Source organism: Taudactylus pleione, unplaced genomic scaffold (assembly GCF_031769625.1).
Source record: "Taudactylus pleione unplaced genomic scaffold, aTauple2 ptg000788l, whole genome shotgun sequence".
In the NCBI taxonomy this organism is placed as follows: Eukaryota; Metazoa; Chordata; class Amphibia; order Anura; family Myobatrachidae; genus Taudactylus; species Taudactylus pleione.
The window spans coordinates 4,778,641-4,850,729 of NW_028285190.1; the positions used below are offsets into that span (position 1 = coordinate 4,778,641).

General features: G+C 43.4%; 1 pseudogene; it reads right to left on the reverse strand.

The window, feature by feature from the left end:
• Nucleotides 1-2,876: 2,876 nt before the first annotated feature.
• On the reverse strand, nucleotides 2,877-47,280 carry LOC148475032 (patched domain-containing protein 3-like; annotated as a pseudogene).
• Nucleotides 47,281-72,089: the final 24,809 nt, after the last annotated feature.

Genomic DNA, 72,089 nt, shown 5'->3' on the forward strand with positions numbered 1-72,089 from the left:
AGAACCAACTTTACCATAAAATTAAAATATAGTCAGTGGCGTCCCTCACCGCATTATCACCTGGTGCAGGGAGGGAAGGCATGGCCTTGCTGGAAGGGGGTGTGGCCTCATAGGAAGGGGTGTGGCCTCGCGGACCAACCCCCGTTATCCCGTGCTTTTTACCGGGGTGTCCGAGATAGTGGTGCAGGAGGTGCGGACTGCCCTGTCCTGTGTGCAGTGTTAGCTCGCTCACAACATTAGGAGCCGAGTGCTGCACCGAGCTCCTGTCACTGAGGGGGAGTCTGCACCTTGGTGTCACCCCTCGGCAGGTGACACCCAGGTGCTGCCCGCAACCCCTGCACCCCCCTTGTGATGCCGCTTAATACAGTGAACAATTGATATAAGTTACTGTAAGTGGGTATATTTATACAGGGAGTGGTCACCAGTGATCACTGTGTAGCATATGAAATACGCCATACAATGAATTACAGCTAAGTGTAATAAGATGCAATCATAAAAAAGGGAAAATGTACTGAAAATGAATGAAAACATTTGGGATATGGCACAGCACTATAATATATCTACTGTAACAGCTTAACACATGGGAGGGTCAAAACGATGAGGCATAATGTAAAAGAAGAAGGATTACCAAATGTACGTAATATAAAAACAAAAAACAACAAAACTCAAGGCATAATGTTGCAGGAGCCAGTTATGTACATGAATTCTAAGTATAACACTAATCTGGGTTTATCAAACTATCAAATATTATTGCTCTCAGCCTCCCTAAGGGGGGTACCACCAGACAGTGAGACATTCAAGTCTCGGTAGATGTCCAGTCTACCAGTGCTGGCAGAGGACAGGGTGTCCTTGTAGTAAGAGGAGGTGGCGGGTGGAGTGAAACCTACCGTGCCCTGATGTAGAAGCAAATATTCAAGCTCTATAAAATAAAATGCACAGAAGGTGCAGATTTTACTTGTTTTGGTTTCCTTAGGACCCATGACACGATATACAATTGTAAAGGGGTTGGGTATGAAATCCCAGCGTCTGGATATCCTGATGCCACAAGACCAAACAAGCAAGATGCCGACAGGGGTAATAAGTAGCCTAACTGTACCCTTCTCCCCCCTAACCATCCCTTAGTGGTGCCTAACCCTAAGCTCCCCCCTGTAGTGCCTTACCATAACCTACCCCAGGGGTGCCTAACCCTAACCCCCCTTTCCCGCATCCTAAACCTAACCCTCCCTGGGGTGTTCCTAAACCTAACCTCCCCCGGGGGTGCCTAACCCTAACCCTCCCCAGGGGGTGCCTAACCCTAATCTCCCTCTAGGGTCCCTAAAACTAACCCTCCCCCCAATAGCTAACCCCTTAAAGGGCCCTGATAACATATGTTCAGGATGCTGGCAGTTGGGATTTTGATGTCAGGCTAAAGGTAGGCGTCTGGATTTCGAAGCCTAACTTTAGTCCCATGTTGGGCTTCCACTGTCAGGATTCCTACGGCCGGCATCCCGGCCGCCGGTAAATTCACTACATCCCTTGTAACGTATATAAGAGAGACAATGTAGCAAAAAGTTAAAACACCAAGATTTCTTTTTGAGTAGATGGCTGTTGGATATGGCTGATGTTGCTAGAGCATTGTCCATGGGTGGCTGAGATAAATCCAGGTATAAATATTAGAACTACATGTACTTCCATTATAAATTCAACTTGCAAAAATGGGAAATAGTCTTTGCTCAGAATTTGAGCAGAATGGGTGTAGGAGGTCTTGAGGCTTACCAGGTAAAACTGAGAACAATAAATTGATAGAAAAGATATGGGGCTCATACAGTTTGCAGCTGTACATCATCAGGGAACTTCTCTTTAGCTGGAGCATTTCTAGGATTTTGTGGGCCCCAAACCACACCACAAGATATGCCCTCAGACTCTTCCACATGCTTCTTATATGCCTGCAGACCTCTTCACCATGACCCTTATATGCCATCAGACTTCACCACATGCCCCTCATATGCTACCAGATTCCACATGCTCCTTTTGTTCCAGTAGACCCCTCAACATGCCCCTTATATGAAATCACACCCCTCCACATATCCCTTATATGCCATTATACCCCACCACATGCTCTTTATGTAAGTGTTTTTCTAGTGTTCCCCCATGGCTGTTTTAGCAGGGTGGTACACCCTGCCTGTTTTTAAGTGGCAAATTGCGACCTGTCCTTATAGTGACACAGATGCACTCATCAGACCACACAGTATATGAACACCACTCAGACATCACAGTATATTAATGCCTAACACATCAGATTCCACAGTATTTTAACAGCACACCATACTAGACGCCAAAGAATATTACATGTACTCACACTCATCAGACAAAACAATGTATACTGTATATATATATATATATATATGTGTGTTTGTGTATATATATATATATATATATATATAGTACAAAATAGGCCGGCACTCCACAAAATAACAGGTACTTGCCCGGGTGCCATCCAACAGTCAAAATTGCCAAAAATATACAAAAATAACAGCGGCACTCACAGGACTCAGAAAAAAGGAATTTGCCCCCCAGCACACTGCAGCTAAATCAAAAATACTTGAATCCTACATGATAATAGAAATTCAGAGGTATTGGTTGCATACATTTGCAAATATATGAATAAGCGCTGGGCCAACGTCAAGACTCCTCTATACCAGCGTCCCTAACATTAAGGGGTTCACATCCATGAAGCAAGGCACCCCAAAATATTCCAGCCAAGGACCATCCCCAGGGCGTCACACGAAAAGGGGAAAAAAGGTGATAGTGTAGTGTAAAAGGATAGATGTGTAAAGATAAATTAATAAGTGTTAATTAAATGTATATTATTTATGTCATTTTAATTCTTTTACATTTCATTGCAAATTACTGTCTCTGTTTGGATTTTCTCTTGTATCAGCAGACATCTGGCCTCTAGATGTTTTTACTATTGAGGCATCATAACATTTTTTGCCACATTTTCCAAACAATGTTAGAAAAACTGGAAGTAAAATCAGTCCATGCAGCATTCCAAATGTAATAACCAGGAAGATGATCTTAAAAAATGTTCTAAAGATGTAACTTGCTGATGTGGAAAGAAAAATGACCCTTGGATGGTGGACAGAGCACCTTGCACTATAGGATAACCAAGAGCATGTAAAGCATCGGTCATCATCTCATTGACTGTGGACTTCTGGCTAGATACATAGGCATATGAAATGTGTGCTGAGAAGTCAACAGAAAACCCAATGCAGATAACAAGGTTGATGATAGAGATGGAATCTAAGTTAACATCCCAGAAAGCCATAAAACCGGTGACACCAACTAAAATGGAAGCCATGGTGAAAGTTACCCACAGGGAACATAGAGGATTTGGAATTAGCAGTATTGAGACCACAAACGTGGCAGCTGCAGCAACCACAACATTCTGGATGGTGGTCTGGATGATTACGACATATTGGTCAAAGTATATAAAGGCTGGATGGTACACAAGGACCGGGATGTCACAGGTCATCGCTGTGTTCCTGACATTGTTTAACATATCTCTCTCATCTACTGAAGAAGTGACATTCGCAGTCTGGATAAAGAAACGAGAAGCTCTTATAAACCCCGAGTGAATGTCCACATCTTGTTTATAATCAGGAGCAAATTTAAAGAGTTGTGATAGGTTTCCAATAAAATTATTTTTATCATTAATGTCAAGTTTAAGTAGATTAACAATGCCTATGTACACGTCCAACCATGACTCTGAGAGAGACTCACTAACATAGGAGCCAGCCTTAAGTGACTCTATACACCTATCAATTTTAAGACATACATCTGAATCCCAGTATGAAATCTCATCTGTAATAACAACCATAACTCTGGGACCATACTCTGAGAAATATAAATCTTCATTGTCATAGAAGGAACGAACATATGAGTTATCAGTAGGGGTGTGCACCGGCCACTTTTCGTGTTTTGTGTTTTGGTTTTGGATCTGGATCTTTCTTCGTGTTTTGGATCTGGATTGGTTTTGCCAAAACCACCCTTCCGTGTTTTGGGTTCTGGGTTTTGTGTTTTGGATCTGTATTTTTTTTTTAAAAAGCATAAAAACAGCTAAAATCACAGAATTTGTTGGTTTCTCTGCTCCTATGCTATTATTAACCTCAATAACCTTAATTTCCACTCATTTCCAGTCTATTCTGAACACCTCACACCTCACAATAGTGTTTTCATGTCCAAAAGGTTGCACCGAGGTAGCTGGATGACTATGCTAAGCGACACGAGTGGGCGGCACAAACACGTGACCCATCTAGGAGTGACACTGCAGTGGCAGACAGGATGGCAGTTAGAAAAACTAGGCCCCAAACTGTACATAATGCAAAGAAAAAAAAGAAGTGCAAGATGGAATTGTCCTTGGGCCCTCCCACCCACCCTTATGTTGTATAAACAGGACATGCACACTTTAACAAATCAATCATTTCAGCGCCAGGGTCTGCCACACAACTGTGGCTGAAATGATTGGTTCGTTTGGGCCCCCACAAAACAAGCTGGCAATTAATGTGTCCCTGCACAAACTGGCTCTACGGAGGCAAGATGTCATCCTCATCCTCCTCATCCACCGATTCCTCACCCTCTTCAGTGTGTACATCCTCATCCTCACAGAGTATTCATTCGTCCCTGCTGGAACCACAGGTCCCTCTGTACGTTCTGGAGGCTGGTCTCCCTGGAAGAGTTGATAATTCATTTTATGAACATCATCTTCTCCACATTTTGTGGAAGCAACCTCCTACGCCTTTCGCTGACAAGGTTCCCGGCTGCACTAAACACTCTTTCGGAGTACACACTGGAGGGGGGGCAACTCAGGTAAAATAGAGCCAGTTTGTACAGGGACCTCCAAATTGCTTCTTTTTCCTGCCAGTACAGGTACGGACTGTCTGACATGCCTACTTGGATGCTGTCACCGATGTAATCCTTTAACAGACAGACGCACGCTTGTCGCTGCTGCTTTGAGGATTCAAGTGCGGCTACAGCCCACACAATTCAAAAAGACAGAAAAAAAAAAAGAATATTTTTATTGTTTGTGGAGCACACTTTGAGGGTTACACCACCCTTTAATAGACAGACGCACGGTTGTCGCTGCTGCTTTGAGGATGCAAGTGCGGCTACAGCCCACACAATTCACAAAGACAGAAAAAAGAAGAAGAATATTTTAATTGTTTGTGTAGAACACTTTGAGGTGTCACCACCCTTTAACAGACAGACGCACGCTTGTCGCTGCTGCTTTAAGGATGCAGGTGCGGCTACAGCCCACACATTTCACAAAGACCGAAAAAAAAAAGAACAATATTTTAATTGTTTGTGTAGAACACTTTGAGGTGTCATCACCCTTTAACAGACAGATGCACGCTTGTCGCTGCTGCTTTAAGGATGCAGGTGCGGCTACAGCCCACACAATTCACATAGACAGAAAAAAAAAGAACAATATTTTAATTGTTTCTGTAGCACACTTTGAGGGTGTCACCACCCTTTAACAGACAGACGCACGCTTGTCGCTGCTGCTTTGAGGATGCAAGTGTGGCTACATCGCACACAAGTCACAAACACATTAAAAAAATAGTTTTTTATTTTTTGGAACACTTTGAGAGTTACACCACCCTTTAACAGACAGACGCACGCTTGTCGCTGCTGCTTTAAGGATGCAGGTGCGGCTACAGCCCACACATTTCACAAAGACCGAAAAAAAAAGAACAATATTTTAATTGTTTGTGTAGAACACTTTGAGGGTGTCACCACCCTTTAACAGACAGACGCACGCTTGTCGCTGCTGCTTTAAGGATGCAGGTGCGGCTACAGCCCACACATTTCACAAAGACCAAAAAAAAAAGAACAATATTTTAATTGTTTGTGTAGCACACTTTGAGGGTGTCACCAACCTTTAACAGACAGACGCACGCTTGTCGCTGCTGCTTTAAGGATGCAGGTGCGGCTACAGCCCACACAATTCACAAAGACAGAAAAAAGAACAATATTTTAATTGTTTGTGTAGCACACTTTGAGGGTGTCACCACCCTTTAACAGACAGACGCACGCTTGTCGCTGCTGCTTTAAGGATGCAGGTGCGGCTACAGCCCACACAATTCACAAAGACAGAAAAAAGAACAATATTTTAATTGTTTGTGTAGCACACTTTGAGGGTGTCACCACCCTTTAACAGACAGACGCACGCTTGTCGCTGCTGCTTTAAGGATGCAGGTGTGGCTACAGCCCACACATTTCACAAAGACCAAAAAAAAAAGAACAATATTTTAATTGTTTGTGTAGCACACTTTGAGGGTGTCACCACCCTTTAACAGACAGACGCACGCTTGTCGCTGCTGCTTTGAGGATGCAAGTGTGGCTACATCGCACACAAGTCACAAACACATTAAAAAAATAGTTTTTTATTTTTTGGAACACTTTGAGAGTTACACCACCCTTTAACAGACAGACGCACGCTTGTCGCTGCTGCTTTAAGGATGCAGGTGAGGCTACAGCCCACACATTTCACAAAGACCGAAAAAAAAAGAACAATATTTTAATTGTTTGTGTAGAACACTTTGAGGGTGTCACCACCCTTTAACAGACAGACGCAAGCTTGTCGCTGCTGCTTTGAGGATGCAGGTGGAATCTAGACGGGATTTGGAACCGAGGACACACTACCTCCATCAATTGTCTAAATCCCACTGCACTAATGTCGGATACCGGACGCACGTCTAACACCAACATAGCAGTCAAGGCCTCAGTTATACGTTTTGCTTCAGGATGACTGCTGTCGTACTTCATCCTCATCGCTAGGGACTGTTGGAGGGTCAATTGTTTAGTAAAAGTAGTGATGTTCCTACTTCCTCTCTGGGATGATGAACAACTCCCAGCAGCAGCAACAGCACTAGGAGGAAGAGGTTCTTGATCTTTCCCTATTTTATTTTTATCGGAGAAAGTTTGGTCCTCCATTTATGTTATATTGATATATATACGTGCGGCTAAAGCGCACACAAACACAGAAAATATTATTTTATTTTTGCTGGAGAGTAGTGCACTTTGTGGGTTACACCACCCTTTAAGAAATGAGCCAGCCGGCTCTTTACTTATGGGACACAGGCGCACGCTTGGCGCTGCTCCTTTGTTGATGCACGTGCAGCCACAGTGCACACAATTCACAAACACAGAAAATATTTTTTTATTTGGTTTGGAGTGTACTTTCGGGGGTTACAGCACCCTTAACGGTCAAGCCAGCCGGCCCTTTACTTATGACACAGGCGCACGCTTGGCACTACTTTGTTGATGCACGTGCGGCTACTGCGCACACAATTCACAAACACAGAAAATAATTTTTTTTTAGGTTTGGACTGGAGTGTACTTTCGGGGGTTACAGCACCCTTAACGGTCAAGCCAGCCGGCCCTTTACTTATGACACAGGCGCACGCTTGGCACTACTTTGTTGATGCACGTGCGGCTACTGCGCACACAATTCACAAACACAGAAAATAATTTTTTTTTGGTTTGGACTGGAGTGTACTTTCGGGGGTTACAGCACCCTTTAACGGTCAAGCCAGCCGGCCCTTTACTTATGACACAGGCGCACGCTTGGCACTACTTTGTTGATGCACGTGCGGCTACTGCGCACACAATTCACAAACACAGAAAATAATTTTTTTTTGGTTTGGACTGGAGTGTACTTTCGGGGGTTACAGCACCCTTTAACGGTCAAGCCAGCCGGCCCTTTACTTATGACACAGGCGCACGCTTGGCACTACTTTGTTGATGCACGTGCGGCTACTGCGCACACAATTCACAAACACAGAAAATAATTTTTTTTTTGGTTTGGACTGGAGTGTACTTTCGGGGGTTACAGCACCCTTAACGGTCAAGCCAGCCGGCCCTTTACTTATGACACAGGCGCACGCTTGGCACTACTTTGTTGATGCACGTGCGGCTACTGCGCACACAATTCACAAACACAGAAAATAATTTTTTTTTTGGTTTGGACTGGAGTGTACTTTCGGGGGTTACAGCACCCTTAACGGTCAAGCCAGCCGGCCCTTTACTTATGACACAGGCGCACGCTTGGCACTACTTTGTTGATGCACGTGCGGCTACTGCGCACACAATTCACAAACACAGAAAATAATTTTTTTTTTGGTTTGGACTGGAGTGTACTTTCGGGGGTTACAGCACCCTTAACGGTCAAGCCAGCCGGCCCTTTACTTATGACACAGGCGCACGCTTGGCACTACTTTGTTGATGCACGTGCGGCTACTGCGCACACAATTCACAAACACAGAAAATAATTTTTTTTTTGGTTTGGACTGGAGTGTACTTTCGGGGGTTACAGCACCCTTAACGGTCAAGCCAGCCGGCCCTTTACTTATGACACAGGCGCACGCTTGGCACTACTTTGTTGATGCACGTGCGGCTACTGCGCACACAATTCACAAACACAGAAAATAATTTTTTTTTTGGTTTGGACTGGAGTGTACTTTCGGGGGTTACAGCACCCTTAACGGTCAAGCCAGCCGGCCCTTTACTTATGACACAGGCGCACGCTTGGCACTACTTTGTTGATGCACGTGCGGCTACTGCGCACACAATTCACAAACACAGAAAATATATTATTTTTTTAGCACTTGGGGGGAGCACCCCTGATGGACAGAGCACCCCCTGGACAACACTACAGCACTCCTTTAGGACTGGGACACTGCACAGGACTTTGGAGTGGACACAGCCCCTATGGAGAACTGACTGCACAACACAGTCCAGCCAGCCCCTATGGACTTTGAAGTAGTGGACACAGCCCCTATTAACAACAGCAGCACAGCACAACACAGCCAGCCCCTATGGACTTTGAAGTAGTGGACAACAGCAGCACTACACTACACTACACTACACAGCCCTAACTCCCACCCTCCCTCTTCACTGTCCACAGCCGAGTGAGAAAATGGCGCCGACGTGGGTACCTTATATAGGATCCAAAACCCGCGAGACTCGGAAGGCGGGAAGATGACGTTTTGCCTCGATTTCAGATCCGAGTCAGGCGGGAAAAGTCGAGCCTGACTCGGATCGGACTCGGATCGGGGGGGCTCGGGGGGGTTCGGATTTCAGAAATCCGAACCCGCTCACCCCTAGTTATCAGTAGCCAAATTACGTAGATCAATCCCTTCCTGCACCTGAAAACAGCCATATATACTGCTGGCCAGGTATCCACCATACAGAGCTAGCAGAAAACACTTGACCCAGATTTTTGCGAGGAATGGACCATATTGCTCCCGGAAAAAATCAGCAACTGGATGGTTACTCTCTTTACCAGTGATTTGGTTGTATTTTCCCCCAACACAGCACAGGTTATATGAGGAGGAACGGTGATCATCTTTTTGCTCCATCACCCTTCTGCAAAGCAGCCAATGCCTATCTTCCCATCTACCATTAAGGGCTAAAAATGCCCCAAAGAAAGTGATATTATACAGGAAACAGAATAATAAGGAAGTTCCAGCATAAATACAAAATGACTTCACCGATTGAAAAGGCATCATAATTCCTATGTAGAAAGCTAGAACATCTGTGAGAGTTGTGATGATTATCGAGACTGCAGCTTCAGTGTATGTCTCAGCCATTCTTTCTTCAACATTACTCTTTACTTTAGTTTGTTGCCAGCTGGAAATCATAATGAACATGTCATCTACTCCAACACCTGGAAGACAAAGCATTAATATGAATTTATAAGTAATTACTTCAAACATACTGTATTTTAGCGCAATAATTCTAATACTTCTAAAGCTATGGGATTTAATATTTGGAATTGATGATAAGGATTGTTTTCTATATATCTTGCATATGACATATTACTTTTAATAATAATATCATTTTCTTTTACAAAAATTGCACTTGGTTTTCCTTATTAGATTACTATTATTTCATCTCCATTACCTATGTAAATTGCAAACATATTTAAATTACATTTAAATTACATATAAGTATCACACATAATCTTATTATTAAATTACATACCTGTAAAAAGGCATATAACATCAGTATAAGCATATACATAATACATAGTTGTCCTGTACACAAAGTGAAATACAGTAATAATGAAGTGTATTAATCACAATAGAAATACATCTCACAGTAATTGCAATTGATTGTAATCTTTATCAAATGTCTGCTTCTTCTCAGACCAACGTTTCTCCTCCACACTGGTCTCTCTTCCTTTCCCACTCACCTCCAAGGCTTCACTAGAGGTTCTCCCATCCACTGAAACTCACTCTATGTACTAAGCCTTAGAGAGAGATAAAGCGGATTGATATAAAGTACCAACCAATCAACTCTTAACTGTCATTTTTCAAACACAGCCTGTAAAGTTAGTTAGGAGCTGATTGGTTGGTACTTTGTGCCTGATTCATTACGGATCGCAACTGCAAATGCAATAGCGATTCCAAACGCAGTTCAACTGCGATACCATGCCAATCCATTGTGATCGCTATGCCACCGCTGTACTACACAGGGATGCCCACCTTACCTTACACACATCCGTAATAATTAGCAAGACTGCAAAACCATTGGTAGAATTGAGTACCATCGTAGCCTCTCGCACACTTTTACAAGGTTTGACCTTACTCAGAACTTGCTAACTTCATTGCACGCTATGGCATTGCAGTGGCTAATTTATGCACGGCCCATGCAATTGCATTGAAACACACTGGCATGCCTGCGTTTCGCTGACCACTCTCCCGTCACCACCCACAAATGGCACTTCCTGTTAATCACTCTGCGATGGGTCTGCATAGTCTCTTTGATTGCAGGCTCAATTGCAATGGCCAGTTTGCACATCCCTTCACAATATGGCTATTGGCGGCAGAGCCATAACTAGACTTTCTGATGCCCTGGGCCAGAAAGAGCATTGGCGCCCCCCTCATTTTTCAAAGGGACATAACGCACCCAAAAAAGGGGAATGGCCACATAGGGAAGGGCCAGGGAAGAGATAGGAGAGGCCAGGAGATGCTGGGGATGAAATCAGAGGAAGCTACAAGTGAGAATGATAATAAACAGAAATTTGACAGGCCCAAACAGCACCCCCTGATCTGTGGTGCCCTGTGCAATGGCACCGGCAGCACTACCCTAGCTACGGCCCTGATTGGCGGGCATCTTAAACATTAGATCTTTTGTTTCTACAGATGAAAAACACCTCCTAACATATCTGGAAACCTCAACAGTATGACAGTCATTACTGTTAGCTGCCTATTGGTAGCTTGTTTTGTGGGGACCGAAGTAACCTAATCACTTCAGTCACAAAAGTGGCAGTCCCTGTCCCTGAAGTGATTGGCTTGTTAAACTGTGCATGCCCTTTTTAATATACAACATAAAGGCGGGTGGGAGTGCCCAAGGACAATTACACCTTGAACCACTTTTCATTATGGGCTTTGCCAAGATTGTATGACAGGCAGTGTTTTGTATATTTATGTGCTTTACTGGATCTTTAATGTTCTTTTGTATCTTGCAATGTCATCCATCATCAGCTTCTCATCCAGATACATAGGCCCCATTTCCAGCAGCTTCTCAGCAAATACAGACTAGTATCATCATATCATATAATTAATTATTCAGTTTGACTAGGCCTTATATCCTAAGGAATCAACTTCATTGAGATCTTGGATGCTTGTTTTTTAACAATGCTTTCCTCTTCTCTGATTTTCTTTTTTATAGTTAAATTATCAACTCTGATCAATTAATCAATCAAACAACTTCATTGTGACTTTGGATGCTTATTTTTTAAAAATAACAATGCTTTCAACTTCCTTAATTTGCTTTATTTTATAGTAAAATTATCAACACTAATCAATTAATCAGTCAACTTCACTGGGATTTTGGATGCTTGTTTTTTAACAATGCTTTCAACTTCTCTGATTTGCTTTTTTTATATTTCAATTATGACTACTGAATTAATCAATAAATGAATCAATCAACTTAATTTGGGATTTTGAATGCTTGTTTTTTAACAATGCTTTCCAGCTCTCTGATTTGCTTTTTTACTGTAGAATTATCAACACTAATCAATCGATCAATTAATCAATCAATCAAACAATAAATTGATCATTCAAGAAATCTACTTAAATGTGGAGGGCTGGCAAGGGGGTGGTGCAAAAACTGTGCTGCGGTGCAGGTCTACCGCTTGGTCGCTCCTTCAAGCCTTCGCTACTCTCCTGGTCGACGGTCCTTGAACCTCAGATGGGTGCAGACTAAAACAAAATTAACTCCGCTACGGTCAGTGGATGTTCATCATTTGCACTTTTGGCCTTAGGTTGGTTACATCTACTGTAGGAACAAAAACAGGCCCAAATTATGGGCTACAATTTTTTTTAAAAATACAGATCCAAAACACGAGAGGGAAACGAAATGATGAATTAGAACCAAAACCAAAAAACGGGGGTCGGCACACATCTTTGCTATTTATTAATTAGTATACAGGTTGAGTCTCCCATATCCAAATATTCCGAAATACGGAATATTCCAAAATACGGAATAATTTTGGCATGACTGAGATAATGAAATCTTTGATTTTTGATGGTTCAATGTACAGAAACTTTGTCTAAGGCACAAATTATTACAAATATTGTATAAAATTACCTTCAGGCTGTGTGCATAAGGTGTATATGAAACATAAATGAATTTCATTTCTGTACACAAACTTTGATTGAGCCACAAAATTATAAAATGACCTGTAGGCTGTGTGTATATGGTGTATATAACACATAAATGCATTGTGTGTGTATATTTGGGTCCCATTCCCAAGATATTTCATTATGAGATGCAAATATTCCAAAATACGGAATATTCCATTATCCAAAATACCCCTGGTCCCAAGCATTTTGGATATGGGAGACTCAACATGTATAGGCTGCAGCAGGTATAGGCTGCTCTGTTTTTTTCTTATTCAAGTGTTTTTTTATAGGTGTAATTACATTTAATGTATTATAAGAGGTATACAGAAGTTAAACAGGAGGAATACAGTAGGATTACAGTCAACCTGAAATCTCTACTATTGTAAAACTACTTTGAAGAAACTGCACTTTGGCCTCCAATTAAACACCTGCTTTCTCCATATCAAGGAAATACTTAACACCCTATGGCTCCTGCACTTCATCCTGGACACTATCCCTAGCTGGACCTTGTGACTATTCCCTAACCCTAAAACCCTAACACTAATTTCCAAGAAACCCTAAACCCTTATCAACCTTTACCGCTGACCCTAATCAAGCCTCTAACCTAATCGCCTAACACAACTCTAACTCCAATATCATAACCCCAAACTCTAACACCCTAACACTAATACTCTAACACTAATGACGAAACAACACTAACACTAATAATTTACTCCCTAAAAGTGCTGGATAAATTATAAGTAGAATCTGATTGGTTGCCTTGGGCAACACCTCCACTTCTATAAACCAACACTTTAGAAAATATACCACTTACAATAATTAGTAATGTGTCTTCCCTTAGCTTTCCGTCACCTAGTTCTCAACTAAACAAAACAACACATAGGACAGTGACAAATATAGAATTATATACTGTGATATCTTGGGGATAAATAGCTCGGCAGAGGGTGGATTGGTGCAGTGTTTAGGTGCTTAATGAGGGTTCACACACAGCTTTCAAGTAAATAAATGATGCTTTACTTTCCAGCATGGAAAGTCAGGAAACAAACAGAAAATAATAAACAACCTAGCCCCTATTTAGGGCATCTAACTCACTTATTGAACCCTCTCTATAAGGGTTGCAGATAATCTACCAATAAAGTCTCTCACAGTCTCTGTTCCTTCACTGTATCCTCCAGATATACAGTAGGCCCTGGCCTCCTCAGCCTGGAGCCCCGCTGCTTCAATGTCACACAGTCTGAGAGGTTTATGGTCCCCCTTGCCTCCTGCAAGGTCCAGACACAGGCCTCCTGGCCCCCAATGGCTCGCTTAGCTTCACTGGGCTCTCTGGCTGACACAGTCTCACACAGACTGTTTCCAGCAGCATCCTGACTGGTCTGCCTTCTCATCAGCCCACACCTGAGCTCTCTCCACAACGCAGGCATTAGGCATCATCCCACAATGCTTTTCTACTCTGTGTGGGTGGATCTGTCCTGCCCCACACAGAATCTGCTGCTCACCAGCGCCACCTCTGGTGATACTGCCACAATACACAGAACATGTATAAATATGAATAATAAGCTAAAACTATACAGTATGTAAATCATTGTCTGGGAAAGTTAAGAACAACAAAGAAAGTTTAAATAAAGTAAAAATAACATGCTTAATCCTATAGTTCTGTTCCTCCCTTCTGATAAACTTACCTAGAATAAGAAATGGGGCATTTGCTACTGTAACGACAAAGGGCACTCCACACAGTAACAACAGCCCAAAACTAGATAGAACAGCTAATCTGGAAGAAACTACTCCAAATCCAGCAACCCAGAATTTATTTCTCACACAGTCAAGTCTGTAAAGAATTAAACATCAAAGAAATGTTGAGAAAAAAACATTAAATTAAACAAATTAAACATTTTATTTCTACTATCTTATTCCTTAACACATATAAAGTAAAGAAAAAACAAAACAAAAAACACAAACAACCTATTACATAACAATATAATCAGGAGTGAAATTGAATTTGTGTTTAAGAGGGGAAAGTTAGGTATATGAACTTAGGGCCTGATTCAGACCCGTTCGCAAGGCTGCGTTCGCATGTAGCCTTTTACAAGCGAACATATGCAAATAAATGCAATCACACAGTAGCTACGGAGTAAAAAGCAGATGCCCAACAACATGGCCAGTACCTCCTCCCTTACCGCACGATAATGTACGCACAGATGCACGCACGGACATTCCAGCATATCCCTACTTCGGTTGCTTAAGTGTGTTGTTGCGATTGCATTTTCAAGGGCGATTGTTTGTATCTCACTACAGGTTTTGCATTAGTTAAGGAAATTGGACCTGTTTATTTTAAGTGATTGAAGTGATTTGATAGCAGATTGTTTAGTGTAGCCATTTAATTAGAGCTAATACTACATTTGATCTTGATAATTAACTTTAAAAATGCAGTTTATTCTCCCTGATTTACACAGAGAAATTGGGTGTTTGAAAGAGTTGTTTTTAACTAAACATGTGTGTTAGATATACACTCACACATGTCAAAATAAGTTAATTATTGGCCCAAAAAACAAAAAACAAGCCAGGATTTCCAATATAATTGTGAAGACAAGCAGGTGCACTAGTTCTCTCAGTAAAGTGGTTAAATGATGCGTAGGCAGTTGTACAAGTACGCAGACTATTATCACTGATTGCATTCTCACCCCTGTGGAAACATCAGTAACATCAAGTCAGGGATGATCTACATGCAGAGTTGTGGTTGGCCATACCCTTCCTCAAAAACTGCTCACCTTTCACTCGCTGTGTGTATCACCAGCGACAAATGCAGTCGCAAACCGTAATTTATGCACTCCAATAAAACGGCGTCGGAGCACACAGACACACCTGTGTTCAGCCGACAACCCCCACGTCGACTCCCACAAATGGCACTTCCTGTCAATCACTGATTGCTGGGTCTGCATTCTGCCTGAGATCGCATTCTCGTTCTCTGCGCCTGCTTCGCGCACGCACTCTGCATCTTATACGCATGCGCAGATTGCAAACATCGGCTGGCTACGTGCGAACACAGACTTGCTAATGGGTCTGAATCGGGCCATTAATTTCATAAAGAGGCGGAATTATTACATGCAGTTATACGACAACTGCGCAGGATTATGTTTTACTGAATACAGTATCTAGTGTCATTTAGTATATAGTATCTACAAAATAATTGAATAAGTCGGTCATGTCTCTTACATGCACTGTAGGCTCCCCTTCCCCCAATGGCGAGGAGGTCACTAGTGGGTATGTATAATGGGTCCAAGATGAAGGACAGAGGAGTGGGTGGAGGTGGATCAAGAATGTAGGCGGGACAGAGGGTGGAGGCGTAGCAGGGGTGGAAGCGGGACAGATGGCAGATTAGAAGTGGATTGGGGACAGAGGTGGAAAAGAGGGCAGGGGGACAGCAGGGATAGAGGCGGGACAGAAGGTGGAGGTGGGATAAAGATGGGGAATTGAGGATGGAGGTAGGAACAAGGGCGAAGCGGGGATGGAGAAGGGACAGATCCTGACCCGTCATAGGACAGATCCAAAATTACTAGTATGTGTATATATTTGCAAATACAAATCTAAGGTCCAAAATTTATTTTTAATGAAATAATTTTTTTATGTAAAATGTTTTCATGCAGTTTAAACTACACATAGCAAAACTATCAATATATTCTATTATTCAAATATGAACATATCTCTGGTGGGAAAATTTGTAATGCATGATAATATAATAACTAATATGTTTATGAAGACAAATAATCTTACCTTACACATGACACAATAGAAAATAATATGGTAACAAAATATGTAATTGGAGAAAAGTGGAATCACAGCTTTAGTTGTGCCTTCAAATTCCTGCTGCCGAGATACTGATGTGAAATAGGATATCTGGCGTAAATAAAAAAGGGACAAGTGATTTCAGTACATGGGTTAGCTGAGGACGCATCAATAATATAGCCAAGTACTGTACTTTATGCTGCCTTATATATTTATACATTATATATTTACAATAACACTGTGCCATAGTGCATATTATAGTGCGCCCCTGTAATAGCATGGCCTTATATGACACCATTTCTGAAGTAGCGTGAGATGCTGCATACAGTATCTTCCCTCGAATTGTCCTGTGTTGTAAGGAGGCATAGAGCAAGTTCAGCTCCACTCTACACATGACACAACACATTTATTTGACGCAGGTGAATTTGTAGTGCGCTCCTCCTGCTCAAACGCAAATAAATGAAAATCTTACACAGCAAAGGAAAATCTGATGGTAATCGAAAAAGTGGAGTTTCTAAAGTGTAGATAAAGGGAGTACTGTGCATTACAGAAGGAACATGCACAGATGTCATGTGAACATTATAGAATGTTGAATAAATAAAATTACCAGGCACCAAGCAAGCACTAATCAAGTAGAAAATCGCGTAGGCTGCTGCTTACCACCTGGGAATATTGCCACTCTTTCCAACAACAAGAAATATATAGAAAAATAGGTGGAAAAGGACTGCACAAACACACATTAATCAAATGAATCTTTGATAATAAAACATTTTAATACATAATGATATAAATGAGAATATGTGCTGGTGTATATCCAGATATCTAATATTATAGCTCTTATATCACAAAGGGCATAATAAAACACTTACAGAAATCTGATTGGTATATCAAAAATTGCGACAACAAGGTAAAAATAATGTTAATAAAAATTGGTAACAATCCTAAACAAAGATATAGGCCCGTATTCAATTTGGGAGCGAAAAGTCCATGCTGGACTTTTCGCTCCACATTGGAGCTTTTCCTGGGATAAAGTATTGGGCGCGTGCCCGCTTTATCCCCGTATTCAATTTAAAATCAGCAAAAACGGGACCCAGCGAATGGGAATTTTTGGGAATTAATTCTAGGACCCCAGTAAAGATGTCCAGATATGGGGGATCATTATGGGTACCCCCGTTTTTGGCTGCAAAAGAAAGTCAGGGTTTTAAATAGCGGCGGCAGGTGTTTTTTCCCGACATTGAAGAAGTGATGCAGAAGAACACTTATTTTTTTTGTTTTTTTAAGTGGTACATGAAAATGGGTACTAGCATATTTTTAAGTCCCTAAAGTAATTTTTTTAAAATTCTGCAAAAATGCACCTGCAGCTAATAATCTATTCTAGAAAACACCTGCCGCATATTTGCAGAACACCCCTGAACCTATTTCCCTATTTTTAAACACTGTTTCCACTTTTTTTTTTTTCACCCCAAATTTTTAAGTCATTTTTTTGGGGTGTCCCTATTTTTTTATTTAACTTTTTTTAACACAGTTTATTTTTAAATGACTTTCCCAAGGGTGCAGGCTATTTTTTTTAAGCCTGCACCACTAAACCGCAATTCTGCACTTTTTTTCGCCATGTAAAACATGGTGAATAGTTATCCCCATTTTTTTTCAAAGACTTTTAGAATCTGCGAAAAGTCTTTGAAATTGAATACGGGGATAATTGAAACATGCAAAAATGACGTCATTGGTGATAATTTATCACCGATTCTGACTTTTCGCATCCAAATTGAATACCCCCCATAGTCACTTATAGAGCCGATGAAATTATCCATATAATTGATATAGCAGACAATGGGCCTGATTCAGACCCACTCACGAGCGGCTGTCCGCTCGCAAGTGGGTCAATGTTCTGCACTGAGCATGCGCACGATGGAGGGAGCTCCGTCGTGCGCATGCGCCAGACGCGACGAGCGAAGGACTTTCCTTCGCTCGTTGTGTCTGATCAAAGGGGGCGTGCTGTCGATGTTGATTGACAGCACGCCCCCTTTGTTGGGCGTGCCGGGGGCGTGCCTCCCTGACGGGTGGCGTTCCTAAGGGAACGCCTACCGTCAGAAGCCGTCCCACTGACATCACTAGTGATGTCAGTGGGAGTGATTTTGGCTCTGATAGAGCCAAAATCACTTCGGGCCTTGCGGTTGAAAACCTCAACCGCAGGCTCCGGCTCGCAGTTTCGATGGTCGCGATGGTCGAGACCATCGCGGCCATCAAACTGCACGCTCGTATAGGCTGTGGGTGGTGACCCACAGCTATACGAGCGTCCAGGAGGACGCTCCATAGTTATGGAGGACGGCCCTCATTCAGAGCGTGCGCTCTGCTCAGAGCGTACGGCTCTGAATGAGGGCCTATGCTATAAATGAGAATGTCTTGTAACTCTGCTATTGAGTATATCAGGAGATAGCGTGGCTGTATGTAGCCTGAAACACAGGGCCTGATTCAGAGCCAGACGCTCTGAAAGAGCGCTCGCTCTGAATCAGGGCTTTTTTTTTTTATTATTGGTGCGGCCTCCTGGCCGCTCGCCAAGCTGATGGTCACGATGGTCAAGACCATCGGGGCATGCGACGAGACCCTTGTGGTAGGGTCTCGTCTGCCGCAAGCCCCAGTGAGCTTCCGGCTCTAATAGAGCTGGAAGCTCACCACTGACATCACTCGTGATGTCAGTGGGGCCGCCCCCAAATGGCAGGTGTTCCTTCAGGAATGCCTCCGTTTGGCCAGCCACCCCCCCTGGCCGGCTTACTAAACGGGGAGAGCTGTCGATCAACATCGACAGCCACCCCGTTTGTAGAGAGTCCCAGAGCAAGAGAATTTCTCTCTCGCTTCGGGGCTTGCGCATGCGCGCGGCGAGCTCGCAAGTGTTATGCGCTTGCGAGTGGGTCTGAATCAGGCCCACAGTGTCCACATAGAGTTCACATACCCATGAATATCACCTCCTCGGATGGACAGACCTGTCAGTGCTGTGAATAATGTATCCTCCGGCAGCACAGTGGGAACGCTGTTCCTACCAACTGGATTGTGACCCTGCGATCAGTTGCATGATCCGTCCGCTACTGAGGTTATGTCTATGTCACACTTGTGGGAGCCGTATCCCAGTGGCCAAATGTTAGTATGGGTCAGAGGGGAAATCCAACGACACGTGGGTCGTAGTTGCGCACGCCAGGTGAAGCTGCTGTAGAAAGATTTATGGCACTTGATGTGCACGATCTCCACGGGGTGGCAGGTAGTAGCTCTGGAGGTGCAGGTATGTAAAGTGGAACGTCAGACAGTTTATCGTTAACGCATTTCACCTCTAGCAGTGGCTTTCTCAAAAGGCAGAATGTTGACCTAATGTCCCTGGTGGCCCATTGGTCACTTAGGTGGTCCCGGCATCTGCAATGTCCTCTTCCCGTGAGCAGCATTTCCGGCACAAACAGGTGACTCAGGTGCATTCTGGTGAGCATTCTCACACTAACATTAATCCCTACTCCTAACCCTCCCCTAGTGCAAAAATATAACCTTCTTCCCACCCCCACTGCCTAACAATAACCTCCCTCCCGCAGCCTAACCCTAACTCTCTCCTGAACATGTCCAGATATTGTGAACATGTTGACATTCTGAGGATACTGACATGGTGCTTGTTGACATGTTAAACCATGTCCACATTCTAGTGTCGACATTGTGGTGTTAATATTATGAATGGCGACCATGGTTATTGTCAGCCATCTGACTGGATACAAGCAAACAACTATATTACTGTCATGTATATTAATGTTTATTGCTAAGACACATTATACAGAAATATTAACGTACAGTATTCATGATCGGCAGGCTCACTTCTCTTTATTATCAAAATTACCTACTGTAACTGGAGTTGATGTTTTTGAGGACAGGTATGATTTTCTATCAGTAGCATATAATAGTAAATAAGCTTTTACTTCTTTATTATACAAGAAGAAAAGGTAGAATATGCAAAAGAAAAAATATGTCCTTGCTTTCACCAGTAAGAATTGATAAAATAACCAGTGTTACTGCATACATATATCATTGTCATGATTACTGGGACCCCAATTATGAGTTCTTATCACTGGTTATAACACATTTTTATGGTCTACATGAAAATGTGTACAGTATATTTTAGATTTCAAACAATGAATTGACTAAATATGCCATATCAAGCAACACACTTACTTCAAAGTCTTCATTTGTTGATATTTGTTAAACCTTTGTAACCAGGGTCAGACTGCCCATCTGGCACTTCTAGCAAATGTCAGAAGGGCCGATGCCAGATGGGCTGGTGTCAAACCCTGGCCGAGCAGCTCCACCTTCCGGTGCTCTGCTTGGCCGATGATTCTGGAAGATGGGGGGGCGTTCCACAAGGCCACGAACAGTGACTTGAGACATGCCATGTGAGACCACGCCCCTTTGAGGTGATGCCACATCCCTTTTGAAGGGAGGCCACACCCCTTTTGTGGGCATGGGCACAGGGGGACTGCCAGGGCTGCTCAGCAGCCCTAGTCTGTTCCTGTTTGTAACTATTTTCTTCTGAACTTTGTTTATGAACATTTATTTATACTGTATAGTGCCAGCATATTCAGTTGCCCTTAATGCTATACAAAATGTATCGCTTTTGTCCAATGCTAAAATTGTTTACTTTATTTTTTTGAAGACATAAAGTATGGAACTGGAAAATTACTTCCCATGTACCAATATAATATCAGATGTGAGTGCTTTATTAGCTGCCTGAACAGGTCCCAGTAACAATGGAGCACATTTTGGCTTTCAGGGGATCAGTTCTTTTTTTATTCATACTATCATTGCAGGGGGTCTGAGGTGCCAGAACATAAAAAAAAATAGTTTAGAAATTGTTAGTGAACAGAAACATAAGTAACTAAACATTCATCTCTAGAGGTTAGCTCCTAAAACAACTTGTCATAGTAGCACAGACGGTGTAATGGTTAGCATTACTGCCTCACAGCACTGAGGTCGTTGGTTTGATACCCACTACGGCCCTAACTGTGTGGAGTTTATATATTCTCCCTGTGCTTGCGTGGGTTTCCACCGGGTACTCCGGTTTCCTCCCACACTCCAAAATTATACTGAGAGGTTAATTGGCTCATCACAAAATTACCCCTAGTGTGTATGTGTGTGTGCATGTGGTAGGGAATATAGATTGTAAGCTCCACTGGGGCAGGAACGGCTGTGAATTGCCGAATATTCTCTGTAAAGCGCTGCGGAATATGTGTGCGCTATATAAATAACTGGTAATAAATAAATAAAATAGTACATTCAGTCAGGTGCATAAATATTGGGACATTGACAGAATTTTCATATTTTGGCCTCTATTCACCACCACAATAGCTTTGAAATGAAACAAACAAGATGTGATTTAGCTGCAGACTTTCAGATTTAATTTGAGGGTAATTACATCCAAATCAGGTGAACGGTGTAGGGAATTACAACAGTTTCTATATGTGCTTCCAACTTTTTAAGGGGCCAAAAGTAATTGGACAAACTAAACAATCCTAAATCTATCTTTCACTTTTTAATACTTTGTTGCAAATCCTTTGCAGGCAATTACAGCCTGAAGTCTGGAACGCATAGACATCACCAGACACTTGGTTTCATCCCTGGTGATGCTCTGCCAGGCCTCTACTACAAATGTCTTCAGTTCCTGCTTGTTCTTGGGGCATTTCCCTTCAGTTTTGTCTTCATCAAGTGAAATGCATGCTCAATTGGATTCAGGTCAGGGGATTGACTTGGCCATTGCATAACATTCCACTTTTTAGCCTTAAAAAAGTCTTTGGTTGCTTTTGCAGTATGCGTCGGGTCATTGTCCATCTGCACTGTGAAGCACCGTCCAATGAGTTCTGAAGCATTTGACTGAATATGAGCATATAATATTGCCCACAACTCTTCAGAATTCATTCTGCTGCTTTTGTCAGCAGTCACATCATCAATAAATACAAGGGAACAAGTTCCACTGGCAGCCATACATGCCCACGCCATGACACTACCACCACCATGCTTCACTGATGAGGTGGTATGTTTTGGATCATGAGCAGTTCCTTTCCTTCTCCATACTCTTCTCTTCCCATCACTCTGGTACAAGTTGATCTTTGTCTCATCTGTCCATAGGATGTTGTTCCAGAACTGTAATGGCTTTTTTAGATGTTGTTTGGCAAACTCTAATCTGGTCTTCCTGTTTTTGTGGCTCACCAATGGTTTACATCTTGTGATGAACCCTCTATATTCACTCTTGTGAAGTCTTCTCTTGATTGTTGACTTTGACACATATACACCTACCTCCAGGAGAGTGTTCTTGATTTGGCCAACTGTTGTGAAGGGGTTTTTCCTCACCAGGGAAATAATTGTTCTGTCATCCACCACAGTTGTTTTCTGTGGTCTTCGGGGTCTTTTGGTGTTGCTGAGCTCTCCGGTGTGTTCTTTCTTTTTAAGAATGTTCCAAACAGTTGATTTGGCCACACCTAATGTTTCTGCTATCTCTCTGATGGGTTTGTTTTGATTTTTCAGCCTAATGATGGCTTGCTTCACTGATAGTGACAGCTCTTTGGATCTCATATTGAGAGTCAACAGCAACTGATTCCAAATGCAAATGTCACACCTAGAATCAACTCCAGATCTTTTACTTGCTTAATTGATAATGAAATAACGAGGGAATAGCCCACACCTGTCCATGAAATAGCTTTTGAGTTGATAGTCCCATTACTTTTGGCCCCTTAAAAAGTGGGAGGCACATATAGAAACTGTTGTATTTCCTACACCGTTCTCCTGATTTGGATGTAATTACCCTCAAATTAAATCTGAAAGTCTGCAGTTAAAGCACATCTTGTTTGTTTCATTTCAAAGTCATTGTGGTGGTGAATAGAGGCCAAAATATGAAAATTCTGTCAATGTCCCAATATTTATGCACCTGACTGTATATGCCAATCCACCCAAGCTTAATTTCACATGACATTGGGTTTATATGGCTTGTGTAGTCTAAATTATAGTTACTTCCCAAAATGTCCAGGTGCAAATGCAAATACTCAATTGTGCAGGGATTGACCATCCCATAGAGTGGACATGTCCATCCTATACAAGGTATGTGTCCAGATCCCTACATTCTTCATTGTAATGCTGCAGACACCATTGTTTACTGTATGCATCTTGCCCTTCATACTGTGCTACTGTACATTGCATTGCATTACTTTCCAACTGTCTCTTCAAAAGTCTGGCTGTATGGTACAGTGGTACTGGTCACAACATCCAACCATACCCCTATATTTATGTAATTTACTCTCTGCTCCATAGCTAATTTCACAACTCCTTACTCCCACCCCCCTGTCCCACACCCATTTTCTACAGTAGCAACCCCCTGTACTGCAATTAATTAGACTATAGGACTTAAATGATTTACAGTATGTAGTAATATTTATTACCTAATGAATGGACCCATCCTATATGCTGGGTCACCTCAATGTATGCCTGGCCCGCTGCTCCTCCCCACCCTACTCTGTTCTGCCCCAGCCACCGCTGAGTCCCCACACAGCCCCCAGCTCTATTACATGTCTCCCCCCCCAGTCCATGCAGTAGAGCTGCTTCTAATACTAGTAGCTGGATCAAATGAGAGCAGCTATAAGTGGACACTACTTCACATAACCTTTTATTTAGGAGGTGATGATCTTAACAGTTACTAAACTGAGTTTCTTTTTTAATGGAATTAGATTAACTTCTTTCAATAGAGATGTTTTATGTTTTTGTCAATATGGCTGAGACTCGGACTAAAGGTGCCCATACACGGTGCGATAAAGCAGCTGATCCGACAGATTGGTACGATTGGCTGCTCTATTGTACCGTGTATAGGCATGATTTCGGACAGAGCGCACACTTGTGGGGTCATACATCGCACCCCCAGATCTTACTGCAGGCTCAGTCGATCAGGGGATGCGATCTGTGATCTCATGCAGCGCTATGCAGGTGGGGGAGGGGGGAGCCAGCAATTCAGGCGGTCGGCCACCCAATCGCACCGGATGTGGAAACCGCCCGATATGTCCGAAGTTGGATACCCTGTTGCGTCGCACGGTGCATATCGCACCATGTCTGGCCAGCTTAAGTGGTTTTTTTTTAACTTCAATATTGTCCTATCTTCAATAGTTCCCACTGTTCACTAGGTTATTTATATTGTTTATCTGTAAGAGATTATCAGGGGTATTCAATTTGGATGCAAAAAGTCAGAATCGGTGATAAATTACCACCGATGACGTCATTTTCGCATTTTTCAATTATCCCCATATACAATTTCAAAGACTTTACGCAGGTTCGAAAAGTCTTTGAAAAAAAAATGGGGATAACTTTTCACCATGTTTTACATGGCGAAAAAAAGTGCAGAATTGGGGTTTAGGGGTGCAGGCTTAAAAAAATAGCCTGCACCCCTGGGAATAAAATTTAAAATAAACTGTGTCAAAAAAAGTTTAAAAAAAAAAAATATGGTGCCACCCTAAAAAAATAAATTAAAAAATTGGGGTGAAAAAAAAAGGGAACAAAGTGTTTAAAAATAGGGAAATAGGTTCAGGGCTATTCTGCAAATATGCGTCCGGTGTTTTCTAGAATAGGTTATTAGCGGCAGGTGCATTTTTGAAGAATTTAAAAAAAAAAAGACTTTAGGGATTTAAAAACATGCTAGTGCCCATTTTCATGTACCCCAAATTTGATGGGACCACTTAAAAAAATGAAAAAAAATAACCTAAGTGCTCTTCTGCATCACTTCTTCAATGTCGGTAAAAAAACACCTGCCGCGGCTATTTAAAATCCCAACTTTCTTTTGCAGGCAAAAACGGGGGTACCCATAGTGATCCCCCATGTCTGGACAGCTTTAGGGGGGGTCCTACAATTAATTCCAGTAAAATCCCATTGTTTTTCGTTCCTCCAAATTTGCCAGGTCCTGTTTTCGCTGATTTCTAATTGAATACGGGATAAAGCGGGCACGTGCCCGATACTTTATCCCAGGAAAACCTCCAATGTGGATCGAAAAGTCCAGCATGAGATGGAGAAGGTCCAGAAATAGTTAAAATGAGAGAATTGTCCAACAAACTAAAGAGAGGGACAGAGAGTAAACCACATGAAGAGACAGAGATGGACCAATAATACAAGAATGGAATCAGCAGATGTAATGTCCCTCTATACCTGTATACTACATAAAAAAGGCCTGGAAGCCATCTTATGGACCCTAGAGAAAACAGATTTCACAATGGAGAGAAAGAATTTCATTATGGAGGCAATTAAGTTCATCCTGGAGTACAATTATTTCTTCTTTAATGGGGAGTTCTTCCTACAACGTACGGGCACAGCCATGGGGACAAGATTTGCCCCAAGCTATGCTAACCTCTTCATGAGTTATTGGGAGGAGGTACACATTTATAGTAGTGTAGCTTGGGGCACAAACCTCCTACAATGGTACCATTATATAGATGACGTGATACTATTATGGACTGGAGAAGAGAATAGTCTGGACAAATTTTTCTCCACACTAAATACCAACAACATGAATGTACAATTCACAGTCACTCACAGTCGGTTTCAGATTAACTTCTTGGACCTTTCCATATACATAGAGGAGGATGAAAGCCATACGATATCCTATCGCAAACCAACAGATATGAATACGTTCATTCCCACTGATAGCCAACATCACACACTGTGGCTCAAAGGGGTACCCAAAAGTCAGTTTCTTAGAATTAAAAGAAACTGCAGCAAAGAAGAAACCTGCCAAGAACAACTGACAATCATGAAAAACGACTTTAAAGAAAAAGGCTACAATTTGAAGCACTTGGATGAAGCGGAAAAAAAACAATACAAAAGGGAGAGATCCACTCTCATAGATAGTCAACAGATCCAGAAGATGAAAAAAAGAAAGGGACAAAAGAAAAACAAAAATGGGCCCTAATAACAAGATACGAAGTACAACATAAACAAATTGAAAAATGATTTAAGAAAAACTGGTATCTGTTACAAAAGGACCCAATATTGAAAAAAGTTATCCCGGATAGACCCACCTTCATATATAGGAAGGCTAAAAATTTGAAAGACCATCTGGTGAGAAGTATGTTACCGGTCGCCTCTAGGCAGTTGAATAAAACAAAAGGATTTCACCAGTGTGGCTTATGCATAGTATGCAGAAACATAAAGGACACTCAAAATAAATATAATGGAATTCAGGTGAATGGAGTAAATTTTAAAATTAGAGACTTCATCACATGCAATACGTCAAATGTGGTTTACATGGTGGAATGTTCCTGCGGGCATGTATATATTGGACGTACTACAAGAGCACTCAAAACCCACATAGCTGAACACATAAGGAATATCAAAAAAGGACTCGAAACACACCATTTGTCAAACCACTTTAGAACATCCCACCAATGTTCGGGAGGTCATGTCAAAAGATTTATAGGTCTCAAACATGTGAAAGCGACGTGGAGGGATAAGAACACAGAGAGGAAGCTAGCGGTCACAGAGATGAAACTTATTTTCAATCTAAAAACTCTCAACCCTAGAGGCCTGAATCAGGAGTTTGAATTGAAGTGGTTTTTGCAGATATATTAAAAACTCCCCCCCTGGGACCCACAATTTCATGATAAAGAATTCATCCAGTAACCCCCTTTTTGTCTACTGGATTAAATCTATGCTTTAAATATTATTCATATGCATGTCAATAATGTGGTCTATAATGATACAACAAATCAGGTTTTATAATTTTTAATAATTTCAATTATTTTAATGATTGTGTATTACATATGGATTATCCTCCAGATTGAAATAGTCATTTTTAAAATTATAGTATAAACAAAAAATTTTCTATATGTTGGTGAAAATATCCCCTTTTTATTCTAGACAATCGGTAATGTAGAAAAACTACAAATCCCATCCATCCTGTGATACATACAAGGGAAGTAGTAACGGACTGCCTGCTTTAAGAGAACTGAAATGAAAGAGAAAAAATAACGACATTTCCCTACTGCCCAGCGTGTGCTGAGTAAACAGGAAGTTCCTTGAAAATACTGTTTTTAGGACAGCCAAAGGCTCAACAGGTTGAAAGAAGGAATCTCCACAACACGGGCAGCATTACTGATAACAAAGTAAAGAGCTACGTTGCCCGTGAGTCCTGCAATGTGGTCGCGTAAACGCTGGCCAGAACCGGAAGTGCCGCCATCTTCATTTCAGTGCGAGTCCACATAGAAAGAAGCCACAGGACAATACTCCCAGGACCTTGATAAAGACATGATACACGTCAAAATGCGTTGGTTTGGGAGTCGTTTCACTTGAGGATCCTGTGCTGTACCCTCAGTTTGAGGTAAGTGTTGTTGACACATTTTACAACAGATGAGAACCGGACCCATCTGTAAACTAGCCTCTATGAGTGTGCAGCACAGACCCTTATTTTATTTATGTTACACTGTTTCCCCAAACATATGTGGGATGATATGTAAAGACCAATTTTTTTATATTAAAAGTCATATTTTAATATGGAGGATTTCTTCAGCTAAGAGTGATCACCTATACAAAGAAACCCCTACATGCTTGAAAACATCTACCCTAACATGAGTACGGGTACGTCATTCTTCCAACATTCCCTTGGGCTGGGTTCACCTTAACGAAACTGGATCAGAACCTTTATATACTCCTGCCTATACCTTCTAAATATCCTTCCTATAAACCTCTAAGAATAATGCTAATTTGCGTACGCAGCCTGACCGCAAATAAAGACAGGAGTGGAATCTGTGGTTCCAACGCACAAGTATTATTCAGGTAAAAGTACAGTAAGTTACACGCAATTGATACATACACAATTTAGGCGTAAAAGGAAATATTACAGACCCAAGTACAGTATACATACGCTGCGCCTCCGGACCCAGAGATAGACCTCAGACTAGAGATCCTCAGTTCATACAACCTTCAGCATGGACTCCCTAACCAGTATTCGGACACATGTATTTATCCCCCCCAGACTAAAACAGGACAAAGGAGAAATTTCCTGGTGATGTCATTGGTTCCAGAGGATAAGCATATGTTACCGCACATTTAACAGGCTGGTTCAAATAGACTCCCTCTGCGTCTAACAGCAGGGGAATCTTTCTAATAACGCCTCCTGTAACATTCCAACAGCTAAACATTTTGTTGCTTGTAAGTTCTGCGATCCGTAACTTGAGTTTGCATGATGCGATCTCTCCACCGATAACACCGGAATGCTGTAAAAAGCGTATGCATCAGAACAAAACCAAACACAACTTGCTTATCATGTATAATACCTTAGTTATCAAAAACCTTTATTTCTCGGCGTTGAAACTAACTTAACCAACTTAGATCATACATTTTGATGCTTATGGAACCTTATGTGTGAATATGAAATGTGTGGGTATTCAGGGTTTGATATAAGGACGCTAGTTAATGTGTGTATGAAGATGACTGCATTTATCTCTAACATTTTAGCATGCTGGGCCAGATAGTTCTACATGTCCTGTCAGCAGGCCCTTCCACCTTTCCTGTGTCATTGCAGGAAGCTTGCTTATTTATTCTAGCCAGACCACCCGTTGTGGACAAACACTATGCAGGAAGCTTATCTACACAAGCCAGTTGTCACCTGGCCACTTGCTTAATGTAATACTGCAAAGCCATTTCTGGAAAATATCCCTTATAATACGTAAAGTAATGAAATAGGCTTTTAGTGAATCGCCGTAACCTATGGTAATGGTCACAGATGCATTTCGCATGATGCTAATGGTATTATCGCCACATGTACTAAAATGTGAGTTCATCTAAAATGGCGCTTAGGCGGCCATTTCGCAAAATGGCGTCTTGCCATTTTAAACTGATCTTGTCTCAGCCAGTAATCCAGCTTCGACAACCTGTAATAGGAATTATCACCCACAAAGAAACCTTTATATGTGTATACATATTGCAAGAGGTGTAAGTACGGGTACACCCTACCCCTTATTCCATTAGAATCCACTGCGAAGTGAACAACACAGAATATATTTAAAGATACCCTTAGAAGTTTTAATACGCGCCCTTACGTGTAAGTGAGGTGCACTGATAACAACCTAATACATCTTTATGATCACACTTTGATTCATAACTTTACTACAAATGCCGTGTTATTCTTTTATCTCTTTCACATGTTATGCGGAAACATCTGTGTGAGAAAACCACCTCATTATAACGAAGGAATACATACCAACATATAAGTATTCCTTGAACATTATCCCTACATTTTCTCTGCACAACCGGAGACAGCGCCATCACATCTTACTCACCCCCATTTCTAACCCAATTGTTAAAGAGACCATAAAGGGAAGGTCTGCAAGTAAGACATAGGCTGCAGTTTTCCGGAGTGTTAGCACTGTTTTCTCTTTCCTCTCACATATTCAATTTCAGAGCACATACAAAATTTGATAGATAAAGTATACTGACAAAGATACACAATTGAGGTGGGTGTGGGGGCACACATGGGCAGACAAAGTTAGAGAAATAGCTACACATACAAAACTGGAGAAAGCATGAAATACAAAGACCTGTAGACAGAAGCAAAAGGTGACACTAACATGAAGAAGAGAATGGAGCTGATGGTGGGCAGTCAAAAAAGGGTAAATCAAGGCCAGTTGTCTGTGCTTGGAGCAAGGGTGGGCCACTGCCATCCAGAAGCAGTCTATGAGCACTTACCATCTCCATCATTTCAATGCATCATCATCCCTCTTCTGTCATTTTATCTCACTCCCGTCTTCTCAGGACTATTTCCTTCTTACTGCGTATCTCCTCTACTGTTATCTTCTGTGACACCTCCATATCCTAATATCATATATAACCCATCACTATCCCCTAATATTATCTCTCACCTCCATATGGTATCATCATTATCTTTTCCCTACTGACATCAGGGCTACCATCTCTATGACCTCCTCCTTGTCTGCTGCTCAGTGTTCAGACATTTTAGCTTATTAAGGACACTATAAATACATTACAATATAAAGGACAAGTGCATGTGAACTGTAAAACCACATCACTATACATTTTATTTATATACAAGGGATGATTTAAAAGTAATGAGACTGATTTTTTTTTTTATTTAGAATCAGATGACTCCACATGATCTTTTCAATGTAGCGTCTTCCACATTCAATACATGTTTTGGTGCATTTCAACAATGATTCAAATATGTGCAGTAGACTGTTTTGTGACATTTTAGTGTTGCAGCTGTGGCATTTTTCACTTTATCATCTGTTGAGAACTTCTATCCGTGCATTGTTTTTCAGGTTTGGTAATGCCCAAAATTCACAGAGCACTAAGTCCGGGATATATGAAGGGCGTTCCAGTGCTGTCCCATTAATTTCAGTCAATGATGCCAATGCAACAGCAACATGTGGTCGGGCATTGTCTTGGAGCAAAAAACACTGTTTCTTCAGCAAATGCGGACTTTTCTTCCTCATGGCTCGTTGTAAATGGGTTTTAGGATGTTTGTATAGTAGTCACCATTAATTGTCTGTCCACAGGGAACCCAATGCTGTAGGATTTTACTGTGTGCATCAAAGAACAGCAGAGGCATGACTTTAAACACCAAATGAATCACACAGAATTTTTTGGGATGAGGCACATTCGCGTGTTTTCATACACCAGACTGTTGTTTGGATTCCGGATCATAATGACGAATCCACGATTCGTCACACATCACAATTGATGGTGTGAAATTGGGTATCCTTTCTGACATTCGAATGGTGTTCGCATCTGCTTTTCTGTGAGAGTTCTGGGTCCCCACCTGGCACACAAACAATGCATTTTCAGTTCCTTTGTCACAATATGCTGAACCTGATCGAATGAGATGCCAAGTGAAGCCAAAAGTTTGTGTAAAGCTGACCTTCTGTTATTTTGCAACATCTCTGCAGCTTTGGCAATGTTGACATCTGTAACCGTGGTGGATGGTCTCCCAAAACGTGCTTCACTCGCTTATTACCCTCTTTGAAGTGCTTCCACCACCAAAATACTAAAGCATGACTAATTGTTTCTCCATCGTATGCTTGATGTAACATTTCATGAGTTTCATTTCTGCTTTTTCTAAGTTTAACACAAAATGTAATCACACATCTCTGACGTAATTTCACAGACACATCTTCCTCATCTGCCTGTGAGGTTCTGGTTTTGTTGTGGGCCCGGGGTGGTAAAAGGAGCAGACACTGAAGCAGATTTAAAAATAAATGTGGAGTTTTTAATGAGTAACTTAACAGACATGAATGTGGCAAACTAAAAGTCCAGGTATAGCACTAAAGTACACTTGGGAAACTGTAGTGAAGCAATGGGAAAAAGTCCAGGTAGTGATAACAGAAGGTACTCCAGTATTCCAGGGTTTGTGATGCTGAAAAGAATTGCAGGTTGAAATTAATTACAGGTTGAGGTGAATTGCTGGCTGAAATGAATTGCAGGTTGAGAAATAATGTCCAGGGAAAATGCAGGTGGAGGCAGGGTGCAGGGTAAACAGCTGACACAGGTACTCAGGCAATAGGAGGAGGCAGGGGAGTTCAGCAGGGTTAGGAGCAGGTTAGGAGAAGCACTCTTAGGCAGAAATCCAACAGGCAGGCAGTCATGCTCAGGAACTCTCTCTCAGCTTGCGCTGAGAAACAAGTTGCACTGGCAATGCAAGGGAGCTCTGAACTCCCCTAAATACCCAGTGCTGAATCGTGACTAGTCAGAGAGTGAGCATGTGACACACCAGGATTGGGCGACTAGGTCACATGGCTGAAAGCAAGATGGCGGCACCCATGCAGGAACGGAATGGAAGCACCGCCAGGCCTATCCAGCACAGAGTGACAATATGTCCCCACAGGACCACACACAGCCAACGCACCCCACCAGGCACCAGCACCACAGCCAAGGCCCCCCGCCACAGCATCCTCACAGGTAACACCCGTTGACCACCATGCCAAGAAACCCTGGTCATGACAGTACCCCCCCCCCCTTATGGGTGGCCTCAGGACACTCACCAGGCTTTTCAGGGTGTGTAGAATGGAATCTACTGATGAATGCAGGAGCATGAATGTCCCAGGCATCGGTCCAGCAGCATTCTTCCGGGCTGTAACACTTCCAATCTAGGAGGTACTGCAAACGGCCCCTGAGGACACGAGAATCCAGGATTTGAGAGACCTCGAACTCCACTCCTCTCTCAGTCTGGATACGAGGGGGAACAGGGAGAAACTTATTCAGAATCAATGACTTGAGCAGGGAAATATGAAAAGAGTTTGGAATTCTTAAGTAAGAGGGGAGCTGAAGGCGATAAGCCACAGGATTGATGATTTCTGTGATGGAGAAGGGTCCGATGTAACGTGGGGCAAACTTCATGGAAGGAACTCTGAGGCGTAGGTTCCAGGTGGACAACCAAAACTGGTCTCCAACTTTCATGCAAGGTACCTTCCTTTGCCTCCTGTTTGCTTGTAGTTTGTAGCGAGAGGACGTCTTCTCCAAATTAGTGCACACTTGAGCCCATATGGATGCAAATCTCTGTACTGTATGCTCTACGGCTGGAACATCAAAAGCCGGCAGGCTCCATAATTCAGATACTCGAGGGTCAAGACCATAAACCACATGGAATGGGGTTTGATTCGTAGAGGAATGATATGAGGCATTGTGCACAAATTCGGCCCAGGGCAGTAACTCGGACCAATTGTCTTGGGATGATGGCATGAATATTCTTAGAAAAGTCTCAAGGTCCTGGTTGACTCTTTCTGTGGATCCATTACTGTGGGTGGCGGGCTGTGGAAAAATTTAGTTTTTCTTGCAGAATGGAACATAAAACTCCCCAAAACTTTGCCACAAATTGAGCGCCACAATCTGAGACTATTTCCGCAGGGAGTCCATGCAGGCAGAATATGTGCTGGACAAACAAATGAGCCAAATCAGAAGCTGTGGGTAATTTCTTTAGAGCAACATAATGGACCATCTTCGAAAATCGATCCACCACGACCCAGATGGTGGTGTAGCCCTCTGAACTTGGTAAGTCTGTTACAAAGTCCATGGAGAGGTGCGTCCATGGACGTGATGGAATGGGTAGAGGCAACAACTCACCTGCTGGGGTTTGACAGGAGGAATTGTGCTGGGTACATGGGGTACATGAAGAGACAAACTCCAATATATTAGTCTTCATCGAGGACCACCAATAGGACCTTTTCAAAAATTCCAGGGTCTTCCGAGTACCAGAATGACCTGCGAAGCATGAGGAGAGAGCCCATGTGAGCAGCTGCTTCCTTAACTCAGGGGCCACAAAGGTTTTCCCAGTAGGAGGCTGTAGCTATGTGTTAGCAAACACCCTTGATTCCAGCACGGGGGTACTGTGAGAGGTTTCAGTATTGTTGCCACAGGGAAATGATCTAGGCAGAGCATCTGCTTTCTGATTGAGAGCTCCAGAGTGAAAGGTCAGAGTAAAATGGAATTGAGCAAAGAATATTTCCCATCGGGCCAGATGAGGACGAACACACTGGATATTTTTGAGGAAGAGGAGGTTTCTATGGTCAGTGAAGACAGTAAAAGGGAATTTAGCTCCTTCCAACAGGTATCACCACTCTTTAAGTGCCAGCTTAACTGCCAAAAGTTCTTGTTCTCCAATAGCGTAGTTCTTTTCAGCAGGAGAAAACTTCTTGGAGAAGAAGCCACAACAGTGAACCCGGTTATCCTTGTACCGTTGAGATAGAACTGCTCCCACTGCCTCCGAAGATGCATCTACCTCCATCAAAAAAGGTCTATCCACGTCTGGTTGTCTTAACACTGGAGCAGTGATGAAAGCCTGTTTCAAAAGCTGGAAGGCAGTCTCAGCTCCAGGAGTCCATTGAGTAGGATTAACGCCTTTACAAGTCAACGCTGTGATGGGAGCCAACAGGGACGAAAATGCTTGGATAAAGCGTCTATATTAATTGGCAAATCCGAGCAGTCTCTGGATGGCTTTCAATGTCTGGGGTCGGGACCAATCTAGAATGGCCTGAACCTTTTTGGGGTTCATTTGCAGACTGGAACCAGAGATGACATAACAAAGGAATGGCACACTGGGTACACTGAAGACACATTTCTGTAGCTTACAGTAGAAATGGTTTTTCTTAAACGAGACAGCACTTCCTTCACATGTTTATGGTGCTCCTCTAGAGAGGAGGAAAAATCAGTATATCGTCCAAATAAACGAGCATTGCATAAGCCAAAGGGCATCATGAGATATTCAAAGTGTCCATCTCTGGTATTAAAAGGGGTTTTCCATTCATCTCTCGCACAGATCCGAATAAGGATATAAGTCCCTCGTAGGTCTAATTTAGAGAAAACGATGGATCCCTTGACTATGACAAATAGCTCTGTAATCAACGGAAGAGGTCGATTCTTGACTGTTATGTCATTAAGACCTCGATAATCTATACATGGTCTTAATCCACTATCCTTCTTCCCGACAAAAAAAAATCCAGCACCAGCAGGAGACATAGAGGGACGAATGTACCCTTTCTCTAAATTCACCTGGATGTACTCGGACATTGCTTTGGTCTCTGGCAAGGATAGAGGATAGGTGCAACCTCGAGGAGGCATCTTATCAGGCAGCAATTCGATGGGGCAATCCCATTCCCTGTGAGGAGGTAAGATATGAGCTTGTTGTTCAGAAAAAACATCGGCAAACAGTTGATACTCCTTGGGAATAGCTGGAGGTACTAACGAGACTGTTTTCCTCATAGGTCGTATTTTGGGAAGACAGGATTTCTGACACTCAACTCCCCATGAAAGAATTTGCATAGAGCACCAGTCTATCCTTAGGATTGTGCAGATGCAACCAGGGTAACCTTAGAATGACTTCTTGGGAAGCCTCAGGAATCACAAGCAATTTTAGATACTCAGAATGGAGTGCTCCAATGCGGACTAGCACTGGTTGAGTCTCCTTGGTGACAACTCCATTAGCCAGAGGACGTCCATCTACAGCAGTCAGAGAGATTGAATGATCCAGGATAGAACAGGGAATTCATAATTTATCAACGAGACTAGAGGTCATAAAGTTTCCGGCTGCTCCAGAATCTAGTAGAGCATTAACAAAGGCAGGTTTAGGCTTGACATCTATGTCCACGATCAGGACAAAGTCTTTGGAAGTTGGGGATGGACAGATTACTCCTAACTTGATGTCCCCAGGGTCAGTTAGGAACGGGCATTTCCCGACTTGCGTGTACAGGAGGCCACTAGGTGACCCGATTCTCCACAGTATAGGCAGATGTTTTTTTATATTCTTCTTTGACGTTCTTCTCGGGAGCTCCTTGTTTCAATATCATAATACTGGATGAGGCTGATTCAGTACATCCAGGCTCATCAAAAATTCTCCTGAATGATGCTACACGTCAGTATAGTTATCCAGCAGAGAATCTGAATGCTCCCAGAGTGCGGAAGCCCAATCCAAGGCTGAGCCGGACAACAGAGATACGATGTAGGCCATTATAGTTCTTGCAGTGGAAAAATTATCAGGCTATAACGTGAAGTGTATATCACACTGATTCAGGAACCCACGACAAAGCTTGAAATTGTGTCAAACTTACTTGGCATAGGTGTAAGCGGGGAGATGCCCTGTAACCTGTATTTCCAGACAAAGAAGCAGGTGTAACTACTGTTGCACTAGGGGAGGATAGGGAAGTTTGCAGATTGTCCTGTCCTTTATTTATTTCTTGCATGTACTGAGCCATTTGATATTGCATAGCTTCCAGGTTTTCCAAGCGTCTGCAATGCTTCAGAATAAATCCGCTCCAGACTCCTGTCCTGTGGCCGGGTCCATGTGGCCAGTGCACTGTGAGGTTCTGGTTTTGTTGTGGACCCGGGGTGGTAAAAGAAGCAGACACTGAAGCAGATTTAAAAATAAACGTGAAATATTTAATGAGTGGTTTAACAGACATGAATGTGGCAAAACAAAAAGTCCGGGTATAGCACTAAAGTGCACTTGGGAAACTGTAGTGAAGCAATGGGGAAAAGTCTAGGTAGCAATGGGAAGAAGTCTAGGAAAAAGTCTAGGTGGGTTTCTATCAGGACGTGATGCTCCATTGGAGGCTGGTAATACACACACAGCTGGACATTAATCCGGATTGAGCATTGACCCATGTTTATTTTAACAATTAATACCCTTTGACTTGACTCACATGAATACCGAAGGAATACCCTTATTTGTCACTCTATTACTATGGGACATTTGTCATGTGAAATTATGCTTATATGAGCTCAACTAAATTTTATAGATTTTAGGCATTTTTATTATTTTTTTATTTATTATGTCTTATCACTGATGCTATTAAACAACTTTCTATTGATTACTTCAACCAAGCCGTATACATATATTCATTTATATTTATCCTATTTGCACATTTGTGTATTTCTAGTATATTCACAATTGTTATTATATTGTTATGTGAACCACATGTACTTAGGCCCTCATTCAGAGCCACTCGCAAGCGGCTGTCCACTCGCAAGTGGGTCGATGGTGTGCACTGAGCATGCGCACGACGGAGGGAGCTCCGTCGTGCGCATGCGCCAGACGCGATGAGCGAAGGAAAGTCCTTCGCTCGTTGTGTCTGATCAAAGGGGGCGTGCTGTCGATGTTGATTGACAGCACGCCCCCTTTGGTAGGCGTGCCGGGGGCGTGTCTCCCTGATGGGGGCGTTCCCACGGGAACGCCTCCCGTCAGAAGCCGGCCCACTGACATCACTAGTGATGTCAGTGGGAGTGATTTTGGCTCTGATAGAGCAAAAATCACTCCAGAGCTTGCGGTTGAAAACCTCAACCGCAGGCTCCGCTCGCAGCTTCGATGGTCGCGATGGTCAAGACCATCGCGGCCATCAAACTGCACGCTTGTATAGCCTGTGGGTGGTGACCCACAGCTATACGAGCGTCCAGGAGGACGCTCCATTTTCATGGAGGGCGGCCCTCATTCAGAGCGTGCGCTCTGCTCAGAGCGTACGGCTCTGAATGAGGGCCTTAGTCCCATTATCCAACTGATTCCTTATACCTATTGTAGTACTTATTTATTTATTTATTAACAGTTTCTTATATAGCGCAGCAAATTCCGTTGCGCTTTACAATTTGAATCAAGATTAACATTATACTGGGTTGTAAAAGACATACATACATGACATACATAAGGGTAAGAGGGCCCTGCTTGCAAGCTTACAATCTATAAGGAAATAGGTGTTGATACACAAGGAGAGGTGCTATTGCAAATTGGTCCAGCCCAATTGCAGATTTTCTTGGTGGGCTGTATAATCCAATCACACTAGAAAGTTGGCCTAGGGTTAGGAGGATGTTCAATTGAAGAAAGAGAAGATGTGATAGGTGTTTACTATAAGAAGAGAGTTAGATAGGGAGCTATAAAAGGTTAGGTGGGCGGTCCTGGAATCTGATAAGCTTGTCTAAAGAGGTGAGTTTTCAGAGAACGCTTGAATGTTTGGAAACTAGTGGAAAGTCTTTTTGTGCATGGGAGGGCATTCCACAGGGTGGGTGCAGCTCGAAAAAAGTCCTGTAACCGTGCATGGGAACAAGTAATGCGCTGGGATGAGAGACGCAGATCTTGTGCAGAATGGAGATGTCGGGTTGGAAGATATTTTGAGATGAGTGAAGAGATGTATGTTGGTGTGGTTTGGTTAATAGCTTTATGTGTGAGTGTAAGTATTTTAAATTGAACACGGTAGAAGACCGGCAGCCAATGGAGGGACTGACAGAGTGGATCAGCAGACTGAATGTTTGGTGAGAAAGATCAACCTCGCAGCTGCATTCAAACTGGATTCTAGTGGGGAGAGCCTGTTTTTGGGAAGACCAATAAGGAGACTATTGCAATAGTCAATGCGGGAAATTATTAGTGCGTGTATAAGAGTTTTTGCAGTGTCTTGCGTAAGATATGGTTGAATTTTGGCTATGTTTCTTAGATGTATGTAACAGGAATTAGAGACAGATTGAATGTGGGGAACAAAAGACAGTTCAGAGTCAAGGATCACACCTAGGCAGCAGGTTGGTAACTGCTATTGGCTGGTGGAAATATAATTAATTCTGTTTTGGATATATTAAGTTTGAGGTGGCAAGATGACATCCAAGATGAAATGGCAGAGAGACATTCAGTGACACGGACCAGCACAGATGGTGACAAATCTGGGGAGGATAGGTTAATTTGAGTATCGTCCGCGTACAGATGATACTGAAAACCTAAAGAGCTGATTAGTTTGCCAAGAGAGGTGGTGTATATTGAGAAAAGCAGAGGACCTAATACTGAACCTTGTGGTACTCCAACTGATACAGGTAGCGAAGTGGAGGTAGAATCAGAAAAGCGAACAGTGAAAGAGTGATTAGATAGGTAAGATGAGAACCAAGAAAGGGCTGTGTCTTGAAGACCTAAGGATTGTAGTGTTTGTATGAGAAGAGAGTGGTCAACAGTGTCAAAGGCAGCAGAGAGATCTAGAAGAATTAGGAGTGAGTAATGGCCTTTAGCCTTGGCAGTGACCAGATCATTTACTACCTTAGTCAGTGCTGTCTCAGTGGAGTGTTGGAATGAAAGCCTGACTGAAGAGGATCCAATAAGTTGTGGGTGTTAAGAAAGTGTGTGAGGCGAGTGTAGGCAAGTCTTTCCAGTAGCTTGGATGGGCAAGGTAGCTGGGAGATAGGACGGTAATTTGAGAGAGAGTTAGGGTCAGAATTTAGTTTTTTCAAAATGGGAGTGATCACTGCATGCTTGAACAGTGATGGAAAGATACCAGTAGAGAAAGAGAGATTACAGATTTTAATTAAGTGTGGAATGAGCTCAGGAGACAGAGCTTTACTGATTTGTGAGGTTATAGGATCAAGAGGAGAGGTAGTAGAGTAGGAGGATGAGAAGAGTGTAGCTACTTCATCTTCATTAGTGGGGTCAAATGATGAGAATGTGCCACTGGGTTCAGGTAGGGAATTGAACAAGACCCTGGCTGAGGAAGTGCATACCATTTCATTTCGGATATTATCAATCTTGTTTTTGAAATAGGAAGCAAGATCTTGTGCACTGATAGTAGCAGGTGGGTTGGGTGATGGAGGGGTAAGAAGTGATTTAAATGTATTCAAAAATTGCTTGGGGTTAGAGGCTTGGGCAGAGATAACAGATTGGAAATATGTCTGTTTGGCATTATCCAGTGCATTACGATAAGAGTGGTAGATCATCTTATATGTGAGGAAGTCACTTGGAGTATGAGACTTTCGCCACTGACGTTCTACTTTACGTGAGAGTTTTTGTAGGTGTTTTGTGAATTTGGAATGCCACGGTTGACGTCTAATTCTACGCGGAATGTGATGGGTAGCTGGAGCTACTTCATCAAGGGCTAGTTCTAGGGTCTGGTTCAGGTGTGATACAGCAGTCTCAGGAGAAGTGAAAGTAGAAATAGGTAAGAGTGATTGTTGCAGAGAGGTGGATAGTTGTTCAAAGTTAATAGCATTAATATCTCTGCGGGTTTGAGGAGGTTTGGTTGATTTGCTTGGCATTGAGGCTGATGTAATGGAGGAGAGTGTGCAGCTGATAAGGTTATGATCTGAGAGAGGGAAAGGAGAATTAGTGAAATCAGAGACTGAGCATAGTCTGGTAAATACAAGATCAAGGCAGTGGCCATCTTGATGAGTAGAGGAGTCAGTCCATTGGGAGAGGCTAAGAGAGGATGTTAAGGAGAGAAGTTTGGAGGCATGAGGGGATTGTGGACTGTCAATGGGGATATTGAAATCACCCATAATAATGGTGGAGATGTCAGAGGATAGGAAGTGAGGGAGCCAGGCAGAAAAATGTTCCAGAAATTGATTTGGTGGTCCAGGTGGACGATAGATAGCAGCAATGCGCAGAGAGAAAGGAGCGAAAGTCCTAATAGAATGTACTTCAAATGATGTAAATGTAAGGTATAGTACCTGTGGAATAACTGTGTATGTAAAAGATTGGGACAGTAGTATTCCTACTCCACCTCCTTTACTATTACCAGGCCTGGAGGTATGTGTGAAGTGTACACCACCATGTGAGAGTGCTGCAGGGGAAGCAGTGTGCTCAATGAAGGTTTCCTCAAACTACACCTGATGCAGTTCCAACACCACCTTTCAACGTCTGTTCGTAGACCGACCCAACAGAAACGTTGTCTAAGAGTAGTTTCCGTTTTCTGATGGCCAAAATGGCCAGATCAATCATGATAGGCTCTTAGTAACTCTTCCGCTCTTTCCTTTGGAATCAGGATTTGACTCTGAGGCAAATGGGTTTTTGGATTGATACTCTGTCTCATTATCATTCCTTCTTGGATGCTCAATTTGTCTCTCTGTCTCCAAAGTTTGTTTAGTTCTTCAGGTAGTTGTTGCTTTTTCTTGTTCCCACCCATTCATAACATAGTCCTCAGTCGTTGAAGCAGAAGGGATTCTTCCTGCCACCTTTGCCACTCTCCGTTAGGCCCCGTACCTATAGCCTCATAATTGAGATAAGTGCAGGAAGAAATGACTCGTTTTTTCTCTGGGACAACATCTCGGATGAATGCCGGAATTTCTATTGTTTCCCATCGGTCTTCCTGCTCCGGTTCCTCTTTGTTGGGTAATCGGGACAAGGCATCTGTGTTGCCATTGCTCTTTCCAGCCCGGTAGGTGATGGTGAATTGGAAATTGGCCATGCGGGCATACCATCGTTGCTCCAATGCTCCCAGTTGGGCCGTTTGCAGGTGGGCTAGTGGGTTGCAATCTGTGTAGGCTGTGAAAGGTGTCATCAACAAATAGTCCTTAAATTTTTCTGTTACTGCCCACACCAACGCCTAGAATTCGAGTTTGAAAGCACTGTAGTTGGAATCGTTCCTTTCGGTCTTTTTCAATCCTCGACTGGCGTATGCGATAACTCGATCCTCACCATCCTGTTTTTGTGCGAGCACTGCACCTAACCCTTGCTTACTAGCATCCGTGTACAAGGAGAATGGGCGACCATAATCTGGATAGGCCAGGATGGGGGCTTGCATCAGTTCTTGTCTCAACGTTTCGAAGGCTTCTTGCTGCCGATCAGTCCACTCTACTCCAACAGTCATATTCCTTCCTGACTTAGGTAATCCACGGAGGAGTTCATGCAACGGACAAGCTATTTTAGCAAAGTTCCTGATGAATCGGCGATAATATCCCACGAATCCCAAAAAACACCTCACATCCTTAGTAGTGTGTGGGACTGGCCATTCTCGAATCACTTGAATTTTGTCGGTATCAGGAGTCACCCCTTTGGAACTCACTATGTGACCCAGGTATTTAACCTCTGGTTTCAGAAGGTGACACTTCGCTGGGTTGAGCTTAAGTCCGTATTTGGCAAGTCGTTTGAACACTACTTGTAGATGTGTCAAATGTTCTTCGTAGGTTCGGGAGAAAATGATAATATCATCGAGATACAAAAGTACTAGCTCGAAATTGAGGTGTCCCAAGCAATGCTCCATAACCCTCTGAAAGGTGGCAGGAGCATTGCACAACCCAAAGGGCATCCTAGTGAATTCGTGTAGGCCCATGGGGGTTATGAAGGCAGTTTTTTCCTGATCCTCGGGGGACATCCGAATTTGCCAGTATCCACTGGTTAGGTCCATGGGGTTCCTATGTACTTTCTCAAGTGACTACAGAGAGGTCAAGAGGTAAGTATATTATTAGAGTAGAAGCAAGTGAATTACAATGTCTACACTTTAATGGGTCAACTACAAGTTCAATTACAATCAGAACAACTCTTCATATTTGCAATACACAATACAAATAACCAACAGTTTGAATTTTATTGTACTGGAACACAGCCTCCTGGTTAGTGGTCAAGAATCTGCTGCTGAGGGGAGGCTACTGGGGACAGACAACACAGGAAGCCGCAGGACACAGCATCACAACGGGTCCGCCCAGGCTCCACCCCCCCGCCTAGTGACTGACAGCCGGGGACCAGCCTGCAGGAGACATCGCTGTCCCTATCGACCGGGGTGCTGAATTGGCTGAGCTGATCTACAGGAGCAGGTCTGTCAGCAGTATGCACGCCACACTCCACAACAGCAAATTATAGACTTAATAGCCAGTTACACAAGCAGCAATTCTCTGCTTCAGCTAGCAAGCAGCTCGCAACCTCTGCAGTTTTGGGCCTGCAATAGCATCCTCAGACACCAGTGCAGGATAGTTTTTCAGGACTACAAATAAAAGTGCCTATAGCCTGGAACTTAGTAGCCCCATACGGCCGCACCGAGCATAGGATCTGGCCGCTAGACTTGTTTATAATAAACCCCGTAAGGAGCGGCAGGAATTGTTTATAATGAACCCCGTAAGGAGCAGCAGGAATTGTTTATAATAAACCCCGTAAGGAGCGGCAGGAATTACTTATCATAAACTCCAATGAAAGTAGGCCATCGTGACAGATTACAGGGGCATGACAGATTACAGGGGCAGTTTCTCCACACTATATACAATAGGAAAAGCAGAGCCAGCTTACGGGCTATTACAGTATAGCCACAAAGTTGCAGTTTCGTTGACATTATCAGTCTCAGTGTCTGGCAGCAGGCCAGGATTTAAAAAGGAAATCACTTGCAGCCAGGGAACAACTCAGCCTTACATTCCTTTCAAGTGGAGCTATCTTTGTTCAAGTAGTCTAAGGATAAACTCATCAACCAATATCCTGGGCAACGCGGTGTACACTGAGCAAGAATTAAGACTTTATTAATTTATTAAAAGTGTAGCTTCTGGCCAGCAAGCATTAGGATAGTTAGCGTATATAAGGATTCATTTATAAACTGTTATCCCTTATTGTTGCTGTTTCGCTATAGTGTTTAAGGTAAAATCCACCGTGATATGTTATTGCATGCAATAACCTTTTAAAATCCATAGGAACAGCGTGATACTAATCGTAGCCAGGAGGCTAAGTTCCTGCATAATAAAAACTGGTGTCATTGTTTCGTTAATCTGAATTGACATTGTAAAAGCAATTGGTATAGTAATTCCCATTCAAAGTGAACCTGTAATTTATGTATATGAATGTGATGTAATACTATAGAACTTCTGTGTTTGTGTGAGCCATGTTTCTGTTAATGCCAGAAGATTGAGGTTATTAGAAATAAAGAGGTCATGGATGGATGTTAGTTTGTTGCAGACAAAGCGTGCTTCAATAATTTTGTGTTTTTCATATTCTCTATAGGGGGCTGACTGCCCCCATCTGAACCTGCAGCTTAGACAGTGCTATCTGATATTCCATTTCATTTTCTTTATGTGTATTTACGATATGACGCACATATAATACATAAGATATCACATACAGCATACTTTTGGTATAAAGTAGGTTACATTCTATGCAAATTTTTTTTAGAAGGTATGAAATTTAGTCATACAGCACTTTATTAGATATATTTTTTTTTTATCACATTTGTCAGTAGTATATATTTTTCATCACACCTGTCATTGTTTTGCACACACTATTTCAGGATATTTAACATAGGCATATCTTAAATACACCTTTTTACACAATATTATTTTTGGTCACAAGATGGCGCCATCACATTGAATATAAGTAAAGTTGTGGTCTCATTCATGGTATCGCAGCGCTATTAAGCACAAACTGTTTTTTTTTTACACATAATGCATATTTATATTAGTCTATATGATTACCAGACATGCATATATATATATAGTACAGTACAGTATAGTACAGTACAGAAGGGGCTGTCCTGGGTATGACCCAGTTAGGAACCATGTTCCAAATCCTAGATCAGACCAGAGACTTAAATGTAAAAGAGGTATTAGCAACATATGTTTTCCCTTACCAGGGAGATGCACACAAGTGAACCGATAATGACTCAATTTTTTGAATAGCTCAGAGATCTAATTCCACATTACTATAGTCATGTGATGATTTTTGCATGCATACCTATATGTAATCCATATTACATAAAGAAAATTCTGCACCATGAAGATTTTTTGTATTTTTTTATAATACAGAAATTGTATACATTTTTGTCAATGGTAAAAGTTACATCTACATATACTATTTATTGCAACTTTGACTTTTCCTTATAATGACTGCATGCTATGTGCGTTATCCATTTCATCTGAACTTACTGTATACAGAAAGAATGTCCATTAAGTATCTTTTTTTTCCCTTTTACTCCCTGAAATCACTTCGAAGACGTGTTTTGGTATATAAAAAAATTTAACTACACTTTGAAATAGGAGAGTTTAATTTGATTGAATCAATTACAAACAGATTTAGACAATCTTTCCCCTGTCAGAAGTGTGCAAATCATTATGCACATTATTAATTATTTTTGTTTACTGATTCACAATGTATTCTTTTTATTTTTCTTTTGAGTCCACCTGTTCCACAGTGTTCAATTATAATTCTGGAAGATTGAATAATGTTTTCAAATAAATAAGATATTTATTTTAAGTTGAATAAGGTATTTTATAGTTTTTAAATGTAATTAACAACAAAACAATTCATTATTATTAAAAAAAAAAATTAGATTTATTAGTTAATATTACACAATAGATTTGTGTCCACACAGATGTTAGTAGAACATCTCCAAACTAAACTCCATCCCACCTATTTTTTGGGTTGGTGGCTGCTTCAGAAGGATGGTTTTAGGGAGCTTAAATTGATAGAATTAATGTAAGAATTCTAATTTCTTTTGCTATAAAAATATACATTACAGTTTAATGAATCTATTAAAAGAGCTGTAATATTAATATTTTGTATATATGTAATACCCCTTTTACAACAGAGCTAAATCCCAGGTTATTGCAGGGTTACGCCGGGTAGCTCCTTGGAATAAAAGGGAAAAGGGTTGGATTGCTGGGTCGAGTGACCCGGCAATCCATCCCAGGTAACTTGTAGGGTTTAACATGAAAATAACCTGTGAAACCCTGCAGTGAAAACGGCATGATCCGGGTCACGGTGACCTGATCGAGCCGCATGCCTGCCGATTGACCGGCTTCAGTGGCGCTTGGAGATCACATCATCTCCAAGCTTCCACTTCAATGCCGGAAAAGCAAGGTTTCTGCAGACCTGGCTCTGGTGTGAACGGCGCCAACTCAGGGATATCCTGGGTCAGCGCCGGGGAAATTCTGGGTCAGATCCGGATTGGAACCCTGGGCCTGATTCAGAGCCGCTCATAAGCGGCCGCTCGTTCGCTCCGAGCGATGTTCGCACATCTGCGCATGCGTATGGGTCGTAATGCGCATGCGCCAACCAGTCATTGCGGTTGGAAATCGTGTGTTCGCAAAGTAGCGAGTGCCTGCTAATTTGAGTGACAGGATGAGGCGTTTGTGGGTGGTAACAGGGGAAGGTGCTTGAAAACAGGGAGTGGAGATCCGAACGCAGGCGTGCCAAACGGTCAAAACGGGCATTTAATGGGAGTGCATAATTAACAAAGCAGCGTCATCGGCCACGTCACTTGGTTGTCTCTTAGCCTGAACTGTTCGCATGATTGCGGTAGGAAAATCCAACCACAAGCACTGCGAGCAATTCAGATGCCTTTCGATGTACTCGATTAATCTAATAAATAGCGGAGATGACGTATGATGCGAACGGCCAGGGGGCGTCTTTACAAAATAGCGAGCACATATTTCGTTCGCTCGTTCAGACATAGAGGCGTCAACAGACCGCAAAGACCGAGCGCTCTATTTAAATATCCGGCCCCTTTTTCTGAACGAGCGAGCGCAAATAGCGTCCGGCTCTGAATCAGGCCCCCTGTTCCAACCTCCGGGTCAGACCCGGAATTTTGGTATAAAAGCAGTATTAGTTTGTATAAGTGATGGGCAGAACCTTACTTCTGTTGTTGCCTTAAGCAGGATGAACACTGTGCTCTCATGAAATATAGCAAATAGAATCCCAATGTTTCAGAATGTCAAGCATAATATAGTAATATGTTCAATAAAGAAATACACGTAAATAAGGGTTTATTCTAAGAAATGTGCACACCACTTAAATATTGTGATACCTCATTTACACATTTTTAACATGTATGAAACATATTCACAGTACAATATTAATATAGAAAAAAAATACATATACATTTATATCTACCTTTATTTGTCTAAGTTGTAGTGTGTCTATATTCTGTGAGATGGATTCGATAAAGTGGTGGATCCATCGCAGGCTGTTGTCTTTGTTCTGCTCATTGTCTTCTCTCAGGTAACACACTAACCTGATTGCTTGGGCTGTCTGCACAATATTGCCTAAGTTCAGTGTCAGCCCACCCAGGTATGTTCCAAGGAATTTACTCTGAAACATGGGGTAAGTTATATTTATAGTCTCTATCAGACTCGGATTACCTTGCACTGCCGATAGGAGTGGATTGGCTGCAATGCATTTTTGTCCCTGTATTTCTGCACACAGCTGCTGAAAATTGAGACTTACAACAGCTCCATATTGTGTCATGGTGATGTTCAGGTTCTGCACCATCTCATCCAGCTTCAGCAGCTCTCTGAAAGTGTCAACATTTATAATATTATTGGACAAACTGACAGCAATGAGCGAAACAAATGATCCTTCTGTATACAGTCGCTGTGCAGAAAACTGTCCTGAGTCATTGGTTGGAAAATGCACCTTGACAAATTCTCGTTCAGATTTAGCTGGACCTCCAAGTGGTGTGAACTGGCCTTCTATGTCACTAGCTTCTCTCTGCTTTAAAAAGTAAAAGCCAGCTCCCAGCCCAGCAGATAAAATAAGGGGAATAAATAGGAACCACCAGGGGTACCTTGCCACCAGTTTTCCAAGCCCACAGAATATGCGAGAGAGGGGTTTCTGAATGCAGTTTGTCTCACATCGAGACATTATCAATTTCTTATTATCTCGCAAATAAGGAAGAAAGTGGAGTAAAAAGCCAGCATTGCTAGTTTAAGTATGAAGTCAGACTATAAAAATGTATCTAGATAAGGAAATGAAAGTACATACTTGGATGACAAATGGCATGTATTCCTATGTAATTCAGACTATTATCTATGTTGTTGATATCCTAATGGCTTGGTAACTAATGAAGAACAAATGGCTTTGACCTTTGCAGCATTATCTTTTTATCTCAGAAAAGTGCGGTTAATTATCAGACACTATTTTTTAAAGTCAATAAACATGTATAACTTGCTAAAGACAGTAGGATTCCTGCCAAGAGGAAGAGCAGTGTGGTGTCCTGAGATAAGAAAATTGATTTAGGAATCTATGAGGCATGGGTAAGACTTCTACAGTAGCAAAAAATGTGTGGGATATAGAAACATTACTTTTAAGTACAGCATTCTTTAAGTATATTTCATTTAACTTATTTTCTGACCTTATTTTTTAAGCTTCATGAAAAGTTGCACACTCTGCATACAGTAAGTAAATATGCACCTATACGCTGGTGATGTTAGGTCTGTATTTTAGGTTTCACATATTTTTAAATACATGCAACCTAATATAAAGGGCAAAGGAACATCTGGAGCAAAGATATGACAATCATCATCAACTCATACATTTGCACCCAGCTTATGGACACACAAAATACACATCTCTTGTTCCAGATATGTATAAGAAGCCTTTGGGAAAACTGATTGCTGTTGCATTGTGCTACTATTCGCACCTCTTCATGGATGTATATCAGGGAAATAAAACAATTGGGTGGATGGGACTACAGTTCCAGGCCTCCACATACTGTATATATAGGCCCATTCTGATGACAGCATGATGATGACCAGCTGCCCATGCGGTTGGCCATAAATCAAAAATAGTGAGGTTGTATTGCTATTTTTCTCAAAAATGAAATTTTTCTACTGTTATGTATTTAGGGCATCATTGGGGCTGATAGTGTGGGGGGTGTATATGCCCACATGGCACTGGCCATAGCCACACAGGACTGGTCACACCTTCTCTTCTCACAATAGGTCCTTGGTCATTTTCATCCCATGCCCATGTGAGTCTTAATCTTGCCCTTTTTAATTCCATTGTATTCCCCTATTATTTGAGATACTCACTATGGAGCTTCCAGTCTGCATTCCAGATGCATCATTATGACAGATGCTTGTCATCTATGTGCTCCCAGGCTTTTACAGGTGTCATGATGCTGTGATTGCAGAGACTTGGCTTGCTGCTGTCTTGCTATTGGTCTAACACTGAATAAATAGAGATTACACTTTCACTTCATGGTTGGTTATATTTCCTGTCCCTGTGATTGTGGAAAGCCCTCTTACTTATTTTTGATACTTGGGAAACCCAAAGTGCTTGATTACCAACTATGATCTCTCCAAACCTGACCTCAGATTACTCCCTTGGATTTGTCTTTGATTTTAGCCTGCCTACACTCAGATTGACTCTCCATAATCTGCCTTCTTCAAATACTCACCTTGGTCACACTTGCCAGCCACCAGTCCTGGGGCATGAAACTTGAAAACCCATCCTGGGGAATGACACTTGGGACCCCTCCTGGGGTATGACACCCTCTCCTGGGGTGTGAAACTCTAAACAAAGGCCCCCTTCCTGGGGTGTGAAACTTGAAACGAAGGCCCTCTCCTTGGGTATGAGATTTGAAACCCCTTCTTGGGGTAGGAAACTTGAAACAGAGTCCCTCTCCTGGGGTCCGACACTAGAAAACCCCTTTTGGGGAGAAAGACCTCAGACACCCTCCTGTGGCAAGAAACTCAAAACTGAGACTTTCTCTTGGGGTGTGAAACTTGAAAGCCCTTCCTGGGGTAGAACACTTGCAATCCCCTTCAGGGGTATGTCACTTGAATTCCCTTCTTTGGATGAGAAACTTGAGACTCCCTCCTGGAGTACAAAACTTGAAACCCCCTCTTGGGGCAAAGAACTTGAGACCCCCCTCCTGGGGTGTGAAACTTGAAACTCCCTTTTGAGGAGAGAGACTTGAAACTTCCTGTTGAGGTAAAAAACTTATGACTCCCTCCTGAGGTAAGAAACTTGAAGTGGAGACACCTCCAGAAGTATGCAACTCTAATATTTCTCCTGGAACTGGCAAAACAAGTGTGTCACTTGAAGCTGGCAAGTCAAGTGTCTCCCTGGCTGTGGATGGGTTAGACATCTTTCCTTGGTTCCCAGATCTGGAGTATCTTGTTACAGGGCCCCAGTCAAAAGGTTGAACCTTCTTTAGCATAGTAGATTTTGACCCTTTGCCCGAGACTAAGGGAACTGTGACTGCAGACAGTGAAGAGAAAAATTAGAGACATGAGCACTAGAACGCAGACCCTTGGTATTAGTATGAGGCTGATGAATGGTACAGTCTTTTATAAAATGGTCAGAGTTCCCACAATATAGACACAGATGAAACTCCCTACATCATTGGCGTTCAGCCTCAGAAAGCTTAGGACGTGGGAAACTTCGATGTGTTACTTTATTCTGTGCAGAGGAGGGTTTAAGAGAATCTAATGTAACTCCAAGAAACTCAGGAATGAACTGAAAAAAATTTGTAAGAGAATCTTGTATTTGTTCCAAAAGTTGTTGAAAGGTAGTCATATGTCTGTACTTAAAGACACTAGAGAACTGGAGGGGCTGAGGAGAAAACTTCGGAAGAGACGACACAGGAGGAGGTTTCTCAATGGACGTTGCAGAAAAACTAGGATTCGCTGAGGCTAGTGGACTTAATTGTGGTTAATTGACTCGTAAGTGTTTGAATACTTTATACCAGTAGTTGTTGTGCTGTTTCCTGATTTTTTTTATACGGGAGGCGAGATCTTGTATAGCCTCAACACCCAGAGAACCCACGACTTCCAAATTTGGCCTGATCAAACTGTCATGCTTGATGTTGTGGAGTCCCCTACTGAGGGGCTGAAAATTGTGGTCCTGGGTTACTGAAGAAATTAGGGGCGAGGGGCCTGGATGTTCATTCTCCCCATCCACAAGCATCGGATGTTGGTGAGACCTGACCAAGGGTCTAACCTGCCAAGAGGTGTTCACCAGTGACCCCTCCAAGCGAGATATGGGCTTCAGCTGCACCCGGCAAGCAGGTTGCGGTCCCCTGGTCAGGGATCCGATGTGAGTGGGAATAGAGAAAGACACACCGCTATGGCCCACTGGTAAAATTATCTCTGTACAAATAGTACAAAGAGAGCACACTGGAAAAGCTTCCTGAAGAGGCACTGTGAGAGACCAGAGAAAGAGAATCCACTGATGATTAGGTTATGCAGCTAACACTAGAGGGAAATGAGGATATGCTGCTAACACAAGGGAAATTGAGGATATGCTGTTGTCACTGAAAGAGAGTGGTGATTGCACCAGTTTGGATGATGTGGTGTCTGTACACTGAATTAATTACACAAAACACAATGTGCACCTTCTGACACACCGGTACACCAAGAGGTGGCACTTGGGTTTGTGAAGCAGACAAGGTGTACTGATGTACTGCTGCACCAAGAGGTGGCACTTGGAAATAGCACATTAGCAAAGGTGTTCTGTCACACTGATGCACAAAAATGTGACACTTGTAAATAGCACACAGGTAACGGTGTTCTGTTGCACTGATGACCAAGGATATGACACTGGTAAATAGCACACAGGCATGGTGTTTTGTCGCACTGATGCAAAAGAATATGACACTGGTAAATAGCACACAGGTATCTGTGTTCTGTCACACTGATGCACAAGGATATGACACTGGTAAATAGCACACAAACAAGGTGTTCTGTCACACTGATGCACAAGGATATGGCACTGGTAAATAGCAAAGAGGCAAGGTGTTCTGTCACACTGATGCACAAGAATATGACACTGGTAAATAGCACACAGGTAACGATGTTCTGTTGCACTGATGCACAAGGATATGACACTGGTAAATAGCACACAGGCAAAGTGTTCTGTCACACTGAAGCACAAGGATGTGACACTGGTAAATAGCAAACAGGCAAGGTGTTCTGTCGCACTGATGCACAAGAATATGACACTGTAAATAGCACACAGGTAACGATGTTCTGTTGCACTGATACACAAGGATATGACACTGGTAAATGGCACACAGGTATCTGTGTTCTGTCACACTGATGCACAAGGATATGACACTGGTAAATAGCACACAAACAAGGTGTTCTGTCACACTGATGCACAAGAATATGACACTGGTAAATAGCACACAGGTAACGATGTTCTGTTGCACTGATGCACAAGGATATGACACTGGTAAATAGCACACAGGCAAGGTGTTCTGTTGCACTGATGCACAAGAATATGACACTGTAAATAGCACACAGGTAATGATGTTCTGTTGCACTGATACACAAGGATATGACACTGGTAAATGGCACACAGGCAAAGTGTTCTGTCGCAGAGATGCACAAGGATATGACACTGGTAAATAGCAAACAGGCAAGGTGTTCTGTCGCACTGATGCACAAGGATATGACACTGGTAAACAGCACACAGGTAACAATGTTCTGTTGCACTGATGCACAAGGATATGACACTGGTAAATAGCACACAGGCAAGGTGTTCAGTCACACTGATGCACAAGGATATGACACTGGTAAATAGCACCCAGGCCAGGTGTTCTGTCGCACTGATGCACAAGGATATGACATTGGTAAATAGCAAACAGGCAAGGTGTTCTGTCGCACTGATGCACAAGGATATGACATTGGTAAACAGCACACAGGTAACAATGTTCTGTTGCACTGATGCACAAGGATATGGCACTGGTAAATAGCAAACAGGCAAGGTGTTCTGTCACACTGATGCACAAGGATATGACATTGGTAAACAGCACACAGGTAACAATGTTCTGTTGCACTGATGCACAAGGATATGGCACTGGTAAATAGCACACAGGCAAGGTGTTCAGTCACACTGATGCACAAGGATATGACACTGGTAAATAGCACCCAGGCCAGGTGCTCTGTCGCACTGATGCACAAGGATATGACATTGGTAAATAGCAAACAGGCAAGGTGTTCTGTTGCACTGATGCACAAGGATATGACATTGGTAAACAGCACACAGGTAACAATGTTCTGTTGCACTGATGCACAAGGATATGGCACTGGTAAATAGCAAACAGGCAAGGTGTTCTGTCGCACTGATGCACAAGGATATGACATTGGTAAATAGCAAACAGGCAAGGTGTTCAGTCACACTGATGCACAAGGATATGCTCTTGTAAATAATCACTAGGACTCAGTAAATAAGAGATGTACAGACTATTCACAGGAAATACCACTTGGAAGAGTCTCTGGAAGATTGCATGTAAAGCCTGGAATGAAGCAAACAGCAACCATCTGGGATTAACGAAGTTGATCAGGCAATTTCCTGTTCACCTGGAGTCCTGTTTATACCCCCAGGTAGCTGTCCATTGGATGAGCAAGTCAGCTAAGAACTGACACAGCTACCACTGGATAAGGATCTATAAGGTGATTCAGCCAAGATGGCTGCGCCCATGACCATTGCCGCAGGGACTCCGATATGGAGGATTGCGTGACAGTCACCTGGGCCCCGGGGAGAATACTCAGCAAGTCACCTACCTCTGCACTTGACGTCTCACTGCTCTCGCTAATGAGGGGAAGCCGGCTCTGCGGTAAGTAACAGCCGATCCCAGGCAGAATCCTGACAGATACCCTGACTAGAGTGTGTATAAAGACAAATGATTCTAGTGACCCCTGGTGTATCATCAGGAAGTAAGACTAATTATGTAATGGATTCAACATATATCAAAATATTGATAGTAAAGCATCAGGTAATAGGTCACACTTCCAGATAGCATTGATTCACATATATCATAATACTGACAGTAAAGCATCGGGTAATAGGTCACACTTCCAAATAGCACTGGATGCACCATAGGGAGAGATGCTGTAAAACCCCGAAAATGCGGGTGTGACCGCATTTCTCATATGCACCAAGCCCCGAAGTGCACTTGGTTGCTGTGGGTAACATCATCTTCATGATGGCGTTACCCATAGAAGCCTATGGGCTTCTCTCCACAGAGTTCTGTCAGAAGGATCCGATCAGAGCTCTCCCAGCACCCCCCATGGCACGCGTGTCCTTCTGCGCATGTGCAGAAGGATGCCTGAAGGGTTTCCTGAGTACTGTAAATCTGTACAAATGTGCCTCATACTGTAGTGTAATAAAGACTTTTATAATGGTTTACTACTGTTCTTTGTGGGATGGAAGGATACAGTACTGTCCTGTTTCTGACATCCACAATACCAACAAGGAAAAACTGACACATGAAAATCAGAACCTTTACAATACTAGCACATTTATAATACAAAGGAAAATGCAGTAAATACTGTAGGCTTACAGTATATACTGTAGTACAGTATAAAATAGTATACAATATCAAACTCTTTTTTAAGGTACAGTAACTAAGAAGTACATAGTGTACCTCAGCAGGCTTTATTTTTCCTCCTCCTCTTCCTATGACCAACTTGGTAGTGTAGTTGCTGAAAAAAAAATAGCACTCACTTCAGTTTAAGATCAACATTAAAATACTGTACAGTACTGCACATGAAGCCAAGGCCATAGGTACTGTGGTGCTCCGGGTGCAGGCCACGCATCCTCCTTATGACAGCACACGGGGGGGTATGGTCTACACCCGGCGCTGGAAGCATTAGGATACTCCAGACGGCACTGCTGCAGAGATTGTGGCAGCAGCGTGCCATTACAGGCAACCTGCTAACCAGAGGCAGGAGCCATGTGTGAGCGATGATGCTGCTCACAGAGCGCTGTGCTCAGGGGCGCCGAGAGGGGGGGAGTGGGTATAGATTACCCGGTCATGGGCTTCCTGAGGGGCCTGGCAGGGGGGCCAGGTCCGGTGCCACCCCCCCTACCTCACAGGAGCCCAGCACACAGCTGCTGAACAGTCTCCTATGCCTGTGGGGGGGTAGCGATCACGCCCCCCCTGGCTTTGCGCCAGGCTGAGGTGGCTAGTGAGTGAAAAGAAAATGCAGTATAAGTATGTACAGTACAGTACAGTATGTTCCAGGAAATACTGTAAATGGCCACAGTAGTAGCGCATTTGACACACACCCACCCATCCACCCAAAGTACATACAGTACCTGAAATAAAGCACCAACCAACCAGCTTCTACTGTAACTGCCATTTTTGCAAACACAAGCTGTAACATGGCAGTTAGGAGCTGAGTGGTTGGTACTTTATCTCCCGGAACTTTATCACTTACCTGTCCAAGCCTTGATAAATGTGGGCAATAATCTCCACAGTTCAGTAGTAGCACCATTAACTTAAGATACTCATATGTATTTGTATATATGACACAAGTATCACACACCAAGTTATTTATTTTTAATCCTGTAGTGAAAATTTTAAAAATAAATAAATAAATAATAAATTGTCAGGTCTCGAACCTGGGATGCCCACTCTGCAAGTTGCTCACCCAAATCTCTAGCCCACACATGCTACCCTTGTCAAAAGCCACACCTGATGGTGATGGGACTTGGGTGGCCATACACACAGAGACGGCCCTGTAATGTGTACAATACAATGTCTACTGCATAGTGATTTAGCATAAAATGCACTTACAGATGGCAACTGTATTCAGTTCAGTAGCCTAGGATAAGAATACTGAAATTGAATTGCTCGGTCTTTATGCAATGCTGGGTGTGCGTCTTCTGGTTAACACAGATACTGTCCCTGTACATGTACTATTTCTATAAATGACACAAGTGTCACACACCAAGTGATTTATTTTTAATCCTATAGTGAAGATATATAAAAAAAAAATAATAAATTGTCAGGTGTCGGACCCGGGAGTGCCTTGCAGTTACTCTGCAAGGCGCTCACCCAAACCTCTAGCCCACATACACCACCCTTGTCAAGAGCAGCACCTGTCATGTATGTGATGTGATGTGTGGGAATTACAGCAGGATTTTTGTGTACTATGGGGGTCATTCAGACCCACTCGCGAGCGGCAGGACGCTCGCAAGCGGGTTGATGTTCCCCACTGCGCATGCGCACGATGGAGGGAGCTCCGTCGTGCGCATGAGCGAGACCCGATGAGCGACGGGCTTTCCATCGCTCCGGGTCTCGCACCAAAGGGGGCGTGCTGTCGATGTTGATTGACAGCATGCCCCCTTTGGTGGGCGTGCCGGGGGCATGCCTGCCAGACGGAGGCATTCCCATGGGAACGCCTACCGTCTGAAGCCGGCCCCACTGACATCACTAGTGATGTCAGTGGGAGTGATTTTGGCTCTGATAGAGCCAAAATCACTCCAGGGCTTGCAGCAGGGAGACCCTACCGCAGGGTCTCCGTCACAAGTCCGATGGTCGCGATGGTCAAGACCACTGCGACCATCTTTTTGGCCGCTCGCATATGCTGTGGGTGGTCACGCACAGCTATGCTAGCGGCCAGGAGGCCGCTACATTTTCATGGAGGAGGGCCCTGATTCAGAGCGAGCGCTCTGGTCAGAGCATTCAGCTCGGAATCAGGCCCTATGTCAATAGCGGGTACAGAATGCGGCGGCATTGAATAGAATCGAATGTTGGTGGGGGATGGTGGTGAGCCATACTGTACAATTAGCTAGTAATCATTAGTTAATCATACTGTAGAGCACAGTGCAGTAGAGCTGTAGTGTACAGTATTTCTATGTAGAACTCACACATGCGCAGTTGTGATTTTCAAAAGCGACATCTGGTGGACAAACACTAGTATTACACTCGCCGGTAACTACATACGCCACACTACACCTCAAAGCGCCACCCCGTGCTAGGTGCAGTGCGACTAGGTTATAACTCTATATGCCATAACGAGGATAGATGAGCATGGCTACACCTGTACATCTCATCATTAGTGCTTCCTGTTTTGCCTTGGTAAAGAGACGAAGCAGGAAGTGTTATAGCGGCATGATACGTGCCGCTATAATACATCCTCCCCATTATCTGTATCTTGGGACTTGAAAACTATTCCATAATTAGGATGTGTCAGACTTTCAACAATAACTATTCAAGTGTTATTGGACCTTTTCTTATTATCATAGTAAGTCCGTCACCATACTGTATGTGGTTAAACTTCATCTTCCTTTTTTTCCCTTTTCTATGCATCATGGGCCCGATTCAGACCCGCTCGCTAGATGCGTTTGCTCGTAACAAGCCAATGTTTTGCAATGTGCGCATGCGTATAAGTCACAGTGTGCATGCTCTAACCAGTCTGTGCGATCCCAAAGTAATTGCCCTTGTACACGGATGCAGAGCCATAACTAGACATTTTGGTGCCCTGTGCGAGAAAGAGCATTGGTGTCCCCTAAAAAAAAAAAAATCCTGATATGATTTAGGCAACTGCTCACCCCACCTTGCCTCTTTTAGCTCATGCAGCTGTCTCCTGGCCAGCAAATTAATACGGGATACTACTGTAGTATGTAGTACATCATCCTAATAATTATAATATACATAAATACATTTTATATATGTATATGTATATATATTATATATAAAATATATGACACAAATCACATTGACGGCAGCACTCAGGGATTGAAAAAAAGATGACACAGAAAGGTGATGGGGACCTGCTGGTGCTGCCATGGACATCATTGGGGGACCTGTTTGTCCCTGTGGCCTTCAGTGCAGTGCTCGTCATTACTAGATGTCATGCTGTCCACTGCACAGTGCGCACCTGACCCAACAGCTCCAAGTCCTCACCCTAGGACTCCTCCCACAGGGTGTCTCCTCCCACAGTTCCTAGGCTGGGGAGGACTGAACTGTAGGGCCGGGTTGGGTCTTGGGAGTGTACACTTCAGTGTAAGAGCCGGGCGCCACGCACCGCTATTCAAGAGTGGATTGGGATGGCAAACCAGGCCGGGAAATTTCTGGAAGCAGCACTAAAGGAGGTAGGTTTGTGGAGAGGGTGGGGTCTTTGGAGGGGCTTGATACTCCCTCCTCATAGGGCCTGATTCTAAGTTGGACGGAGTTGTTGCCTTCCTTGTGTCTTTTGCTGTAGTTGCACTTGTGACTGTATGCTAATGCCACTACAAAGCCCTCCCCTGGTGTATATCCATGTACCCGAATATGCAAGGACTGAGACGCGCACTCTCAAGGGTATATTTACTAAAGTGCGAGTTTTTAAAAGTTGCCCTTAGCAACCAATTAGATTGTACTTTTATCTAGTACCTTCTAGAAGATAATAGCTAGAATCTGATTGGTTGCTATGGTCAACATCTCCACATCCCACACATTAGTAAATAAACCCCTTAGCGTCTACAGACACTGCAATCATGCTTTTGTGTCTTCAGACGCCACCAGTGGTCGGACCATTTAAACTTGCACCAGCCCTATGCGAGGTGTAGATCATCATCTGAGTATGGCCTCCAATGTGAGCAATTCAGCATTTCAGTGAGCAACAACTTTCAGCAACACACCTGTGTCACTCCAATAACATGGCCTTACTATGTTACACGTGCGTCTGATTAGCCAGCCCCCTGTAACTGCCCAGGATTGCCCAAAACATTTCTATTACACCTCAATATGTCTCATAATATATCCCTCAGTACACCTAGCACCCCCATATTACCCCCCCAGTACACACAGCACCCCCATAATACCCCCCAGTATACACAGTTCCCCCGTATTACCTCCCATTACACACAGTGCCCATGTATTGCCGCCAGTACACAGAGCCCATGTATTGCCCCCAGTACACAGTGCCCACGTATTGCCCCCAGTATACAGTGCCCACGTATTGCCCCCAGTACACCCGTATTATCCCCCAGTACACACAGTCTCAATGTATTGCCCCAGTACACACAGCACTCTCATAGTATCACCTGTACACACCTCCGTATTACCTCCCAGTACACACAGTGCCCACGTATTTCTGCAGTACACAGTGCCCACGTATTGCCCCCAGTACACAGTGTCCACGTATTTCCCCAGTACACAGTGCCCCCGTATTATCCCCCAGTACACACAGTGCCCACATATTGCCCCAGTACACGCAGCACTCTCATATTACCCCCCTGTACACAGTGCCCCATATTACTCCCCAGTATACAGAGTACCCCCATTTCATCCACAGCACTGCCCCCAAATCAAACAGAACCCCTATTTCACCCCCAATACACACAGCAACTCCATATTACCACCCAGTATACATAGTGCCCCCATATTACCCCCCAGTACACACCATGGCCCTCATTCTGAGGCGGTCGGAGGATGCAAGCGGTCGCTCAGAAACTGGGCGGCCGCTTGCATCCTGACCAGCCGCCTCTGTTTCGGTCTTTAGGCTCTAACGACCGCTAGGGTGATGGTCGCGATGGTCCTTGACTATCGCAACCATCGGGGCTTACGACGAGACCCTAGGGTAGGGTCTCACTTGTCATAAGCCCCGGAGAGCTTCTGGCTCTGTCAGAGCCGGAAGCTCTCCACTGACATCACTAGTGATGTCAGTGGGGCCTCCCCCAAATGGTAGGCGTTCCCATGGGAACGCATCCGTTTGGGCTGCCACCCCCCCGGCCCGCCTTCTGTCAATCAACATCGACAGCTCACCCCTTTGGAAAGAGACCCGCTACGACCGGCGCTGTCGGTCATAGCGGGTCTCACGTATGCACACGAAGGAGCCGGCTCCCTCGTGCGCATGTGCACTGGAAAAACATCGAGGCGGCCGTGCGGTCGTAGACCGTATGGCCGCCTCTGAATAAAGCCCCATGTCCCCAAGTTCAGACACACCACCTCCAGTGAGATAGGTAGGGGGCGGGGCCATGCATTGTGGCCATAGAGACTAGAGACTGTGCTGCGCTAATGCCACCAGTCACCGTGACCAGAAACTGACATCTCTGGTCCTTGCCTCTGCTGCTGCTCATAGAGAAAGCAGTGCCCTAAGAGCGGCTGTCAGTGTGTGTGATAGCAGCGCAATCTGTCCCTCCCGCAATGAATATATAGCATCGGCGCCCGGTGTATAGTAATTGTGGTGGGTGGCTGGTTCCGCCCCCCAGAGCTACTGTGCTCTGTGCGGCCGCACCGGCCGCACCACCCTAGCTATGGCCCTGCACAGACGCCTCGCAAGAATGACTGACATGACAAGCCGTTTGTATGTGGTGACAGGGGTTGGTTGAGGGAAATGGTAGGGTGGTGGTGCGAATGCAGGCATGTCTATGTGTCTTAATGCCATTGCATAATCTCTGCATAATTAAGACGCAGCGTCATAATACAGGTCACATGGCTGAATTTCACACTGAATCACTGGCAGTGCTTGCGGTACGATATGGTCAGCCATAAGTGCTGCGTATATCTCTGATGGTACTCGATGTTACCAATTGTTTAATACACTTCCTGGATATGACGTGTAACACTAAGTGAAAGTGGGCATCTTAAGACAGGCTGGTGGGTGTCTATATACACACCGCGATCGCAAGTCAAGACATAGTGGGCGTGCTAATGCCTTGCTGTGCGATCCCGAGATTTGCATACTTTGGCAGCTGATGGCTGCGAGCGAACACACCTAGCTAGCGGGTCTGAATCAGGCCCCATGTCCACTCGGTGTTTCATGTGTCATGTTCCACAATCTTCATGAAATCGATCATGGCCGTGTACCTGGGGGCAGTACAGAAATTACATCAGTGGGTACCCCAACCATATGCTGCCAGGTCAGCCTCTCCCCATGCAGGAAGAGACCTGGCATTGCCATGGCAGCAAAGCAATGTATTGCCAGTTTGTGAGTAGAGAAGGACATGCCGCATTGGCCATCAGCCCCATGTCCCAGCCACATCCTTTAGGCCCCAGGTACATGCTTCAGCCCCCAGCCCTAAATATTCATAGTGTAGTAAGTAACTTTGTAACACTATAGTGTATTGTACAGTTTTATGTAACAGTGTTAGTGCTAAGATACAAGATTGAGGAAAAGGTATGCGGCCTGGGAATCGCTATCTTACACCATATGGAACAAAACGGATAGGTGAATGAGGATACATCTGTACACTATGTACTGCTGGTGTACTGCATTGTGTAGTGGTAGGTGCTTAGTTGCAGCATGGGGAGTCTAGGTAGCCTGGTTAGGGTAGTCTGCATTAAACACCTTAGAGCCTATTGTACAACTAAAATAAAACACTAAAATGTATATAAGTCTGCTAAGGGTGCTAGTGTACTACTAGATCATTTAAAAGTGCAGCATTTTCATTTCTGGGTGGACATGATTATTACTAGAGAACTGACATTTGCATAGTGGTAGATGACCAATATACACATTAAATTGCATGGATTGGTGTGATGGTGCATTATGTCTGGCTGGCGTACATGAAGAGTGCTGAGTATGTGTTGGACGAACCTTCCAGGTGCGTTTGCACATATGCAGGTGATTTACAGCTCGTATCAGGTCAAAATGACCTTTGTGATCATTTGTATCTTGTTCTGCTTTTCGGTTTACAATGAATTCAGATTTTATATCTTCTTATATTTATATTTGCTTTGGGCCTTAATTGGGATATTCTATGCCACAATATCTTCTAATATAACAAACAACGGTATAATTAATGAGTTTGGCATATCTGTCTCACAATACAATAGTTACTTTGAACATCACCTCTAACCAAGTACCTAAATGGAGCTTTTCACAGTGACCGAGTGCCTAAAACTTTCCCCTGTATTTCCTTCTGCCAAGTTCCTCTATTCTAGCTTGAGTGATGTCACTATTTTCCATCTAAATTAGATTATAAACTTAAACACAGTTGCTTATCAGAAATTAAATAGACATGGGCACACAAGATCCAAACAGTAAATGATATTATATTTAGTATGTACACACTTGTTTTTTGTTGTTGTTTTGTCTTCTCTTTGATATATTATTATGGACAGTTGTATTTTCTGTCTTGTTCTTTTATGGTGACTTTTTTTCTATCTTACTGCATTAACCTTGACTTTCTGGGTCATCTCTGTGACTACATTCCAATTCATCAAAGGATCTGACAAGTGGGCCCCTTCTTCATGTATTGACTGGGTTGGGTATGGATTGCCAGCGGACGGGATGCTGCTGCTCAGAATACCGACAGCAGCATCCCACCAGTCAGAATCCCGACATTCATCAGGAAACAAGGTAAGTCTAACTCTAACCTCTATTCCAACCCTCCCCAGTGCCTAAACATAACCCTCCCTAGTGCCTAAACCTAACCTCCCCCTCCCCGCACCCTAAACCTAACACTCCCTCCCCGGTGCCTAAACTTACCTCCCCCTAGTGCCTATACCAAACCTCCCCCTTCCCGCACCCTAACCCTCCCTCCCTGGTGCCTAAACCTAATCGTCCCCCTATTGCCTAACCCTAACCCCGCACCCTAATCCTCCCTTAACTGGCAATACTTACCTTTGAGATGCTGGTGCCGGGATCCCAACACTGTCGGGATTTTGGTGATGGTATTTAGACCATCGGCACCCCCTCGGGATGCCGACTACATCCCGTATTCATTGTGTATTAAGTTTTTATTTTTCCGTATCTACCATTTCAGAAAACAATATAGCTTTTTTTTGCAGATATAACCTTGCTAAGTTTGAAGCAACTCATAAGCAAATCCTTATAGGGCTTATTTAGTTTAATGCTGCCCACACACATAGCGATGTGTTTCCAATTAGCCGATGTACACGATTTCCCCCTGAACTCTCCCCGGGAGCTCCCCGGCAGTCCTGTACACGATTTGGTATGAAAAAGCTGCCAATGTTACACACGATTTATCGTGCCTCCTAACTACTCCAGTGCATCCTGACTTGAGATTGTCAGATCTGCCCTACAGAACGGCAGATCTGAAGATGCGATGTGTGACCTGCGGGGACGCTCATCGCATTGTGATCGTGAGTGGGGACTCACGATTTCCTCACGATTTTGGCATATTTTACACGATCTGTCGTTCCAATGTGTTGGAATCGGCCAGATTGGGTAAAATATCGCTATGCGTGTGGGCAGCATTAGAAGCCCAACGTGAAGCCAACTCCCTTTGAGTCATGTATCAAGGTTTGCTCAGATGCTCTTAGATATCCGGTAAAGTACAGTACATGAGACTGCATAGAGTTGGGTACGGCAAGAGCAAGACATATCAGTGTGCCTTTACTGAGTGGTGAAGCAAAAAAAAAAACAAGAATAATATTTTCTAAGTGAGATTATTGAAGCGAGCTAAGCTTGGAGTGGCCACATTGTTAGGGTCACTCATTACAGTGGAAGGGTCACATGGACTACTTCCATTCCACAAAATTGTTTGATTGTCTTGTCCTTTAAATTTTGCGGCATAAACAGATCGGGAACTGGCGGCTTTATCAAGCCACTGCTTAGTATATAAACCCACAGGTTTTATTCTATATACTTTTATGGAACACTTTTTAGTGATTTCCATTTGCAATTAAGAGGATACTGTAAGTGCATTTCTAGTCCTACTTTGCAGGAAGTAAACAAGAAAGTCCAAAGAATTAGTACCCGAATTAGGCTCATGCAACATATTAGAAACTCCTTTATCTCCTTTAATGTGTAAACAAATACAAAAACAATTACTTATTGTGCAATATAGTTTTTTAAAAATGTGTCTTATGCCAATCTAATATGAGAAATCCATTTGTATTAAAAAGAATCCCTATAAATTGTAAATCTAGAGTATAGTTAGAATTTACCAGCTACTAATAGGGCACATCATTTGAAAGAGGGGAGTGTTCAGACCAGTAAGGGGATGATAGGACATAATATGTCTGGCCCCATCTAGTGCTCACACAAAGTCATCAGGGAATATCATCCTGCACCACCGCAAAATTATATCAGTCTGTGTCACTCAGTCAGGGAAGAGACAACGCTACACAAAGGCTGTATAGTGATCGGGATGTAGTTATAAGACCGCCGGAATACAGAACGCTGTGGGCCAGATCAAGGTAAGTATGGGCACCCACTCTCTTAGCCGCGGGGTGGGGAAGGTTAGGTTTAGGGCACCTGGGGGGGAATTAGGGTTAGGCACCCCCTTCCCGGGAGGTTTATTGAGCGAGAAGGGGGGGTTAGGTTTAGCCACTAACCAGGGGGAGGTTAGGGTTAGGCACCCCAAAAGGAGGGTTAGGGTTAGGGGGGGAGAGGGGAGGGTTAGAGTACTTCAGCCTGTTGGGATTTCAGCCTGTCAGTCTCTCCTCGTGGGGATTTGAACAGCTTTTTTAGTCTGATACAAAAGTCTGCATGATATGTAATAGGGGTGTGCACCGGCCACTTTTCGTGTTTTGTGTTTTGGTTTTGGATCTGGATATTTCTTCGTGTTTTGGATCTGGATTGGTTTTGCCAAAACCACCCTTCTGTGTTTTGGGTTCTGGGTTTTGTGTTTTGGATCTGTATTTTTTTTTTAAAAAGCATAAAAACAGCTAAAATCACAGAATATGTTGATTTTACTGCTCCTATGCTATTATTTACCTCAAAAACCTTAATTTCCACTCATTTCCAGTCTATTCTGAACACCTCACACCTCACAATAGTGTTTTTATGTCCAAAAGGTTGCACCGAGGTAGCTGGATGACTATGCTAAGCGACACGAGTGGGCGGCACAAACATGTGGCCCATCTAGAAGTGACACTGCAGTGGCAGACAGGATGGCAGTTTGAAAAACTAGGCTGCAAACAGTACATAATGCAAAGAAAAACAAGAGGTGCAAGATGGAATTGTCCTTGGGCCCTCCCAACCATCCTTATGTTGTATAAACAGGACATGCACACTTTAACAAACCAATCATTTCAGCGCCAGGGTCTGCCACACAACTGTGGCTGAAATGATTGGTTCGTTTGGGCCCCCACAAAACAAGCTGGCAATTAATCTGTCCCTGCACAAACTGGCTCTACGGAGGCAAGATGTCGTCCTCATCCTCCTCATTCACCGATTCCTCACCCTCTTCAGTGTTGTGTACAGCCTCATCCTCACAGAGTATTAATTCGTCCCCGCTGGAATCCACCACCACAGGTCCCTCTGTACGTTCTGGAGGCTGGTCGCCCTGGAAGAGTTGATAATTCATTTTTATGAACATCATCTTCTCCACATTTTGTGGAAGCAACCTCCTACACCTTTCGCTGACAAGGTTCCCGGCTACACTAAATACTCTTTCGGAGTACACACTGGAGGGGGGCAACTCAGGTAAAATAGAGCCAGTTTGTACAGGGGCCTCCAAATTGCCTCTTTTTCCTGCCAGTACAGGTACGGACTGTCTGACATGCCTACTTGGATGCTGTCACTGATGTAATCCTTTAACAGACAGATGCACACTTGTCACTGCTGCTTTGAGGATGCAGGTGCGGCTACAGCCCACACATTTCACAAAGACAGAAAAAAAAATATATATATATTTTTTGTGGAGCGCACTTTGAGGGTTACACCACCCTTTAACAGACAGACGCACGCTTGTCGCTGCTGCTTTGTTGATGCACGTGCAGCCACAGTGCACACAATTCTCAAACACAGAAAATAATTCCTCCACCATTCTGTTAGTGGTGACAGTATCATATGCAGTGACAGGAGACATGTCAGGAATTGTTGGCACGTCCTTCAGTCCGGACCAGATGTCCAAACCGGCCCTTGACTTATGACACAGGTGCACATTTGGCGCTGCTGCTGTGTTGATGCACGTGCAGCTACTGCGCATACATTTCACACACACACACAGAAAAAAAAGAATTGTGTATTTTATGTGGAGTGTACTTTGGGGGTTACACCACCCTTTAACAGACAGACGCACGCTTGTCGCTGCTGCTTTGAGGATGCAGGTGCGGCTACAGCCCACACAATTCACAAAGACAGAAAAAAAAGAAGAATTTTTTTATTGTTTGTTCAGCGCACTTTGAGGGTTACATCACCCTTTAACAGACAGACGCATGCTTGTCGCTGCTGCTTTGAGGATGCAGGTGCGGCTACAGCCCACACAATTCACAAAAACAGGAAAAAAAAGAATTTTTTTATAGTTTGTGGAGCGCACTTTGAGGGTTACACCACCCATTAACAGACAGACGCACGCTTGTCGCTGCTGCTTTGAGGATGCAGGTGTGGCTACAGCCCACACATTTCACAAAGACAGAAAAAAAAGAAGAATTTTTTATTTTGTTTGGAGTGCACTTTGGGGGTTACAGCACCCTTTAACGGACAAGCCAGTCAGCCCTTTACTTATGACACAGGCGCACGCAGTCGCTGAATGGCGAAAGTGGCCAGAAATTTTTTGGGCCACCCAAAGCGTCTCCTGCACACCCCTGTTGCTTTTTAGAAAATTCTGCACCACCAAGTTTATTGTGTGAGCAAAACATGGGACGTGCTGGAATTTGCCCAGATGTAATGCCCGCACAATATTGGTGGCGTTGTCAGATATCACAAATCCCCAGGAGAGTCTAAGTGGGGTAAGCCACTGGGCGATGATTTCCCTCAGTTTCTCTAAGAGGTTGTCGGCGGTGTGCCTCTTACTGAAACCGTTGATACACAGCGTAGCCTGCCTTGGAACGAGCTGGCGTTTCTGAGATGTTGCTACTGGTGACGCTGCTGTTGTTGCAGGGTAAGGTGATACATTTACCCAGTGGGCTGTCACAGTCATATAGTCCTTAGTCTGCCCTGTTCCACTTGTCCACATGTCCGTGGTTAAGTGGACATTGGGTACAACCGCATTTTTCAGGACACTGAGGACACTTTTTCTGACGTTTCTGTACAGTCTCGATATCGCCTGCCTAGTGAAGTGGAATCTAGACGGGATTTGGAACTGGGGACACACTACCTCCATCAATTGTCTAAATCCCACTGCACTAATGGTGGATACCGGATGCACGTCTAACACCAACATAGCAGTCAAGGCCTCAGTTATACGTTTTGCTTCAGGATGACTGCTGTCGTACTTCATCCTCCTCGCTAAGGACTGTTGGAGGGTCAATTGTTTAGTAAAAGTAGTGGTGTTCCTACTTCCTCTGTGGGACGATGAACAACTCCCAGCAGCAGCAACAGCACTAGGAGGATTTTTATTTTTATCGGAGAAAGTTTGGTCCTCCATTTATGTTATATTGACATATACGTGCGGCTAAGGCGCACACAAACACAGAAAATAATTTCTTATTTTTGTTGGATACTATTGCACTTTGTGGGTTACATCGCCCTTTGTTGATGCACATGAAGCTACAGCCCACACAATTCACAAAGACTGAAAAAAAAAGAAGAATTTTTTATTCTTTGTGGAGCGCACTTTGAGTGTTACACCACCCTTTAACAGACAGACACATGCTTATCGCTGCTGCTTTGAGGATGCACGTACAGTGCAGACAATTCACAAACACAGAAGAAAATGTTTTATTTTTGTTGGAGTGCACTTTGGGGGTCACACCACCCTTTAACAGCTGGCCCTTTACCTATGACACAGGCGCACGCTTGGTACTACTTTGTTGATGCACGTGCGGCTACTGCGCACACAATTCACAAACACAGAAAATATTTTTTTATTTGGTTTGGAGTGCACTTTGGGGGTTACAGCACCTTTTAACGGTCAAGCCAGCCAGCCCTTTACTTATGACACAGGCGCACGCTTGGCGCTACTTTGTTGATGCACGTGCGGCTACTGCGTACACAATTCACAAGCACCGAAAAAGTATTTATTTTCTTTGCACTTGGGGGAGCACCCCTGATGGACAGAGCACCCCCTGGACAACACTACAGCACCCCTTTTGGACTGGGACACTGCACAGGACTTTGGAGTGGACAAAGCCCCTATGGACAACTGACTGCATAACACAGTCCAGCCAGCCCCTATGGACTTTGGAGGAGTGTACACAGCCCCTATGGACAACAGCAGCACAGCACAACACATCCAGCCCCTATGGACTTTGGAGGAATGCACACAGCCCCTATGGACAACAGCAGCACAGCACAACACAGCCAGCCTCTATGGACTTTGGAGGAGTGGACACAGCCCCTATGGACAACAGCAGCACAGCACAGCACAATACTGCACTACACTAAACTACACAGCCCACCCAGCCCTAACTCCCACCCTCCCTCTTCACTGTCCACAGCCGAGTGAGAAAATGGTGCCGATGCGGGTACCTTATATAGAATCCAAAACCCGCGAGACCCGGAAGGCAGAATGATGACGTTTTGCCTCGATTTCAGATCCGAGTCAGGCAGGAAAAGTCGAGCCTGACTCGGATCGGCCTCGGATCGGGGGGGCTCATGGGGGTTCGGATTTCAGAAATCCGAACCCGCTCACCCCTAATATGTAATGATATATGGGATTTATTACATGCTGGTTGACAGGTACATGCTTTTACTGCTATATTTGTTTTTATTAAAAGTAAACAACAAGCTTTAAAAAAGATCATTAAATAATATTTTATATAATATCTTGTACAGTGGATAATTTCTTTCTGATTCTTCTTTTTCCCCCTCACCTGTCCATCTACGCCCCTCTCTCTCCCCCTTCTCCAGCTAAGTTAGGATTGTGCCAAAAACATTAACATTGTTATTTCATCCATGGTATTACTAGTGGAGGAACCTAGTTGGTTTTGTTGCCGCAACCTGATGTATTCGCTCCTATATACAGAGAGTGCACAGCATGACTGCGATTGCAATGCCGCCACAGCACAACATAAAGATGCCCACTTCTCTTTATTCACATCTGTAATACCTTGCAAGTCTGCAAAAACATCAGTACCATCGAGTACCATCGGAGCCTCATGCACAATTAAGGCAGGTCAGACCTCCCTAACAAACTGCTAAACTTCCTGTCTGTATCTAGAACTCAGGCTACGTATGCCATCGCAGGGGCTTAATTATTCACGCCCCTGTAACAACATGTAAAAGCACTGGCACGCCTGGGTTTCGCAGACAACCCTCCCGTCACCACCCACAAGTGGTACTTCCTGTCAATCACTTTGGAATGGGTCTACTTACACACTGCGATCTCATTCTCGATCGCAATGACTAGTTCGCGCACGCGCACTGCGCTGCATTCGCATGGGCAGATCATGAAAATTGGCCGACTGCGTGCATCTTAGCAACCTTGCTGAATCAGGCCCTCCATTTTTAAATCCAAGTTCTGAACTGACACCAGACTCGAACCAGGACTTGGTTCCACTTGGAACCCCAAAGTGATTTGAAACTGGGACTCAATTCGACTCTGAACCCTTAAGTTCGGGTGTGTTTGTATTGTAGGAGAACAGAACCACACATCTCTACTTCATATGTATGCTGCACACTGTGGCAATGGGAAGAAGTATTTATTCTTCTAACAGTGAGTGCCAAGCTTAGTCTCTTGATGAGAGAGACTTAAACTTCTTTGCAACGTTTCAGATGCTTTATTGCATCTTTCATCAAGACATAAACACACACAAACAATCTTACCTTAAATAGAACCCAGTGATCAAAAGAACCATTGAATAGACTCTGCACCAACACAGTAACATGTACACAATGACATCACACGGTATCTAACGTGATGACCTCACACGCAGTGACGCCATAAGCACACATGGCCACTAGAGCTCACCAATAACACCACCACCGTGATGAACCCAGTAACCATGGAACATATCAATAATAATGACAGAGCCGCCAGTAGAGATGGACACTATGTGTACATCTACAAAAATGCAGTGCCGACAATTTGAAAAAAACAATTAGTACATAGGAAATTAATTGTGTAAATATCACAACTAATTTCAGCATATACATGACTTATCCTAAGCACAGCACAGATATACAAAAGAATTGCATAACAAACACATAAAGAGACCAGTTGAAAAAACAATTTAAAATAAAAATAATAAATAAAATAAAAATAATTCAATTAATGAAAGAGTGTATACCAACATATTAAAAACACATAAGCAACTCCACAAAAAACACACACAATGGAAAAAATATATTTAGAAACAAGCAAGGCTCAAGTATTCATTAATACCCATGGGAGCCACCGTATTGAGCCGGTGTATCCAAGAGGCCTCCAGCTGCAGGAACCTCCTACCCCTATCACCACCTCTAATTGATGGTGGCACATGATCAACTAACATACTTTAAAGTAGCAAGAGAATGCCTTGCCGACACAAAATGCTGGGCAACCGGGGGATCACTAGCCTTACCTTCAAAGGCAAGTCTAATAAACCTATGTTGGGCAGCCCTTTCGCTAAACAAGCATACAGTTTTGACAACGTACGCAAGCCCACATGGGCACTGAATCTCATAAATGACAAACTTACTGGTACATGTTAATACATGCCTGATGTACTGTATATTTTGGAACCAGAATGAGGATGAGTGATGTAAGTGCCTTCTTGTACACCTATAACAGCCCATATGTCTTGGCTGCCGACACTTGATACTATTGGAGGGAGGCAGGCCTACTAGGCACAATAAACTGGGGTGGTCTTAGGAATGACCTTTCCATGAAACTCAGTAGCACAGGATAAAAGTAAAATAGAATTTATTCACAAAAGAATTATAACCAGCAAGGTCTCATATAAAGTCTCAAACAGCACAGAGATTCATATATGCAATAATAAGTATAGGAGAGAATCCCCAAATATATATGCAGTCTTTAACATATAAGAACTAACGTGGTAGGGAACCCAGAGTCCAGTATGAGGTTAATACCTCAGGATGGCATTGAGGACCTTGGCCAGGGTAGAACCCTGTAGTAATGGGAATCCGGAGCAGAGCGAACCCTGCAGAATAATATAGTTCCGGGACATGGCCAAGACCTGCAGTGCAGTGAGAGATGAAGCAAACTTGAGCCTTGTGGTATATTGAAGACGGAGCAGGGTTAAACCCTGTAAGGCAAAGAGATTCCGGAACAAGGTTGAACCCTGCAACATGGCTAGAGTATGGAGTGGGGTTGAGCCCCGTGATGTGGAGAAGATTATAGCAGAGTTGAGCCCTGTGGTGTGGCTACGGTTCAGAGCGGGGTTGAGAACCGTGATGTGGAGAAGATTGTAGCGGGGTTGAGCCCCGTGATGCGGAGAAGATTGTAGTGGAGTTGAGCCCCGTGATGCGAAGAAGATTGTAGCAAGGTTGGGCCCTGTGGTGTGGCCAGGGTTCGGAGCGGTGTTGAGCCCCATGATGCAGAGAAGATTGTAGCAGGGTTGAGCCCTGTAGTGTAGCTAGGGTTCAGCCCTGTGATGCAGAGATGACACTGTAACGGTGCAGTTGACAACTGTAACAAGGATGAGATCAATAGTGCAGCAAAATGGTGAAACTGCAGTGATGGAACAATGAGCAATATTTAGGCAATAGGAATGCTGGACCCTGTTGAGCAGTGGGTGACTGACATCGGAAGTTCATCTGGAATATAACAAAGTCCACAGCAATCCACAGGCACAGCGGGGATCTGGCAGGAATCCAAGAAAAGACCTGAAAGCAATGTTGCACAGACACTGAGACACAGTTAGTAACAGGCTTTTTACTAGAAGTCTGTGATCCATAGGAAGTTTCAGAACATGTGACCCAAATGGAATCAGGTTTGAAATAATGAGCAATTTAGGAATCCCACAACCTGACGACACCTGGGAAACAGATGATCACTTTAACACTCTATCCCCTGAATGAGAAGCATGCCAGCAAGCAGGATAGCTCCTCCAATAACCACAATGGAACCTTGGCAAAAGTAGTCTATCTTTATGTACTGAAATAGTCGCAGTCCTGACACCATAGGTCTAGATAAAAAATGCTGTGACTTTGTGAACGCTCATTCAGTCACATAATTTCTAACCAACTAATATCTCAGATTTCTGTCACGTTTATAACAAATAATTAAGTGTTTATTGTTCAAGGAAGGTATACTAGTGTCAGAACTGATAACCGGCCAGAACCTCTTTGAGGTTTTACTAACCACCTGACTAGCTGGAGAAAAAGTATTAACAAAAGGAAACAAAGGCTATTGTTTTCGTTCTTTTATGTATTGTTTTTTCAACTGGTCTCTTTATGTGTGACTGTCCTCAGTCAGATTTGTGTTTGTGATGCAATTCTTTTGTATATCTGTGCTGTGTTTACGATATGTCAAGTACATGCTGCAATCAATTGTGATATTTACACACTTCATTTCCTATGTACTAATTGTTTTTTTCAAATTGTCGGCCCTGCATATTTGTAGATGTACACAGAGTGTCCATCTCTACTGGCGGTCCTGTCATTATTATTGATATGTGTCCATGGTTACTAAGTTTATCATGGTGGTGGTGTTATTGGTGAGCTCTAGTGGCCGTGTATGCGTATGGCGTCACTGCTTGTAAGGTCATCACATTTGATCCCGTGTGACGTCATCACATACGTGTTCCGGTGTTGGTGCAGGGTCTGTTCGATGGTTCTTTTGATCACCGGGTTCTATTTAAGGTAAGATTGTTTGTGTGTGTTTATGCCTTCATGAAAGATGCAATAAAGCATACATATACACACCCGAGGGTTCATGTGGGCATTATACAAAGGTGAAGCAGTATATAGTGCTGGAAATTTGGTGTGTTACCATTCATTGAATACACATGGTAAGCAGGGAAGTAGAGAGCCGGTGTGGTCCAAGGAAAGAGGCATGGCCTACTAGCCTAATAGTGGCAATGTGGCCATGCCCCCTTAGAAGTCAAATAGAAAAAAGAATGGAGGCAGGCGCTGTTAGCCCCTTAGCTCGGTGCATATCCAGGGGGGGTACGCCAGAGGAGACTGCTGCTGCTCAGAAGCAGTGAGCAGTCTCCCACTGCAGCCCAGCACACAGCAGCATGTGCTGCTGTGTGCTAGGTAGCT